General features: G+C 51.5%; 1 protein-coding gene and 2 long non-coding RNA genes across 4 annotated transcripts in view; 1 reads left to right on the top strand and 2 right to left on the bottom strand.

Moving 5' to 3' along the window:
- Nucleotides 1-14,636, bottom strand: part of Acsf3 (acyl-CoA synthetase family member 3) — a 40,437-nt gene extending 25,801 nt beyond the window's left edge. The window contains exons 1-5 of one of the 2 annotated variants that reach the window (XM_021169909.1): nucleotides 14,531-14,636; nucleotides 9,174-9,863; nucleotides 8,217-8,372; nucleotides 6,014-6,168; nucleotides 4,143-4,288 (exon numbers count right to left, since the gene is read on the bottom strand). In XM_021169909.1, coding sequence (XP_021025568.1) covers nucleotides 4,143-4,288; nucleotides 6,014-6,168; nucleotides 8,217-8,372; nucleotides 9,174-9,839 — 1,123 coding nt within the window. In that variant the 5' untranslated portion in view covers nucleotides 9,840-9,863; nucleotides 14,531-14,636. Of the gene's footprint in view, nucleotides 1-4,142; nucleotides 4,289-6,013; nucleotides 6,169-8,216; nucleotides 8,373-9,173; nucleotides 9,864-14,492 lie in introns of both variants that reach the window. The other variant, XM_021169908.2, reaches the window with a different exon arrangement.
- Nucleotides 14,637-39,746: 25,110 nt separating this feature from the next.
- LOC115031764 lies at nucleotides 39,747-62,648 on the top strand. Its single transcript, XR_003837425.1, has 3 exons — nucleotides 39,747-40,095; nucleotides 57,084-57,232; nucleotides 62,517-62,648. It is a non-coding gene; the product is annotated as an uncharacterized LOC115031764 (long non-coding RNA).
- Nucleotides 62,345-67,004, bottom strand: LOC110300715. Its single transcript, XR_002378603.2, has 5 exons — nucleotides 66,822-67,004; nucleotides 66,214-66,368; nucleotides 65,607-66,063; nucleotides 64,384-64,495; nucleotides 62,345-62,433 (listed from the first exon to the last, which is right to left on the bottom strand). It is a non-coding gene; the product is annotated as an uncharacterized LOC110300715 (long non-coding RNA).
- Nucleotides 67,005-70,887: the final 3,883 nt, after the last annotated feature.

The following is a 70,887-nucleotide window of genomic DNA, read 5'->3' as shown; positions in this document are numbered from 1 at the left end:
TTTACTCTACACTGGGCTGCTCCAAACCTCTGGCATTACACCTCCTCCTGCAAAGCTGAGACAGACCCAGTTGGTGGGCATGTGCCCAGGAAGTCCCTGTGGTTCTAGACAATGCCCTGGGTTGAAGTTTTACTCTGCTGCTGACTTGGGGCCCTGAGCCTTGGTGCCAACAAGCATAGCAGGAACAGGGTACAGGGTGGGGCGTATAAAGGTCAGCACGTCCAGGCATGAGGCCAACGTCCAAACACCTCTCTCCTGAGGATTCATTTTATGTCTTCAGGCCTTATTTTAACACTGTGGTTAAAAGGACTCTACCAGGACACGTCTCCCAAACAGCAGCTCAGGGGACCCTGCACATACTCAGTATCTCGGGTTCTGGCTCCTAGTGAGCTCTGTTTGCTTGGTCCCTGTTTTAGATGAGGCACTGACCCCCCATGGCTGTCACTGCAGTGCAGAGGGTCAGGAGGCAGGCCGATGGAGACGCTGCTTTCTGTCTCTAGGTGTGTAGGTGCCTAGGCCTCCCCTCTGGTGACGTGAGTCACCCCACTCCAGTCAGATAGCTAAGTAGCTCTGTCTTTTGGGCTGTAAGACTTTAAAAATAAGAGTGACTGGGCTAAGTGTGGTGGTGCATGACTTTAACCCCAGTACTTGGGAGGTAGAGAGACACAGGCAAATCTCTGAGTTCGAGGCCAGCCTGGTCTACAAAACAGATTCCAGGACAGTCAAGGCTGTAACACATGACGACAACAACAACAACAACAACAACAACCAAAAACCTGTCCCCAAAACAACAACAAAAACCTCAAAAACAAAAACAAAACTCAGGGTGACCATGTATGGCATAATCTATGATGTCAAAGCGCACAGCTTGATGCAGTGAGGACCCAGGAACCTGTGCTGCCTCTGCCTCACCAGCTTAAAAGCCTCCTCATCGCCCGGGACACAGCCATCCCAGTGGAAACTCCCTTCCCACTGCTAGGCAGGTTCTGCTTTGTCTCTGTGTGTCCTGCTCCAGTGCTGCAGGCAGAGGAGACCACATAAACTGTGGTTTTCAGTATCCTTAGTGGGCAGCGCTGTAGATGAGGATGTCTTCAGTGCCATGGTGAGGTCATTTCCTCTCTATCTCATCATCTCCGAGTCCCCCGTCATCTGCTAGGTGCTTATACGTTCACACAGCCTTCCTGGTGACTCTAGGGCCACGCTCCTCCTCTAATGAAGTCCCTCTTCAGTGCTGAGGTAGCTCCTGTCCTCTAGAGCACCCATGCTGTTCTTCCCAGCCATAATGTCTGCTAAGATCTAGCTGACGGGACAAGCCTTGACTCCCAGGAATCTGACTGTTAAGACAAATTTCCAACAATAGTGCCCAGCCTGGCATGTCTCAGCCAGAGGCTACGGGGGGGGGGGTCTAGCCCCTTCATGCCTACAGACCTCACCGTGTGTGTGTGTGGCCAGCCCAAGGATTACCATCAATTGACCTCTGAGATGAGCTAGATGACATCTTGAGGTCTTCACCAGAATCACACTGCACAAGCGTGCCCTCAGCAGACAGGTAGTGTTGATGTCACTGTACTAGATGTAAACAGGACTGCCACTTTCCCTCAGAGGAAGGGATGCACTCACTTCTCATGCCTGCTGACCTCCTTGTTCTAGAGGCCTTAGGAGCCCCCCGAGCTCCAAGCTGCACCTGAGCTGAGGGTCATCAGACTATGAGGAGCTTTCAGGTCTTGGGACAAAGGGAGAACCCTGTGAGTGAAGCTGAGTCTGGTCCAGAGCCACCTTTGGTAAGCAGGTGTGATGGTCCCTGCCCCTGTCACACATAGCACTGGAGCACCACAGAGGATCCAGGACCCATCTGAAATCAACACCACAGGAACAAGACCCCTCCTAGGCCAGAATGGATGGTAGCAGTCAGTGTTCTAACAGCTGGCCACTCTTGAGAATGGTGTCAGCTATTCCTAGACAACTGGCCTTTGGTCTCCATATCCGAGGGTGTGAGGGACATAGCCTGCATCTCTGCATGCCTGGGTCCTAACAAGTGAACCCAATGATAAGGTCCCAGAGCCCTGTCATGATGGGCTAGAGAATAGCTGTTCCCAGCATTCCACACCCAGTGGAAACGGGCCAAAGTGAGAGATGCAGGCTGCAATTCACAATTCCCTCAGTCAACAGGAGGCCAGCAAAGGCAGGGCCGCCAGGGACATCAGAGTCCTTTCAGCTCACCTGAGCTTCTGTCTTATATTTTAAGCCCTTTAGGGTGAAATGGGTCCTATATACCTCATATGGACAGTCCCTCATGGCCGTATATAAATCATCCTTATAGCTTAATGAGAATGGTTCCAAATAGCTCACACAAATGGCCCCCATGACCTGGTAAGAGTGACACCATGGCCTCTGATGAGTGCTAATAGTCCCCTGAGTCCCTCTGGCCTGTGTAACGCTTCCCCGTGGCTTCAGGCTCCAGCCTCAGTGCCCTATGCTCCTGACTGGCCTGGCCTCACTTTTCACTCTTGCTTTTGCTGTCATTATAGCCACTTGGTTCCCTAGCCCCCTCCAGATCTGGGCTCTGTTAGAACACTGTGTTACCCACAGCTGAAGTCGGTTAGAAGGCCCGGTCCTCAGTCTGGTCCCAAATGGAGGGACCTTGGTCAGCTCTGTCCCCTGGTCTGTGATGGTGTAAAGTGGCCTGGCACCAGGGGCCACGTGAGAAGACACACAGAAACCTCTGCTATGTGACTGTTTTCACAAACACTCTGCTCAGTCACAGAACACACTCCATGATGCTCTCGTGGAGAGAGGTGACCAAGCCTTCTGCTGCCAGGCCTTTCCACTTGGGGACCCTGCCATGCTGCAGCTCCAGTTTGTAGCTGGACTTAGCATTCTTGGGCTGAAAACCCACTGTGTTCTAGTCAGTTCCTCATTCTAGAAACTCAGGGCCCCAGCAGAAGAGCCGGGGTCATCACAGTCAACTAGAAAGATCACAGAAGGGAAGGGAGGAATCCAAGGTGGCTCCCTTAATCTGGGATCCAGTGTCCATTTTATTTCTGTCAGGCTGCTGTGGCCATGGTGGAAAGAGCTGGTGCAGAAATGGTGCTGGTATGTGATGGTGGCTCAAGGCAGGCTGGCTAACTGGCCAGGGTACTGACAGTGGTATCTGGGGTTTGACAAACCACATAATTGATTCCTAATCACATCCTGCCTTTTCAGAACAAGCACATGCCTGCACTCCATGAGCCTGCAGTTCCCACAGGAGAGCCCACTGTCTGGTACCCACCACTGTTCTCCCCATTTCTGCCTCTGACCTAGCATAGGAGTGCTTGCTTCATCTCTGGACCACTGTCATTTTCTGGCTGGCCAGAGACATCTGCCCAATCCTCGACCCCCCTCTTAAACACTGGGGCACAGCATCACCCCGATCCACCCAGGAAGGCAAAGGGAGAAGAGCCAGGATGCCTTTGGGAAGGACCATGCTGGACCGCTGGGGTTCAGGACTCAGGAGGGTGGAAATAAGAACATGGAAAATACCCTGAGCAGCAGTCACATGGGAAAGTTAATAAACAAGTGAACTAACATATAAGCCCGTGCTCAAGTGTACTCTGTGATACAGGCCCACGCTCACACAGAAAACCTGCACAGATGTTCAGAACTCCACCATAGCTCAGGACAGACAGGAGCCGGATGCTCTGGGAGGATTGCCAGGTTCCCAGAGGGACAGATCAACATTTTGGCCACTGAGCAGGGAATGAGCTACACTGGTCAACACACACTGACACATGAACTCACAGCACAGAAGAGCAAAGTCCCGGGATGGGAACTCAGGACCGCAGCTACTGCCTAAGCGTGGAGGAGGAGAAACTGGCAAGGCAAGGGGACTCTACCCTGAAGTTGGGCTCTCTCCAAGGGCACTGGCACTCACTTAAGCTTGGAATGAGCACCCTGCTATCTTCCCTCCACCACTCACTCCGTGGGAGAAAGGAAGAGGACTGAGGCAGAGGATGGCTGCACCTGAGAAGGTGCTCCTGGCCCTGAGGCCTGCTGCAGAGGGCAGTGTGCTCCATGTCCTTCTCATCTAAGTGCGGGTGGACCAGGAGCTGCATGTCGGGTACTGGCAAATGGGAGAGAAACAGCCCTGGGGCGTCTGGTACCTGGCACTCGAGCCTCCGTCAGGGGGTTGGACAAAGCCATGCCGATCTCTGTCATTCCATAGCGCTCCAGCAGCGTGTGGCCCGTGGCGCTCCTCCACTTCTCCAGTAGTGGGACAGGCAGAGCGGCCGAGCCTGAGACCATCAGCCTAGGCAGCACAACATAGGGGCTTCCTTAGCTCACACACACTCTTCCCTATGCGCACACAGAGCAGTGCACAGAACATTTCCATCTCTGTATCTAAACTTATGATAAAAGCAAGGTAAGGCTAAACTGGGCCTTTTTTCTTTTGGGGGGAGGGGCACAACTGGTTTCAAGACAAGGTTTCTCTGTGTAGCCAGCCGTGGATGTCCTGGAATTCTCTATATGGACCAGGTTAATTTTGAACTCAGATCTGCCTACCTCTGCCTCCCCAGAGCTGGCATTAAAGGTATGTGTGTGTACCACTGTCACCTGGATAAAACCGGTTTTTAAAATGGACTTTCCCCAGTGTGTTTAGGCAAATGTAAGCAGGTCTTTCAGAGGGGTGTTGGCTAAAGCAGCATCTTTGGTAACACAACAGATAATTATGATGCTGTTCACAAAGAGTCTTAAACCACGGTGATCACATCAGGGTGGAGGTGACAAGGTTGCCTATGTTTCAGAGGAAAGGCCACAACACCTGCAGGAGAAGGCAGATGCTGTACAAGCAGAGGTGCTAAGCTGAAGACATGCAAGGGGATTGGGAACCAGAGATGATGACGGCAATGACAGTGGGAACGTTCAAGAGTCCCCACGTTGCTTTCTGCTACAATCCCACAGCATGCCACTTGCAGAAAGGAGGGTCCTTTGTGTGCCTTCTAAATTGAAGTGGGAACCAATCCCACTCTTCTCCACAGTGTGTGGCCAACTAGAGCCTCTGCTAGAGTCTCGATGCCTCTGCTGAGGACTCTGTATTTCGGACAGCAGCTGTGCCTGTGGTCCCATGGGTTTGGTGGGACCTTGTGATCCTTCCCTGGCTCTGGCTGCTAAGCACTGGCTGCCCCAGGATGTTTCAGATGACAGGCCTGGGCAGGGGTCCACAGAGGCAACCAGCAGCTGTACCAGCAGAAACAGGCCTCTGGTTTCCTCAGTGTCTTTATAGATAGGGAGCATAAGAATGCCAGGCAGAGCCAAAATGTAAAGCCGTCATATTTGTCTCAGACCATCCAGAAGTCTCTGGGGACACAAGGCACTGCTGCCTGTCCTCTTATCCAGATGTGGGGCACGCACTGTGGCTGTACCCACACAGGCCATGCTTGGAGCTTTAGCTCAAAATTGTCCCAGCTTCAGTCCCCTTCCCATGGGTTACACCCCTGTCCCTCTGGCAGAAGAGAAGTGCCCTACTCACATCTGCTGAAAATGTGGACCTGGTCCATGCGTGCTGATTCAGTAATCTATAGTGTTCTCACCTCAGGTTAGCAAATCACATTTCAACATAAAGTCAGGAAAGAAATGATGTCATTGGGCTCAGGAGAGAAAGGGCAAACTTCCTGCCACTGAATGGCCCCTAGGCCTGTCCAGAAGTTTGGGGAGGAGGCGGGGCACAGTGAGCAGCAGGGGTAGAGTGTAAGGGGGCCTCAGAGAGAAGTGGTAAAAGGCTGGTTCTGGGCTCAGCCTTCCACAGGCAGAGAAGCAGAGATGTGTAAGACAGAGATAGCAGGGTAGACAGACACGTGGCTGTAGATGACACACAGAGAGAATCCAGGCAGAGGACAGAAGACAGATGGGCGCAGAGGCTGCCCGATGCACAGAGCCATCATTTAGTGGGAGAGAGCTGAGCAGACACTAAGAATGAGTTATGCCTGCTGACCGCCAAGCCTCATGGGAAGGAATGTGGGTTCTCTTCACTCACCTGATTCTTTCTTTACAAACTGCACGCACAAAATCCTGGACACGGGGCTGTGTGAAATGCTTGTCATAGTAGTCCAGCAGCTTGCTGTAGACAGTGGGCACTGCCATGAATACAGTAATCTGTGGGGCTTCAGAACTCAAGAACTTTTCCCAAACCTAAAGGAGACAGGAAGTAGCAGTCAGCAGTCAGAAGCTAGCATGGCTGCCAGCACACAGTGCCTCCTGCCTCCATTCCCTCTGTCCTCCTGACAGAGGCTGTTTCCTGCATGAGATGAATGTGTCCGTCAGTGGCTCAGCTCAGAGGGGCTGGCTCCTGTGCCTCTGAAACATTCCCATTGGACATCTGTGTCTGGCCTGGGAGGAGGAACAATCCAGAAGGAACTGCAGCCTAAAGCAACCCCAGCCTCAGCTGCAACCACACAGGGACCATGGGGCAGCCTCAGGAGTCTGGACAGGCACAGGACGAGTAGGAGGTAGGTCTGCCTCTTATCCAAAAGCCTTCTGTGAACTTTGCATTTTACCCCACAACAAACTTCTAAGAAGCTTTAGCATAAAAACATTTACATTTACATTACAGTTAGGGTTTTGTTTCTTTAAGAAAAACTGTGTTCATTTGTTGCTCTGAGGCACCTAAGGGTCAATGTCAAGTAAGCAAGCCACATTGTGTGGACCTGCTTCCTGCTCCACAGCTTACACACACACACACACACACGGCAGCTCTCACAAGCCAGGCACTGGAAAAGGTAAACCAGGATGTCGAGTCTTGCCTGTGCAGGGTCACCTGCCACTGAGCTGTATGAGGAGCCCTCACCTCAGAGGACAACTGAGGAAACACACACCTCTGGGAGCACAGAGCCATATATCAGAGAGTAAAAGGAAATGAGAGAGCACACGAGTGCAGAGCCTGGAAGGCCAGGTGCTGAGTTCTTAGACCACGGCACAAAGGCACTGAGTACTGTGTCAGGGGCTCAGATGATAAGCAATGAGAATGTGGAGGACTGCAGACTCCCGTGAAGAGCCACCAGCAAACCTGAAGATGCAAAAGGGATGAACCAGGCAGACGTGGCACCAGAGTACACATTGCAGAACAAAGCCTGAGAGAAGCCAGACTGGGGTGGGGCAGGGTAGGGGCGGGCAGATGATGCAAGCTCAAATCCAGGAAGAAAAGAAGCCAATGAACAGTGCAAGGTCTGCAGGACAGGACTGAACAGCATGGCGTTGCCATCTCAGGCAAGGACAGAGTCTGGCTCGTGGGTTGAAAATCGACGATTGTCAAAAGGACAATTCCTCACACAACCCTCGAATTCCCAGGCTTCCTCCTGCAGACACTGACAAGGGGCTCTGGTGTCTTACAGTGGCAGGCAGAGGTCTCAAGAGACAGAACAGAGGTGGAAAGAACCAAGGTGAAGGACTGCTCCTTCCAGTTCCCAGAGCAGACGTCACCAACAGCGGGAGCCCACTCTACTGCAGTGGCCTTGAGCCGCTGCTCCGGTGACACTGCCCTGCACAGGTGATGCTACACAACTCAGTGACACTGGCTATGCTGCCACACCCCCTCCCCCCAGCCAATGCCACACCCTGCTTCCTATCTGCTGGGAAGGGGAAGAGTACAGTGGCTCCACAGGGTGCAGAGGAGCCAGAGATGTGCGGATCACAGGCTGCGGATCACAGGGAGGCAGTGGTGGTCTGCACAGGGAAGTGACCCTGACTAGACATGCACATCAATCATCAGAGAATGCAAGCGAGACGTGTCTACCGGAGTTGGCTGCATTGAATGGGGAGGGGTAGTCACAGGCCCAGGAGCAGCTGCAGGCCCAGGAGCAAGAGCCACTAGAAGCCATCAAAAGCAAAGTGCAGTGACCTCAACAGAGCCTTCAGGTGTAACTCCCTCCAATACTTTGATTTTGGCTCTATCAAACTCATTTTAGACTCCGCCCACCAGACAGCTAAGAAAATAAATGTGTGCTTTGTTTGTTTGTTTGGTTTCTGAAGACAGGGTTTCTTTCTCTGTGTAGCTTTGGCTGTTCTGGAACTTACTCTGTAGACCAGGTTGGCCTCAAATACACAGATATCCACCTGCCTCTGCCTCATGAGCACTGGGATTAAAAGTGTGTGTCATCACCAACCAGCAAATATGTGCTGTTTTAACCCTCCAGCCTACAGTGACTGACTGGGCCTGCCAGGAACCCCTGATCCAACCTTACCTGCTGAGCACTGAACTCTGGCAGCATGACACAGGTGGCTCCTACCCAGAGCGGACAGAGCAGCTTGTTGACCACGCCGTGGACATGGTGCAGCGGGAGGACGTGAAGGATCACATCGTTTTTAGTCCATGCCCATGAGTGGACCAGCCCAGTCACCTGTGGGGAACAGCACTGCCTATGAACAGGGATGAGAGGCTGCAGGGGTGGCACTGGCAGACGAGTCTCTAGGGCATCCTGAGCAGGGGAGGAAGATCAGACAGGGCCTCGTTCCTTCCTTCTAGTCATGGTTGCTAGACCAGCAAGGTGATGATACCGGCTCCAACAGGCCACCACAGCCTGGGCCTCTACTGAGGTAGGAGATGGTCTTTAAGCCGAGCATCTCCTCCGGAGTGATGCTGCACACGACCCATCACACCTATGAGCCCGATTGCTGGAACCATGCACACTTCATGAGCTAGGAGCCAGGAGCCTGGGATTCACTCTTCCCTCCTCTGTGTGCTGCCTGGCGCTTCTCTTCACTGTTCCTACTGTAAGGAGACTTCCCAGGACATAGTCACACTTTGTAAAAAGTGAGCACAGTCAGTGACTGGTTCTGGGCATGGCAGAATATAAAGCTAACACACAAGGCTGGAGTTGACCGAGAAGTGACTCCTGTTTCTAGGACGTTCTTATAAATCCCAACCTTAGGTACTGATCACACACCCGGACAATGCAGGGATCCAGTGACCCCCCTGTTCTGTGTGCCTCATCACCACGTACTGTAAGCTGATGGGTCACTGCTACTCCTTGTCACCAAGAATTTCAGAATTTACAGGGTAGTGACAGCTGTGAATGACACTGTAGAAAAGTAGGCCACCCCAGGAAGCACCTCAGGGCCCCACTCAGTGGTGACCATAAATGAGGCCAGGACAGTGAGAGAGGAGTACAGAGAGGCCCCAGGAGCACCCCGGCACTCACCACAGCGGCTAGGTTACGGTGGGTGCTCAGTGCACCCTTAGGCCTCCCTGTGGTCCCGCTGGTGTAGAAGATCATGGCACCCCGGTCACGCCACCCGCTCTCTTTAACTGGCTGCTCTGTGGGCTTCTCTGTTGCTCCACGGTAGATGGCAGGCGTGAGCGGCAGAAGAGGGACTCCCAGCCTCTGAGCCAGTGGACTTAGCCGTTCCAAGTACTCCTGGCCAACCACCACCAAAGAGCTCCGGGAGTCCTGGATGAAATACTCCAGCTGGGCCTCAGGGTGCTTCCAGTACAGTGGGACAGCAACACCACCACTCATCCAGGAGGCCCACTGCGCTACAACGTAGGAGATGTCATTGGAGCACAGGAAGGAGACCCTTTCTTCCTGGAGGTCCCCAACTTTACAACCCTGAAGCCTGCAGATCTCCTGGGCCAGACAAAGGCTGCGGTCATACAGTTCCCTGTAGGTGTGATGGCCATATTTGTCAATAAGGGCAATCCTGTCCCCAAAGGCCAGGGCACGGATGAATACCGGGACACTCCCATCTGTGTGGGCCTCTGGAGCGGTAGGCAGGAGGCTATGTCCTCTGTGTCTTCTGGGAATCAGTTGACTGGAGGCCAAGGACCAGAAGAGACGCCTGAAGGGTAGTGCCAAGTGGGGTGGCATCACACCGACAAACCACTGGCTGGGCTGGGGAGGATGAGAGTGCAGAGTATGAGAATCTGGTGCCCACCCAAGCCCTGCCCATAGCAAGGTTTAAAACACACCCTCCAAACACACCCAAAAACTACAGAAACTCTTTGTTTTTGTTTTTTGTTGTTTTTGTTTTTGTTTTTCCCGACAGGGTTTCTCTGTATAGCCCTGGCTGTCCTGGAACTCACTTGTAGACCAGGCTGGCCTCAAACTCAGAAATCCACCTGCCTCTGCCTCCCGAGTGCTGGGATTAAAGGTGTGTGCCACCACGCCTGGCTGGCTACAGAAACTCTTAACATAGCATCCCCTAAACAAAGGGGCTAACACTCTCTGTGGTACAACCAGTTTAGAAAGTGTCTAGTATCAAAGCTTTTTATTTGGATTCTTTAAAGAGTTCAAAACCATGCAAAAGTTCCGAATAATTTAAAGTTAGAAAAACCAAATACAGTATACTTAAGGTAAAACCTGAATAATGGATTTTGTGATTCTGAGCCTGGAAAATCACTAGTTAGTAGACACAGGCATTGCAGGGACTCCAAAGTCACCCTCGCCCCCCTCAGATCCCACCTGAGACACAGCCTGCTCAGGAAGACACAGCTGCTTCTCCCAGCGTGTCCCAAAGCATGGTGATTCAGCAAACGCGACTCAGCAGAACCTAAGGAAGGCTAGACAACATCAGTGTGTCTTCCCGAGCACAACTACTAAGTTGTAACGAAATACGCAGAGGAAGTGTGCTCGGGAGAGGGAGGAGGTCACTGCTGAGCTCTGTGAAGCTGAGGTCCATCTCAGAGCAACACAGAGGGGCCATCACACTTCCTCACTGGCTCTGTTCTAGATCCGTTCCCCAGTGCTAGCTAGCAACGTCCCCTGCTCTGGCTTTATAACCCTCATGTCACATGTTCCAGATAATACTGGCAAGATGACAACCCCCACCCTGTCTGGTCTCCATCGGTTAGAACACATCACTCCCCACTAAGGCCCTTTGGCTTCGGCCTCACCTACCCACCAATCACTTGTGGCTTTCATTTGAGCAGCCTCCCCAACCACAGTTAAGAGCCAAGAGGCCATGCCTGCTTTGGCAGACACAGCTGAGTTGGATCAGAGATCAGTGCAGAGATTATGGTGGGCTGAAGGCACTGCTACCTGTCTCTTATCGAGGCACTACATATTCACACTAGACATCACTCATATGAAGTCAAAAAAGTCACTTGCTGACGGGAACCTTGCCATCACCCCAGGCCATGTGGCTAAAGTTCCCTGACAGATACAACAGCTGGCATGCTCTGGGGGATAGCTGAGAGCCTTACAATATCCTAGGAGGCCCGGGAGAAGGACAAAGACAAGACTGACTATACCCTTGCCCCGCCTCCCTTTAGTTCCCTCTGCATCTTGAAGCACGACTGCATGTCACATTCCCTCTGTGAGGTCTGTCTCCACTAGCATGTTCTTTCTGACACATACCAACTTTTCTTTTTCATTAGCTTGCCGGGGCAAGCCAACACGCCACTGCCTGCTATATGTACTACACACGGCTTTGTTTTTAGGCAGAGTCTCATTGTGTAGCTCTGGTTGTCCTAGACCTCTCTCTGTAGACCAGGCTGGCCTTGAACTCAGAGATCAGCCTACCTCTTCAGTGCTGGAATTAAAAGTATGTGCCACCACACCAGGACAGCGTTATTACAGACTATTTGCAATACTTACATAATTACCTGACAAAACAAATTCTGCATCAATAAATAGTCTGAATACTAAATTTTGTTCTGTGCTCAAGATCTTTGCGAATGACTGCTTGCCTGCCTTCTTGCTGGGCTTGGCTGCTCTCCCTTCTATCCAGGCGCTCAGGTCAAGATAGCAGGAAAACTCCACCTCACTTTTCTGTGCAGAAGTTAGCTTGTGGCTGCTTGCGGGCTCTAAGCACATGGGGTCTGCACGAGGCAGTGAGGGCCCCACAGCTGCTCTCAGCTCTGCTCCACGGGGGCTCAGAGGTCCCAGGCTGTTCACACTCTGGATTTCTACTTCTATAAAGACACCAAAAAAAAAAATGCAGGCGACAGCAGGGCTAGGCAAGAGAAGCCAAGAGCTCGACAGCCATGTGGGCTTCCAGAAGTCAGCAAGCACACAACTTCTCTATTTGTTTCACAGTCAGAGATGCCAAAAGCAAGAGAAAGACGCGCTGGGTGGTATTTCTGAGTTACAGACTTGGGGCCAGATTCCTATGGGTTAGAGTGTGAGATGTCTCAGGGTGCTCTGGGGAAAGAGTGGATCAACAGGAAGGATTTAACATCTGTCATTCATCTATTTTCTCTGCACAAGGGAACAGAAAAGAGAGAAACTCACACAGAAAGACCTGCTGTGTGAGAGACACCAGAAGCATCTAACACTACAGTCTCCAAATGGCACAACTCCTTCTGAAGCAGCTGGAGAGCCCAGCACTCAGGAGGTACTGCCTGCTGCCCAGTGCCCAGATGTGGGAACTCATCAGTATCAGGAAGCCGCACAAAGGAACCCCGGAGACCAGGTTCCTGATGAAGAACTGCCTGGAGAGACGACGGCACACAGGAACAAGGGCATGGGAGAGCCCTCCTGATACAGGCCTCTAGTCCTAGGGAGGGCAAGAGCTTGAATCATGAGAAAGAAGCCCTCTTAGCAGTAGCGCAAATACTTGCAAACCTCCCCCCCCCTTGTTGCATTAACACTATGACCTTAGGGACACAAAAGTTGTGCATACAGTATGCTCACACAAGTGGTCATGGCATTAACTGACACTAGCCAATGGTCCTCTGAAAAGCATAAGTAGATCACAGACACTCAAACACGCATGTGCAATAGAGCGCTGGCCGCCACCAATCTATCTGGCACCCTCCTTTTGACACCTCCATACCCCATGAGGTGGTAAGGCTGAGTCAGCCTGGCTAACCAGGCATAAGCAACACAGTAGGGTGGTCACAAGATTTGGAGCAGGCAGAGCTGATGCAGCTTCAGGACCTCTGGGGTAGAGTCCTGAGCCCTGAACGTTGGTAGCCATGGACAGACACTGGGCATCGGGAGGTATCAAGCCAGGCTCCTTGTGGAATAGACTCAGTTACAGTTACCCATGGGGCCCTCATTCTGTGAGGAGACACCCACACCAGCAAGAACAGTGGCCCCCATGAGGAGGACACACTGATCCTGGGGTGACAGGTCAGGGAGGGTGGTATAGGGAAAGAGCAAACCGATTCCTGTGTGGACAGCTGTACTCGTGCTGGGGTGGCACTGCTGTGCCATCGTCAGTTCTTATAAGTTCTACCATGTCCCCCTCTGAGGCACTGTCTTACTCTCCCATATATGGAAATGGGACCAGTGCAGGCCTCCAAAGCCGCTTTGGTCTTTTGTTTTGTTTTTGTTTTTGTTTTGTTTTTTTGTTATTTGTTTTTCGAGACAGGGTTTCTCTGTATAGCCCTGGCTGTCCTGGAACTCACTTTGTAGACCAGGCTGGCCTCGAACTCAGAAATCCTCCTGCCTCTGCCTCCCGAGTGCTGGGATTAAAGGCATGCATCACCACGCCCGGCTCGCTTTGGTCTTTGTACTGGCTGGATTTGTGTCAACTTAACACAAGCCTGAGTTATCACAGAAAAAGGAGCCTCCTTTAAGGAAGTGCCTCCATGAGATCCAGCTGTGATCTCCATGAGATCAACTAGTGATCAAGGGTTGGAGGACCCATTGTGGGTGGTGCCATTCCTGGGCTGGTAGTCTTGCGTTCTATAAGAAAGCAGGCTGAGCAAGCCAGGGGAAGCAAGCCAATAAGGAACATCCCTCCATGGCCTCTGCATCAGCTCCTGCTTTCTGACCTGTTTGAGTTCCAGTCCTGATTTCCTTTGGTGATGAACAGCAACATGGAAGTGTAAGCTGAATAAACCTTTCCTCCCCAACTTGCTTCTAGGTCATGATGTTTGTGCAGGAATAGAAACCCTGACTAAGACAGTCTTCAAGCATGAGCCTGGCCCAATCATTAAACATCTGTCAGCACTGAGCTAACTCCCAGTTCGTCCAACCAGAGCCAGGCCTTTAGGGCAAAACACAGTCTGTCTATTCAGGGCATCTGGCTGTGCATGGTTCCCTGACCCACTTCATGTCCAGGGATGCCATCAGAAAAGTATGTTTACATCCGTCTTGAGACAAGGGCAGCAGGGATACCGGTTTTACAATAATCACGTTGGCTTTGAGAACGCTTAGTGCATTTCTGATTTCAGGACTCCCTCGCCGGACAGCCTATGGCTTAGATGTGCTCCTACAGCAGTATCTGGAGGCTCTCACCGGTCTTAGTGGTCAGCCACAGACAAGTCCCTCCCTTCCAGGATGAGAATCAACACACTTCTCTTTTAGAGAAATTCCCGGACCCGCTTCTAAATCCAGAAGCCCTTCCTCGTATGCACGCTGGTCCCTGGTTCCGTCCCTGCCGCCCTAGTCGGCTCTCGGGACCCATCCGAGCCAGGACCCTGGCGACCTGCATCCCACACAGTGCTCGGCGCAAACAAATCGGGGAGGGGTTTCGTGTGACGTCAGCCCGGGTCCTACAGAAGTGTCCCTCGCGCTGTGATAGACACCTGCCCGACAGGTCCCACGGCCCCCGGCTCAGCTCCAGCTCACCTCGACACCCCCTTTCTTGTCGTCTGCTGCGCGCTCACCTGGGGTCAGGCGGGGTTGGGGTGGGGGTGTCACGGGGTGGGGCACGGGAGTGCGAGGTCGCCCAGGTAGGTGGAGCGGGCCGGAATGAGTCCTACACCTAAAAGTGTCCGCAGGCGAAAAGTGTCCGTCGATCTAATATGTCCCCGGATTCAGCGCCTGGGTAATGCGTTCCGGGATCGAGCGTTCCTGCTCATTCGCATACTACATCTGGTCGCAAGTCCTGAGAGGGACTGCTAGAGAGTCTCCTTTAGGTGCCTGGCAGCTGTTACCAGATCTCTGGATCCATTGTCCTGATGAATCAAGTACTGTGGGTTGTTTGCATTGGGTCCTATTTAACTGTTGTTATTGAGACAGGGTCTCATGTAGCCCAAGCCGGCAATGTAGCTAAGGGTGACCTACCTCTACCTCTTGAGAGATGACTAATTATAGGCTTGCTTCACCACATTCGGCTTACGTAGTGCCAAGGAGGAAACCTGGGGCTTCACACATGCTAGACAAGCACCGCAACGACTCAGAGCTGTATTCTCAGCCCTCAACGATCATTTTAATAGGCATGATGGCTCCCGTGGCCAAAGGGACCACACAGCTGTGGTCACCATCTTCTCCAAAACAGGATGTAAATGGACTCCCTTGGCCCCTGAAGAGGGGTTCCTCAGCTTGCAGCTGGGGGGTCTATATGCTAAACACACCTCTGTGACACAGACCAGGAGCTGTGGCAGGATGGAGGCAAGGCCTCATTCTGTAGCACAGGCTGGCATTAAACTCCTGGTAATCCCACTGCCTCAGCCTCCTGGGTATAGGGATTACAGGTCTGTGCCTCCACAGCCAGTTTTAGGGTAGGATATTAAACGCTTTCTGTACAGTAAAGATAAACCTCGCAACACTAAGGTCCGTTTGTCAGTGGCAGCAAAGCTACAGATAAAACTCCTCTCCCTGCAGCAGCTGGGGAAGCCTCACAGACCTCCATGTAGGTAAAACACGGATTCTTGACTTAGGCTTTCAGGAAGATTCATTATGAAGCACATTTGGAGTTAGTAAGACATAGCTTTAATATAGTTTTAAGCATTAACATTGAGACAGACTGGTAAGGGAACTGATTTAGGCGAAGGATGGTAGACGCCCTAGTACTGATGTGGACTTCTGAAGAGAGCACTCGGTGTCTTTACAATAGCCATACACAAAATTCAGGAGGCTTCTGAAGTTATACTGTTTCTTTTTTTTTTTTATTACGTATTTTCCTCAATTACATTTCCAATGCTATCCCAAAAGTCCCCCATACCCCCCCCCACTTCCCTACCCACCCATTCCCATTCTTTTGGCCCTGGCATTCCCCTGTATTGGGGCATATAAAGTTTGCAAGTCCAGTGGGCCTCTCTTTCCAGTGATGGCCGACTAGGCTATCTTTCGATACATATGCAGCTAGAGACAAGAGCTCCGGGGTACTGGTTAGTTCATCATGTTGTTCCAACTATAGGGTTGCAGATCCCTTTAGCTCCTTGGGTACTTTCTCTAGCTTCTCCATTGGGAGCCCTGTGATCCATCCAATAGCTGACTGTGAGCATCCACTTCTGTGTTTGCTAGGCCCCGGCATAGTCTCACAAGAGACAGCTATATCTGGGTCCTTTCAGCAAAATCTTGCTAGTGTATGCAATGGTGTCAGTGTTTGGAAGCTGATTATGGGATGGATCCCTGGATATGGCAGTCTCTAGATGGTCCATCCTTTCATCACAGCTCCAAACTTTGTCTCTGTAACTCCTTCCATGGGTGTTTTGTTCCCAATTCTAAGAAGGGGCACAGTGTCCACACTTTGGTCTTCATTCTTCTTGAGTTTCATGCGTTTAGCAAATTGTATCTTATATCTTGGGTATCCTAAGTTTTGGGCTAATATCCACTTATCAGTGAATACATATTGTATGAGTTCCTTTGTGATTGTGTTACCTCACTCAAGATGATGCCCTCCAGGTCCATCCATTTGGCTAGGAATTTCATAAATTCATTCTTTTTAATAGCTGAGTAGTACTCCATTGTGTAAATGTACCATATTTTCTGTATCCATTCCTCTGTTGAGGGGCATCTGGGTTCTTTCCAGCTTCTGGCTATTATAAATAAGGCTTCTATGAACATAGTGGAGCATGTGTCCTTCTTACCGGTTGGGACATCTTCTGGATATATGCCCAGGAGAGGTATTGCTGGATCCTCTGGTAGTACTATGTCCAATTTTCTGAGGAACCGCCAGACTGATTTCCAGAGTGGTTGTACAAGCTTGCAATCCCACCAACAATGGAGGAGTGTTCCTCTTTCTCTACATCCTCGCCAGCATCTGCTGTCACCTGAATTTTTGATCTTAGCCATTCTGACTGGTGTGAGGTGGAATCTCAGGGTTGTTTTGATTTGCATTTCCCTGATGATTAAGGATGTTGAACATTTTTTTCAGGTGCTTCTCTGCCATTCGGTATTCCTCAGGTGAGAATTCTTTGTTCAGTTCTGAGCCCCATTTTTTAATGGGGTTATTTGACTTTCTGGAGTCCACCTTCTTGAGTTCTTTATATATATTGGATATTAGTCCCTTATCTGATTTAGGATAGGTAAAGATTTTTTCCCAATCTGTTGGTGGTCTTTTTGTCTTATTGACGGTGTCTTTTGCCTTGCAGAAGCTTTGCAGTTTCATGAGATCCCACTTGTCAATTCTCGATCTTACAGCACAAGCCATTGCTGTTCTATTCAAGAATTTTTCCCCTGTGCCCATATCTTCAAGGCTTTTCCCCACTTTATCCTCTATAAGTTTCAGTGTCTCTGGTTTTGTGTGAAGTTCCTTGATCCACTTAGATTTGACCTTAGTACAAGGAGATAGGAATGGATCAATTCGCATTCTTCTACATGATAACAACCAGTTGTGCCAGCACCATTTGTTGAAAATGCTGTCTTTCTTCCACTGGATGGTTTTAGCTCCCTTGTCGAAGATCAAGTGACCATAGGTGTGTGGCTTTATTTCTGGGTCTTCAATTCTATTCCATTGGTCTACTTGTCTGTCACTATACCAGTACCATGTTTCTAACAAACTTTTTGTTTCCTTTTCTTTTCCCTTTTTGGGCAAGTGAGATCAAAGAGAGGAAGAGGCAGAGAATCAACATGAATCACAATGTCTAACATTGGTATTTACACCACAGGCCCTAGAACTTCTATGCTTAAATGTCTATATCCGAAGCATAGTCCTAAACATGGCCTGAATCAAGTCAGCTTCTGTGGCCCGTGGGCCTTGGAAATCATCAAGAGTCTGGGTTTGGGTTTGGAGTGCTCAGTTGTTAGCATAACCCCCAGGGTTGGATTCCCAGTGCTGCCTAAACCAGACATGTTAATCACAGTATTTGGAATGTGGAAGCAAAAGGATTAGAAATTCAGGGTTATCTGACTACATAGAGAGTTTGAGGTCAGCTTGGGATACATAAGATTGTCTCAAAAACAAACAAACAAACAAAACCACAAAACCAACAAGAGAAGAGATAGAGCGGCTGGAGAGATGGCTCAGTGGTTAGAGCATGTATTTTCCCCTCCCAGAGGGTCTGAGTTTGATTCTAAGCACTTATACCAAGCAGTTCACAACTGCCTACAACTCAAGCTCCATGGGCGATCCGGCTTCTGTGGTCTCTCTCTCTCTCCCCCTCTCTCTCTCTCACACACACACTTATACAAAAATAACAAGAGGCCCACAGGGTCCAGTCCCACCCAGCCCCTGAGCTTCTGATTAACATTTCAGTGACCACAGCACGGGTTGTCTGGAATGACCAGACATTTGAGGTTATCCAGATAGTCACTAACAGGAGAGATGTGGACTAACCAGCCAGGAAAAACAAATGCAGAAAGCAGACATATCCATGTGAGGAGAACTCCAGCACAACCCCCATTACTGTCCTCAGCTGAGTTACAGATGTCCTGCAGGACCAAGATGCTCTAGCAGAGAGTTTCCCAAAGACCTGAGGGCTAGGAAGAGTGGTGGCTAAGCAGAATCCTCCACGGAAGGGCTGGAAACAAGGGTGTGTGTGTGTGTGTGTCTGGACAAACAGCTGAGGTGAAAAGCGAGGAGGAATAGATCAGCTGGGTCTGCTGGGAAGTCTGGTGGGCAGGATTTGAGGTTTCGTGAAGGGAAAGTGGAAAAGACAGAACAAGGGAATTCATAGGAGAAATTCAAAAGAGCCAGCAGAGACGAGGCCATGAGGGCCTGGCACAGAGGATCAGGTGGACACGTGAGCTTTGCAAGTGCAAGGGTGGAGTGTAGCAGTTGCCCCTCAGAGGGAGGCTGTGTGCTCAGGCCACCAGAACACTTCCTGCTGCAGGCAAGTGTGAACTGCCATTACTCTGGCCTTCTTCATCACTGGCTCCCCATTGTGGTCCAGGACAGGTGCCTGTCAACAGATGTGAGATAAATGGGAGTAGCCAGACAGCAGCACCTGCAGCCTTGGGCAGGAAGCCAGCTCCCACCTTCCCTCGAGGAGATGGCTGAGCCATCCCACATGACAGTTTCAAGACAAGACGCAGCCTCTTTTTCCACCTTGGGTTCAGGTGGTCGAGATAACTGCACTTTCTAGGCCACATCTCACAACCAGACACCAGGCCTTTCCCTGTCCCCCCCCCCACTCCACCACCCCCCCCCCCCCCCCCCCCCCCCCGTCAGATGCCTGCATACTCCAGACACCTGCTGACCCCCCACATGAGCACACCTGCCTTTTCCAGAAAATAAAAATCTCCTCACTGCAGCATCCTGGAAGGGGACTCAGCCCCTCCCCCAAGTCCTTTGCACCTCCAGCTTAATGAGCAGAAGCTGCTGGGGGCGCCTGGGTCACACCTTCTCACTTGACTGAAGCATAGCCCAGATCTGGCTGGCAGGGACTTTGCTCACGAGGGGAACTTCCGCAAGCTGTGAATGCATTACCTTCTGCAGGCGGCCTGTTCTGTAGGCGCCTGCACTGGTGTCCTGGTGAGACCCAGCCCTGGGAGCACTGAGGCCACCTTGTACCTGGTGACTGAGAGAAGAGATCGTGACAGTCTCTGACCTGTTTTCTGTGTCCAGGCTGGTCCAGCCTACATGGAACAGGGCTGACCCAAATTTATGGCTAGACACTGAGAGGTCATGTACGTTCCCAGGGAGGATATGGAAGGCGCCCTAGCCTGTTTGTTGTTTCCTTGATTGATCCTGTGTCTAGAGAAACCAACTTCCATGGAGGGAAGACACAGGAACAGCCTGTGGAGGGTCTGCCTGAAATCCCACAGTACCCATGAAGGCTGAAGACCATGAACAACTTGTGGGAGGTGTGATTGTGCCCTTCTGTGTTTTTAAAAACTATTTGTTTGTTTGTTTATTGTTATTTTATGTACACTGGTGACTTGACTGCATGTATGTCTGTGTGAGTGTGTCAGATCCCCTGAAACAGGAGTTACAGACAGTTGTATATGTGGGTACTAGCAGTTGAACTGGGGTCCTCTAGAAGAGCAGCCAGTGCTCTTAACTGCTAAGCTTTATCTTCAGACCTCTCTTCTGGATTCTTGATGCTTGTGATTGTGTAGGATAACATTTGTTATTTTTCACTCATAAAGTTTTTTTGAGACATGGTCTAATAAATTCCAGGCTGGCCTCAAACTCATTATATATCTGAAGGTAAGGATGACCCTGAACTCCATGGCCCTTCTGCCGCTGTTGCTCAACGTCTGGGATGTCTTTCACACATAGTTCATGGGTGCTGGGGATTGAAACCAGAGCTTCCTGCAGGATGGGTAAGATCTTTACCAACTGAGCCATCTCCCTAACCCTATAGGCCGTGAAGTTCTAAGGCAATGTGAACATATCAGAGGAGTAAGGCCTGGCTTCCATCTGGGAGGGGACGTGGGAGGGGGGGGGTGAGCTTCTCAGACCTTCGGCTCCTCATCTTTAGGAGAGAAGGCCACTTCCAGTATATATTATAAAAGTCAAATAAGGAATCCCAGGTAGGACACAGTGCCAGGAAAACAGCAAGCATCAAACACATCAGACACCATTCTGTCACAAACCATCTTTATAATTTTATATCACAGAGCAGTGAGGGCTCAGATGATCTGGTTCAAGAATCAGGCTTAAAAAAAAAAAAAAAAAGAGGACCATCATGTTTGACAAAAGGGATGGCAAGCACAAGGTCTCTGGGTCAAGTGGCGTGGAGTCCAAGGTGCTTAGCTGAGGCTGCCCGGAGCGTGCACAGGAAGGGAGGCTGTGAGTTTGTGGGGGTCAGAGGAGCGTTCTAGAATTAGATGAATAATTAAGCAGAAGTCATTAGGTCTGCTGGATAGCTCAGATCATCCTGAGACTATAGCCAGTGGCTGAGCTACACAACACTGCAGTGTCATCCGTTCCTCATGGCCAGATGGCTGTGGTCCACTGCTAATTTTCAGCATCTTGAGGGGATCCATCATGCTGTGGGCGGCTGGTCTAGGGAGACGGTGTCTACCAAGTGTGAGTTTGCTCACGCCGTGTTTGCTCACGTCGCGAGGCCGAGAATTTTGGTACTGGGTTTTGGCACAGGGCTCCTAAAACACTGCCAGTGTCCCAAGAAATGGGAACTCAGAGAAGATGTCTGTTTGGGGTTTTTCTGTGGCTCCTGACTCATAGCCACCTCTTCAACAGGTCATAGAAATTTAAAGATTACAATTTCTCTTCTCCAAGCAGGTCACAGAAGCTCAAATCCCCAAGAAGTGTCTGGCCAGACAAGCCTGGCTGAGTATCCACCACCTGACCACAGACATTAGCCTGTGCCCCTCACCCCCTCTGCCCAGTCACGTCCCCACATGTGCCCATGCACCATCATGCTCAGACTGTGATGTCTGCACGAGAGCCCAAGAGGAGAGGAGACGGAGCCTGTGGGCAACTGAGCACCCTGGAGGTTGGCATAACCAAACGGTTCAGTCAGAAGTTCCTGCATGGGGGCACTGCCAGCCCTTTCCCTATTTCCCCTGTCTGTCTGGCCTCCCTTTTAAATAAACCAGTAGACATTTCCTTGAGTTCTATGAGCTACTCAGCAAACTGACTAAAGTAACTAACTGGGACCTGGATTTAAAGCCAGTCAGGAGCACAAAGCATGACCCATTGCTTGCTGTGACCTCATTTGCTTTTGGTCCACAGTTCTCCCATAGAGCTGCTCTGACTAGATCCAAGGTTAGCCCACACAGACCCTCTGTCCATGTCTCCAACTTATCCTCTGGCCCTTTGGTCCAAGCCCACACCTTATCTGCATGGCCCCTCTGTCCATGTAAAACATGTCACTCACAGTCTTCTCTGCCTGTGTCTACACTTCGTCTACACTCCCCCTCCGTCCACATCATCTATGCTTCCTCTCCACAACCCTGTTGTCTGGCCTTGGAGAAGGCTCTGGGCATGTCCTCAAAGTTCCAGAGACCCACAGAGGGCCTGACTCTACATTTGCTCCAGTAGATACAGCACAGGGCAATTGTTGCAAGCACATGGCTGGCCTTTTTTTGAAGTGTGAATAAACAAAGCTGGCCCACAGGGCCATGTAGGAGACAGGGAGCTGTGTGGGACTGTCATGAGATCAGAGATCCTGGCAGGGACATATCGAGACCCCAATCCTGCCAGAACTTCTTCCCATGAAGCCACGAATGCCAGGCCTCACAGGGCAAAGATGTCCAAGTGCCACGAATATGGTTTCTCTGCAGCTGCCACCAGCTTGGCATGGGCACTCCCGGGGACTGGCTCCCTCCACATGGCAAGGCAACACAGCTGCCAGCTTGGTGAAGCAGCTGCGAGAGGTGCCCCTGCCTGCCCCTTGAGGTGCCAGTTGGGAGGCAGCGACTCTCTTCTGCAGACTACCTGTGGCTGGGGATCTATTTCCTGGCGACTGAAAATTTGATTTGTTTCCAAATCCTCCATCCGCCTCCCACCTGTCACTGCTCTCGCTGCGCTCCTCCTCCGCCTTCAGTCAGCAGCCCCACCCCCACCCCCAATCTCATCACAGCCCACGTGCTTCTCATCACCAGTGCCAGGCGACAGGCACCACCTACGCCATCTGAGCAGTCTTACCGACACCGGTGCCAAGCTGGCGCAGATGTAGTACTGTCAGCGCCATGAGCCGAGGTTCAGGGGTCCCTACTCCAGAACTGACCTCCAGGGAGAGGAGTTCCTGTCTGAGGGAACCCCGAAACTGAGAGAGTCCAGAAATGAGGGCCAGACTTCGTGCTGCCTCTGACGCCTGGATGGTAACCTTACGATACGGCAAGGCTCTGCATGAACTGAGGGAACTGTACGCGAACCGGGAGATCCATTGAGGCTGAGGGGAGCTCTAAGCAGACCACACACATGAACTCAACCCTTCAGCCTGAGGAAGAAGCTTAGAGGTTTACAATGATCACATTTCCCAGGTGCTCTCCTGTCTGAGTTGCTCTTTCTGGCCTCCTGAGCATCCCTGATTCTGCAGAGAGCCCCAGGGAAGAGACCTATCCATGAGGAGCATCTGGCCTGACCTGAATTTCATGTACTGGGATAAGGAGATGATGGGTGCTCCTTAGTTTTCCAGGCCCCAGCTGTGTGGGAGGGAGGAAGGAGTGGGATTTAGGTGCAGTGAGAAGAGACTGAGAGGGACCCCTGTGAAGGGGTTAGACCTCGGAAACCTTATCTCCTGGGAAAAGTCACAAGTCAAGATGGTCTGGAATTCACCCCTAGAGGAGACTGGCTCCAGAGAGTGGCCTTGGACCCAGGTCCCCGAGGCTGACACCCAGCTAAGGCCACTGGGCTGCTACAATGGGAAGAAGTACGGGACTGTAGGGGTGGAGAGAGCAAAGCCTTAAGAAGAAATAGGCCAGGCAGTGGTGGCAGATTTGGGAGGCAGAGGCAGGCAGATTTCTGAGTTTGAGGCCAGCCTGGTCTACAGAGTGAGTTCCAGGACAGCCAGGACTGCACAGAGAAACCCTGTTTCAAAAAACCAAAAGAAGGAGAAGAAGGAGAAGGAGGAGGAAGAGGAGGAGGAGGAGAAGGAGGAGGAGGAGGAGGAGGAGGAGGAGAAGGAGAAGGAGAAATAGCAAATGTTTAAAAATAAAATTATTGGGGGTGTCCAGCAGCTTGGGCACCCTACTGTAGGTGGCCAGGAAGTTAGGACAGGTGCCTTCCGGAGGAACCAAGCCTTTGAACTACTTGGCACAGAGGAAAGGGAGGACTAAGGGGCCTGATGATGCTCCCTTAGTGCTGGGCCCACAGACCCTGAACTTATGGCTCCGGCATTCTGGAGTGTGCTTGGGCCAGTCTATAGTACAGAAGTCACTGGCTCGAGTGTGCCCTCTGTGCCTCAGTCTCCCTCCCTGCACTTCTCAGTGTCCTTCCCACACAGTGTGGCTTCCAAGACCCGACCGCGCTTGACCGGGAGCCAATGTCCCTGTGAAGCCCACACTCAACAGTGTGGGTAGCCTGCAGACCCAGTGCTTTGTGCCTCACAAAGAGCAAAGCTCAGGCCAGCAGACCATGCCTTGGGCAGGGGAGGGGGATAGGAAGAGAAAAAGCTTTCAGGAAATATTATGGTCAAGGAACAAATAGCTAGGTAAGTCCCACATACACTGTGGCATTAATGCTAGATGAGATTAGACGGGCAAACTGTCACCATTCACTGTCTTCCCGCTTGGTGCCAACACTAAGCTGTGCGAGCAACACCCACCCCCCGGAACTCCTCACACCCTGCCTGATATATCAACCTTCAGCATGATGATGGGTGTCCTGCTTTGCTCCCCGTTGCTATGATAAAGACTATGACCAAAACAGCATCAGAGAGGAAAGGGTTGGCTTCCCTTACACCTCTACACTGAAGTGCATGGAGGAAAGTCAGAGCTGGAGCTCAAGGCAAGGTGAACCTGGAGGCAGAAACTGAAGCAGAGACGGTGGGGGTAGTGCTAGAGACGGTGTGGGGAGTGCTGCTGACTGGCTCGCTCCGTCTGCTTTTCTCACACAGCTGGGCCCACAAGCCCAAGGATGGCACTGCAATGGACAGGGCCCTCCAACGTCAGTTATTAATCAGGAAAATGCCCTACGGGCATGCCCACAGGCTAATCTGATAGACATGAACCCCTCTCAAGAGGGCTTCATGTTCCTCCTTTGCTGAAGCCCCAGGGTGAGTAGTGTCACAGCAGGGGCTTTGCCACGTTGGATTTTGAGAGAATAAAAGCAGTTGGTCCCTTGTATCCCCTGGATAACCCCAATGTCCTTACAGGGACGCCATACTGTCATCTAGAATGAGCTTGGATGACAAGGACTTAAAGGGGCCTGTTGAAGCTTAGCCTTTACCCCCGGGGGAAGGGCAATTTCTCTAATACTGAGCACAGAGCCTGAGGCACGGCCAGAGGTTCAGTCCAGGCCTGGCCACTCCGGACAGCACTCTGTGCAAATGAATCATACCCATGGGGCAGTGCCGGCTTGCATGCCCAGTGCCCAAGCTTTCTGCTGCATGTCTGTCAGCCCTCTTGGCCAGACGGAGCCCTTCCAGGGATGGAGTACTGCCAGCAGTGTGTCTAGCCTTGTGGTCCTGGGGACAAGGGCATGTGTGTCTGTGCACAGAGGGTCACATCCACAGGGCCACCCAGCATGTACCTGCAATCCTGGGACTCAGGAAGCACAGTGCATCATTAGCATCCTGGGGCCTGACTCCTCTGCCCTCAACTGGTTTCAGCTGGGAGAGTCTAGGAGCCTTTCAAAACAAAACAACAACAAAGCAAATAAAATCTTAAAAAGCACCTAAAGAATAGGGAAAAAAAATCCCACTGAATGAGTCCCTCTGAGGCCAGTCTGTATTCTCCCACCATGTACTTCCATTTGGCAGATGGAAAAACTGAGACCCAGAGAGGCTCCCCCCCCCCCGCCCCCAACTCCCAGCTTGCTCAGAACCTCACAGCAATCCACAGCGGGGCAGGCCAGACCTCTGCAGCTGTGCGTCTGTTTAGGAACAGGTGTCTGTGCTGCTCTGCAAATATTTGCTGATGGTGTTGATAACTCAGGCAGCCCTGAGCTCCGTGTGTTCCGGAAAGAGGTCCTGATGGTGCTGGCATTGACACCATTGCATCTAAATTGCAGATCTGGAAGCCAGCCATGGGTGTTTCATTTGGTCAACATCATGAATATATTTTTAAGTCTGCCCTTACCTGGCAGGATGAAAGCTCCCTGTTCACTGTTCTACCTCCCTACCCCCATCCCGACTTACCTAGCGCCCTTCCTCAGCTGTTCCTGCTCCTGTCTATAGGAAGGGACCAGGACAGCTTCAGAATTGGCAGTCAGCCTCTCCATCTCCCCCTACTTGACCTGGTGGATCCCAAAATCGTTTCCTGGTTTTCTTTTTTTTTTTTTTTTTTTGGTTTTTCGAGACAGGGTTTCTCTGTGTAGCCCTGGCTGTCCTGGAACTCACTTTGTAGACCAGGCTGGCCTCGAACTCAGAAATCCGCCTGCCTCTGCCTCCCAAGTGCTGGGATTAAAGGCGTGCACCACCACGCCCGGCCCGTTTCCTGGTTTTCAAATCCTCAATATAATATTAGCAGGTATGTACCTGCGTCGGGAGCTCAGGTGGGTGGCCCAGGACACTGCTGTAGTCATTTTCACTGTCAGGCACAAAGCCCAAGGGGCTTTCCAGAAGGAAGTGTAAGTGGCCAGTGGAAGGTGACTTCCAGGCGTTTCGGGTGGGTTGGCCTGTGCTTGGAAACCACTTAACAGCCTATCCTGCTAGGATTTCAGTTTTGGCGAGGCCCGGATGCTGGGGCCAGCTACTCTTGGATCCGTTTTCCTTATGCTGAGATATGGGATTGAATGGTTTACATGTTTTTAGCACATGCATATGCCTTTAAGTCCTCCTCCCCCTTCTCCTCCTCCTTCTTCCCCTCCTCCTCTTCCCCCTCCTCCTCTTCCTCTTCAAATATCTTACATAGACCTCCAATACTTGAGTATTCCAAACCTGTAATCAGAACCATTCAATTTCTTGGAGATAGGGTAGAGGATTGCTGCTCCCAGTGCATGCTGGGACAGGTCACAGAACCACCACTTCCAAGCCCATTTGAGCAAAGGAACACACATTAGTTCCTCCCCGGCTCTACATGACTCTCTGCCCACTCATCCCCTGAGAGTTGAGGGGCTCAGTGGCCACTCTAAGATGCTCTGTGCAGGGTTCCACAATATGACTGAACAGCTTTGCTGTTTCAAAACCATGTGACCTTGGTCAGGTGACTCTGAACCTTAGTGCTCTTGTTCAAGGTCGTTGGCTTCAGGCTAAGGGCCAAATGCCAGCCGTCGACTATTCAATAGACAAAGCTCTATTGGCACACAGCCACACCTGACAAAATCCCAGTGGCCACCATGGGTGTGATGTAGACTGATGGCTTTGGTGCCATAGTTGTGGTAGTTTACATGTCAAATGCCTTTTATAGGTGCAGGCATTTGGACTCTTGGCCCCCAGTGGGTGGAGCTGTTTGAGGGAGGTCTAGAAGCTGTGGCCTTGATGAAGGAAATAGTCCATTTGGCAGGAGTAGGCTCTGAGGTCCAAAGCTGTACCCCACGTCTGGTTCGCTCTCTGCTTCCTGCTTGTGGCAAAAGATGTGATCTCTCAGCTTCCTGCTCTTGCCACAAAGGTCTGTTGCTTGCCATCTGCCATGTCTCCCCACCACGATGGGCCCTTATCCCTCTAGAACCAACAGTCAAGATGAATTCCTTTCTCCCTAAGTCACACTTGGTCATGGTGTTCTATCACAGTGACAGCAAAGTAACTGAGACAGGTGGCTTAACTTTCATTCCGCAGTCATGAGCAGTAAGCGGAGGCCGACCAGAGAGTGGGGCTGTGTAGAGTTGAGGCCCCCGTGGGCTCTGCAGTAGCCATCTCAGCGCTGAAAGATTTCTAACCCGGGACCACAACTCCATTTCTACATAGCTTGGATGCTGTAGCTGCACTCATCTCTGCTTCTGGCTTCTGACCTGGAGTGAGTTGATCATTGCAGCCACCTCTCCATTCAGAGCTGGGCAAGTGATGGCTGGGTCCCAAGAACAGGGATATTACCACATGTCCAGGTCAGTCACCATGGTGCAGAAGCCAGTACAGGAGGGCAGGGTCCTGCTCAATGTGCCTGTTGCCCATCTTATTGGCCACTGCACAGGAAACTGCTTCTTGTTTGGCTCAGTGGGTATGTGCCATCAAGTTTGATGACCTGAATTGGCTCCCTAGGACCCACGGGATGGAACGAGAGAGAGAGAATTTCTGCAAACTGTCCTTTGATTGTCACACGTACACTAGAGTGCACACACATAAATATTCATTTTATGTATATGGGTACACTGTATCTATCTACCAGAAGAGGGCATCCGATCCTGTTACAGATGGTTGTAAGCCACCATGTGGTTGCTGGGAATTGAACTCAGGACCTCTGGAAGAGCAGTCAGTGCTCTTAACTGCTGAGCCATCTCTCCAGCATAAATAAACATTTAAACAAAACTTTCTTCAGCTCAGGGGAAGACAGCTTTGTTTGTCACCATAGTGGGCTGGGACAGACACCTAGGTGTGCCATTATAAAGGGCACGCAGCGGGGGGGGGGGGGGGGGGGGGGGGGGGCGGGGATGTCTCAAACAAACCAGCTTCCAACGTGTTCAAGATGTAGTTTCTCCCTCTCCTCTGCTGACCCTCAGTGTCCACCTCAGAGGGAGTCTCAAAGAAGACCAACCAAGATGAGGAGGGTGTCGTGAAACTCAGGCTGGCACAGAGTCCCTCTCGGCTGAGGAGCCCATGGGCGAGTACTACGTTTGTCCTCTGCTCCAGAGGACGATTTCTAGGGTAAGGTGATGTTTATGTGTAGTTCCAGGCAGGAGGATCACTCGTCTGAGGCCAGCCTGGGCTACGTAGCAAGATATTGTCTCAAAAAATGTCAAAAGAAAAAAAATAGGCCGGCTGCCTTACTTCCCTTGATAATAATCTTCCGGATGAACTCAAATACCCAACCCCCCCACCCCAGACTGCCACACCCAACGCAGACTGAGCAATTTCACTTCCCGGTCCCCTGGGTGGGGGTGGGGGGCACCCGGCACTGTGGTGGAACATTCCAACACCCACGCACTGAACGCTTCTGTTCTGGAACAGTTGTGGTAACCCTCCGGGAACCTGAGGCCCGAGGTCTGGAAAAAGTCTGGCCTGACTGGGGCCTGCAGAGTGGCCTGGCTGGGGCCTGCAGAGTGGCCTGGCTGGGGACAGCACCTCTGTTATCATGCATCTGGCTACAGATGCAGCCTGGAGGTCTTAACCCTTCAGAGGAGGACAAACAGCCAGCTCCCAGGCTTCTTGCCTGCCTACGGAGACTATGATTTGGAGCCACGAAAATTCTATAGCAGTCCTAGCTCTGTGATACCCTTATCTGGCGCTAGAAGGAACAGGCCTTTCTACAGGAGTGAAAGGGGGGGGTCAGTATTGCAAAAGCAGAGCCGGAGTGCTCTGGCAGAGGTAGAGCCTTTAGCAGGTTGTGGCTCTAGTTTTTCTTGTTCTTGAAGCCTGAGGTGCTTCCAGAAGAGGCCACAGGAAGGCTTCTGGGAGTGAGGCTGGGTTCTGGCCAAGCTTGACAGAGCCTGAGGCAGCAATGGAGAGGTTCTCCCTGAGGAAGTGTCCCAGCATTGCGTTTTGCTCACAGTGGATTTGTGTAGTTGAGAAAGCCGTTGAAAAGACCTCATAGTGTTTTCTCCATGGGTGTCCACGTGGCCTGGCAGCTTGCTCCTCAGGAGAGGAAGCAGCAGCAGCTGGGGGATGGCTGCCTGCATGGGGAGAGGAACAGGAACCTGTAACTGTTCTCACTGGCAGGCCAGAGGACTGAGCTTGAGAGAATGCAAGCTGTCCGGGGCAGCTGGACCGGGTAGCCATCTTGAGTCTGTGTGTGCTGCGCCACTGACTGGCTCCTGCCCAGGCTGACAGAACCGGTAAATGAGGTGAGGTGCTCTTACATGGCTGAGGCAGAGTAGGCAGGCCTGAGCTGTGCAGTCTACAGGATGTGGGGCAGAGGTAGAGCCAGAAAGTGGCCAGGACTCTAAGGCTCAGCATAGGCCCAAGAGCCAGATCCTAGTCTGGGCCAAGCTCAGGGGCCGTCCTGTGTCCCCTTCCCCCACTGGACCAGTGGCACCTGGGTCAGACTCAGGGCTGATGGATGAGCCCCTTCCTGTAGACTGGCCCTGGGCAACTTGTGTCTCTCATGCCACGTGGCTTTCTGTAGTCACATGATACAGAATGGGTGGGCAGGGAATGCAGGACAGCCGTTCACCTCTTACTAAGCTCAGCTCATTGTCCCCAAGCCACGTCTCTGAGTCCCCCTGGGTGTCCCTTCTTGGCCTGGATCACACCTGGGGCCATGGTCCTGGCTACTTTGGTTTGTCTTTCAGCCATGTCTCTGTTCTTCTATGGGTTGTCCCAGGTCCCCCATACAGGTTTCAGAGGCTGACATCATCTTTTCAAAGAGCACCCTCTGGTGTGGAAGCCTGCAGAGACCTGCCTTGCTGCTCATGATGAAGGAAGAGGAGCTTGAGGCCAGAGCACAGAGGACACCTGCTCCCAGCTGTGCACATGGTCACCAAGCTGTCACCAAGCTTCTCATGCCCCTCACTCCTGCCTGTGCTCCAGCAGGCATGGCGTGACTGACACTTGGTTGGGAGTGTGGTCCTTGGGAAAGGTAGGATGCGACCTCAGAATCCAGGTCAGCATATTCTAAGGGGGTGCTGCTCTGAACAGGGGATACTTCTGGAAAAGTGGAGAGAAAAGAGAGACACCAGAGCTGGGACATACTTAGTCTCCTCGATGTCCAGAGGGCTGGTCCACAGAGACAGGAATCTGCCTGGGGCTCCGTCACATGAGGGAAACTGTCCCTTTAAGGCCAGGGTCCTGCTCTGTTCTGAGACTCTTGTTCAGGAGGGTTCAGGGAAGTCCATAGCTAGGACTGGCTTCAAATCAGGAATATCACCCTCTCTAGAGCTTGAGAGAAAAGCCAGAGATGACTTTAGATGTCTTCAGATAAGCCCAGGAAGAGCAAGGGACCCTCTATTTTGATGGGGAAAATCTAGCAGCTTTCGGGCTTTTTACCATATGAACACCTTTAGGCGTCCCTCTGCAGAACCTCCTGGGTGCCCCCTCCCTCTGTCACCCGCCAAGTTCATGCCTTCACCCTGACACAGCAGACCAGCCTGCCTTTGATTGGCTGGTTGTCTGCTGTCCCCCGGATTTCCTGCTTCTGGAGCCCTGGGACCTCACTGAAGTCACCCACTGCCATCTCTCCCAGTCTTGCATCTCCATGGCTCTGATGATGCAAAGCACCAGCAAGAAGCAGCAGCCAGCTCGAGCCCCGTGCATCACCACTGTCCATGGCTCTGTGACTCCCGCTATGAAGTGCCCTGAGAACAGCCTTCCTTACAGCCCCGGCACCGTTCTCTTTAATAACAGACCTCAGAAACACACAAGATCTCCCTGAGAGGAGGGCACCTGTGCACTCAGGGTCTCCAAAAGGAAGTGCTGGATGGTAAAGGTCAAAATCTTGATCAGGGGCCAAGAAAGTTGGGGCTTCTCTAGACGGGCTGCGTCAGAGATGTGTTTTACTTCCTGGTTTTTAAATAGTAAGAGTATGTCTTCATCTCTTAAACATTCCCCTAAGAGTCACCTGTAGCAGGGCGGTGGTGGCGCACGCCTTTAATCCCAGCACTTGGGAGGCAGAGGCAGGCAGATTTCTGAGTTGGAGGCCAGCCTGGTCTACAGAGTGAGTTCCAGGACAGCCAGGGCTACACAGAGAAACCCTGTCTTGAAAAACCAAAAAAAAAAGAGTCACCTGTACTTTCTTATAGGGTAAATCACCAACCGTGAGGCACCAGGGGGACAGTGATGACACCAGGCCTAGAATGAAGGGCATTCTTGGTGTTACCAAGTAGGCATGCCCAGACTGCCACAGCTGCCCAGTCATGCTGACCTTTGTCCAGCGTCTGTGGGTAGAGATAGAATACAGATATGAGGGATCCTGAATTGAGACGCACATCAGAGAACATTCCAGAATGCCAGAAAGGAGGGAGTGTCCTAACAGACTCTGTCCAGGGCTTCCCTGCTGGGCTGGAGTGCAGGCAGGGGGCAACATGGCCGGGTGGGGCTTGGCTTGGCTCTGCAGATCCCATGTGCACACAGTAGCTGCTCCGTGCCAGGATCACTACTGTGGGTTTTGGAAACAGAGTCTGTGCACCTGTAATGTTTAAAGGAGCATCAGACAATCCCGTTAAATCTCTGTTTAACAGCACAGGAGGAAGCAGGAGACAACAGTGATAGATGAGTGTCCTTCCCCAGCAGCTCATCACAAACCCCCGGCTCTCCACCTTCCTCTGTGTTCAAACTGTGTTCATGGGGGTTTCCTTCTTCATACCTCTAAGGAGAGCAGGGCGCAGCCTTCAGACACAGGTCTCCAGGGCAGCCCTGGGAAGGCTCCAGGTATGTCTGTGCACATGTGTGTCCATGTGTGTGTGGTGTGCATGCATGTGGTGTGGGAAGGGTGTGGTGTGCATGTGCATGGGGTGGGTGGGGCTGACTTGCCACAGCTGGCTTCATCTCTGAATTTCTGCATAGCCAAAACTGTCCCCCTGCTACAGGAGACAGGGTGGCTTGATATGAGACTTCAGTGATTTATCTCCCCAAACCCTGAAGATATTTCTCTGCTCTTTCCAAATTTATTGTTTAAATAAATCGATGTGTTTAATGCAATGTTTTAAATGTGACTTTAAATAAATTGATGTATTTAATGCAATGCTTTAAATGTGACTTTTAAACAAACTGATTGATCTAACACAAGTTCCCCTGGGTTATAGCTTGGGTTTTGCTCTGTCCCTCCAGGAATGTCAGCCACCTGGGGTGGCAGCTGGCCCTCTGCTCTTCAGCTCCTGGGGCCATTTCCACAACCATAGATTCTGTTTTGCATTCTAGCGTCACTTCAGACTCACTTGCCAAGGCACTGGCACAAAGATGTGCCTGCCTGTCTCCTGGGTGCTGGGGTTAAAGGTATGTGTCACCATACCCTGCTTGGCACCACTTTTTGTCCTGTTTTTTTTTTTTTTTTTTGGCACTGCTTTTTAATAGCTTAGTTGAGATGTGATTGACATGTAACATACTGCATGTATTTAAAGTGTGCATCCCAGGGCTAATGAGGTGGTTTAGAGTTTTTTTTTTTAAAAAAAGTGCTTGTTATGCAAGTCTGATGCTCTGGGGTGAATCCCTGGAACCCACAGTGGAAGAAAAAAAAATGACTCTCGAAAGCTGTCCTCTGATTTCTACCTGTGTACAGTGGCACACATATACCTTCCTCCCCGCACACACACCACCACCACCACCAACCACAATAATAATAATAACAGCAACAACAGAAAAATTCACGTATCAGTTTCAGAGTCTGACTAGCCACAAAGCCTTTGCTGCCATCCAGTTTCTGGGAAAGCCATCATCCGGGTTCTTTCTCTGGTCATTCTATCCACTGTCCTACCTGTGCTGGCTGCTTTTATATCAACTTTACCCAAGCTAGATTCAGAGAAGAGGAGAGAGCCTCAACTGAGAAAAATGCCTTCATAAGACAAGCCCATAGAGCATTTTTTTTTTTTTAATTAGTGATCGATGGGGGAGGCCCCAGCTCACTGTAGGTCATGCTATCTCTGGGCTGGTGGTTCTGGGTTCTATAAGAAAGCGGGCTGAGCAGGCTCCCTTAAGCCACAGGGAGCAAGCCAGTAAGCAGCACTCCACCATGGCCTCTGCCTCAGCTCCTGCCTCCAGGTTCCTTCACTGAGTTCCTGCCCTGACTTACAAATAAATAAACCCTTTCCTCCCTAAGTTGCTTTTGGTCATGATGCTACATTATAATATTGACCCCAAGTAAGACACATCCACACACCCCTGTCACTTTCTCCTAGGTGACTAAGGTGACTAAGATTTACATGCTGCTCTCAAACTTTGACTAATCAAATTAGCAAAAAAAAAAAAATTTTTTTAGAGGAACTGAGAGCTGTCGTTAATTAAGCTAAATAAGTAGATCCAAATCTAAGCTCTGCACTATCCCTTCATGAAACACCCTTCTTTTCAAATTCCCTTGTAGTAAGTCCTACAACTGTTCATGTTTAGGTGCTTTGGAAGTTTTGGAAAATCCCCCAAAGCAGGGTGGAATGACCAAGCCTGGTTTGCCCAGGACTTGCCCAGTAAGAGTGACAAAGGGCTCATGTCTTGGGAAACTAAACCTGAATGACCAGATATGCCTGAATCAATTAGTCCACCTTCTCAAACCCCAACACACTAAGACCAATGGTTAAGAGCCTGCTCCAGCCCAAATTTGGAAGGAACACACAATCTGCTTGACTATTTTAATAAAAGAAACACATACTTTTTATCTTTTTTTTTTTTTTTTTGGTTTTATGAGACAGGGTTTCTCTGTGTAGCCCCAGCTGTCCTGGAACTCACTCGGTAGGCCAGGCTGGCCTCGAACTCAGAGATCCACCTGCCTCTGCCTCTTGAGTGCTGGGGTTAAAGGTGTGCGCCACCACCGTCCAGCGGGAAACAAATACTTTAATTACACGCTATCTAGAAAGAATACACAGGCACCTAGACGTCTGTCTTGTACAAAGTGCCAAAACTGTAGCCCACAGTGTCTCTGTCATCTGTGTCATCAGTGAAGGATGGGGGGGGTATCTAATCCCAAAATAAAGGTAATAAATAAAGGTAAGGCAGGAAAAAAATCAAGTAGGGTAGAAAGTCTTGACAGAGGTGTTGAGAGATTGCTTGATGAAATGGCAGGCAGCTGTGAACTAGGCCAACACTTCTTAGAGTAACCTAGAAAAGGTGACCCAGGGACTTGAAACAGGGGAAGTAACGCCAGCTTGAAGCCTTTCCAGAGCATGAGGACAAGTGCCCAAGCCTCCTCCAATGGCTTCTAGGGATTGTTGAAGTGCACACATACTTGAAGGGAATATTAGAAACAAAAAGTTACCTAAAATAGTATAAAATGCAAGCAAGCCAATAAACAAGAAAGAAATGGAAATGTTCCTTTAGAAGATACTCCAAATTGCCTACCAGGCTCAGGAGATTTGGTATTTAAATTCTTCATAATAATCAAAGAGAACTGATCCCCAAGGGTACTTACAAAGATGGGGGTCATCAAAACCAAAGCCACCACAGTTCCAGGAAGGACACCAGAGAGCCCACCCTGCAGAAACGAAGCCACAGCAGGAAATGGATACTAGAAATGGAATTTTGTGGGAGACAAGGGGTACCTCCTTCTCTTCCACCTCCTCCATCTCTTTCTTCTCCTCTTCTCTTTGCTATATGGGAACTGGCACCAGGACTCCAGGCATGCATGCACAGGGGAGCGGGCACCAGGACTCCATGCATGCATGTATAGAGGTGCTGGCACCAGGACTCCATGCATTCACAGGGGAGCATGGGTTGATATAATTCCAAACTTATAGACAATTTGGAAGAAGATGCGGAGAATGGCCACGTTTCCCGCCCAGATTCTCTCCGTATGTGTCTCTCCTTCCTCCCCTCCCTCTCCACAGACACGGTGTTGTACACTAAGACTCTACAATTACATTCATTGATTTGCAGGTGTGTACCTGTACCTAAAATAGCTCTTGGCAGCTCTTGTCTTCACAGGATCCATGCCCATCCACCTTTATCCCTCTTAAGAGTCCATCAGCCCAATGGTGTGTGCGGACACAGAGTTGGCATGGCACAGAACCTTCCAGAAATCTATAAGAAAAGCTTGAACAAAAGTGTACCAAATTTTCAGAGGAAGAAATCCCACAGTTTTGGGCAAACCCAGACGACAGGGCACCTCAGATGTCAGTCAGGACACCCCTAAAACCAAGTCATAAATGCAATGCATTTCTGGTAAACTGTCCAAAGAGATGCTTGAAATAGCCCTTCTGAGATGTTCTCTAAGGCGGGGCAACCTGAAGGTATCCTGGTATACCAGACAAGCAGTCACAAAAATGACTCCACACACTGGGTCTCCAACAGAACAGCATGGTTCCCAGAGACAGGTGAGACTGGGGTCTCTGGTTCATGGTGTGCTTGATCTGGAATTCAAAAAGGTCATCAGGGGTGATGGTTACACAGCAATGTAAATGTCTCAATATCACCTGAACACTTATAAACCTTTAAGGCAGTATACGTTTTATGTAATGTGTGATGTACTACAATGCTATATCTTAGATCTAAAGTGTTCCCACCAAGTTCCATGTGTTAAAGGCCTGGTCCCCAGTATTACCAAGGTGGTAATGGGGAGGTAGTAAGAACTTTATGAGATGAGGACTAGAGGGGGGCGTCTTTGGGTGATGTGCCTGTGAAAGAGATAGTAGGACTCAGTCCTTCCGGTTCCTGCTTCCTTCATACTGATACTATGATTCTGCCTCACCATAGTCAGGAACTTCCAAAAAGGCGAGCCAGGAAACTTATCCTCATCAGCCAGCTCTTGCCCATTTGTTACAGTAACAAAACCTGACAAGTAAGAAAACAATAAAGAATTGACCCTACAGTGTTGCTATGAAAGTAAAGAGATACAAAATGACAAAGAGCAGGGTGATGGACAGAGGGAGACCTTCTGATAAACAGGACAGAGAAAATGCTGGAAGAGAGAAGTTTCTTTCTGGAGGAAAAATCAAATGGGTGGTTCTGGATCATTCCTTACCTGAGTCTGGCACCTTTGTGATTAGAAGTGTTTGCAATAGAGAAGAAGAATGTAGCTGCACTTGAGCCTGGGGTAACACAGATGGTCCTGCATTAGCTCAGGTGGGCAAGGCTGCGCAGCAGAGACAGGAGAAAGCATCACAGGAGAGGAGCTGGCCTCCGCCTAAGGCAGCAGTTCTCAACCTGTGGGTCTCAACCCCTTTACCAGACCTCTGTCTCCAAAACTATTTACATTACAATTCATAGCAGCAACACAATTACAGTTATGAAGTAGCCATGAAATAGTGTATGGTTGGGGATCAGCACAGCTTGAGGAACTGTATCAAAGGGTCACAGCCTTAGGAAGGTGGGGAACTTCTGCCCTAAGGCAGCAGAGGGGGAAAAACTGAAAGAGAAAGGGGGTGGTGCTAATGCCTGTGGCACATAAGGAATCCTCACAAGTCAACAGCAAATTAACAAAGGCCAGTAAGAAGATGAGTGAGAGAGAGAGAAGGTGCTGACTTAAGAAGCACGGGACTCACTTGAACTAGGTGGTAACATGGCTGACCTCACACCTACCCATTTTGCCTACTGGGTAGGTTTGTGGCAAACAGATGACAAATCAAGACAGGTAGCGGGACAGCTATTATCATAAAGGAGCATGGAGGCCACACCTGTGGGTCGTACATGGCTCCCACACACATATCACATGAATCAGTCACATGATGTCGGGGCTGGTCCTCCAGTGGCACACTTTAGAAAGCTACCTTCAGGAAGTGAGTCCACAGACCCACCTTGGAGGTAACAAATAAACACATGAATAAGTGAACGGCCATAAGCTGTGGACCCAGGGCAGACCCAGGGCAGACCTGAGGCCACTTGGACATCCCAGGTGGTTCTGCAGTCCCCCCACTATCCTGGTTAGCTTTAATTGTCAACTTGACATCCTCTAGAGTTATCTGAAAGTTGAAACCTCAGTTGAGGAATTGCTTTGATCAAGCTGACCCTTGGACACTTCTGTGAGGAACTGAGGTAGGAAGGCCCACCCCATTACAGGCAGCGCCATTCTCTGGGCAGGTGGGGACTGGGCAGGGTTTCTGTCCTGGCCTGAACAAAAAATACACTAGTCAAGTATGAGCGTAGGAACTAGCCAGGAAGTGAGCCAGAAAGTAGCTTTTCTCTGTTTCCTGTCCTGACTTCTCTCAGAGATAGACCATTATCTGGGAGTTGTTAGATAAAATAAACCCTTTCTTCTCCTTGGTTATTTTTGGTCACAGTGTCTGCAGCAGTAATAGAGTAGAATAGAATAGAATAGAATAGAATAGAATAGAATAGAATAGAATAGAATAGAAATGAAACGAAACTAGACCAGCAACCATCAGGGGTGGGCCCTCTCTCCTGCACCGTCCTTCACCAATGTCATTACCTTGATCACTTTTCTGGGAGTCATGTTGGTCCAGGCTTAGATACAACAGTCACATTTTAATGATCCAGGACACAGTTGGGTCATTTCCTTTATTCTCCTGGCCTTAAGAACTCCTTTGTCAGGCTGGAAGCACCTTCAGAAGTTGCTGGTTGCAAACTCTAGATGCCCCAGGCTTTGCAGGCTATTGAGGTACCAGAGGAGTAATGACCAGGTCAGTCCAGGAATCTTGGACAGGGAGACCTCCAAAGGTAGAGAGTTGGCCCCCTGTAGGTGATACCCTGAGGTCTGGACCCTTTTTTCTTAGACAGTAAGCCAGCCTTCCCTCTATCTCCTGAGGCCCAGGTTCAGGGCTGACACCTTTGATCCAGCCTCCAGGAGATGGTTGAAGCAGGGTGTACCCCACTCTGTGTCCTAGCCCCTCATACATAGGCTCTCTTGGGGTGACATATGCCATCACCCCAGCAAACTCAGTCTAGGTCTCCTTAAATATCTGGTGTTCCACTTCAACAGCGAGGCCCCCAACCCTGCCCAGGACAGGTACGTTCAGTTACAGTTGCTGCTTGGTTTACAGGTTCAACTCCAGTGGCTGCTTAGTTTTTGTGCTATTCAAAGAAACAGGAACTGTCAATACCATAAAGCAAGGTCGGAGGTCATGGGGACACCTTTCCCATTTAGCTCTGAATGTACACAGCATTCTTGCTGGTGGACAGACTGCATACTCTCTAGGCTGCCCAGCTATGGAGAGTAGATCCTGACTACACCACTGTCACAGGACAGGGAGAACTCCAGGAAGCTGAGGGGCTTGGGGAACTTGCAGGCACACACGGGAATATTGGACATTGGTACCTATTTGAATTAGAGCACCTTTGCTGGACTTAGACTTGGGGTGTGAGTGTGAACTAGGAGGGGATGGCTCCTGATCTTTATTTTGGGGGTGTTTCAAGGGTGTTTGAAGCTAAGGTTAGGTCAATTACTCCAGAATAAAGTACATGGCTGGAAAGGGGGAATTGACCTTAACCCTAACCCCCAAACCCTAACAACATAATGCAAAATGCCAGACAAACCAGGTACAGCCTGGTTTAAAGTGAAAGAGACAGCCTGGTCAAATGGACATGCATCCCCAAGATGGCTAAGGCTTGGAGAAGACAGTGGAGTAGACCAAGGGGAGGGGCTGCTTGTAGGCTGGTCTCACACGGCTGACATGGCCTGGTGCTGTGTGCATCCTCCCTGCCTTTGTTCTCACCTCACAGGAGAGCTGGTGAGTGTGGGTAAAGGTGAGAGTGGGGGAGTCGTGGGTGGGTACTCCGTTCAGGAGGGACAGAGTCCAGGTCTTTCCTTTCCTCTATCCCCTCTCAGAGGGAGCATCTCTTAGGACTGGTCCCAATTCCAGGCTCAAACCAGAGAAATACCACAGAGAAGGCAAATGGCCCCGGGAGAAGGCCTCACTGCCCTGAGGTAGCCAGCTGGAGTCTGACCACCTTCCTCTTTTCCTATCTTCTGCTCTCAACCTTGGGCTGGTCTTGGCTCTCATGTCCTTTGGGGACCTCTTCTGGCCTCTCCAGACTTACTTAGATCAGGACCTGAAGGTGCAACCAAAATACCCATCAACCTCTGTCCTGTAGCTAAGCTACTAGACACTTGGCCAGCAAGCAGGCCACGTCCGACTCCTCAGAGTGGGCTCCAGAATTGGTTACAAAAATCAATATCCTTCTAGGAATGGGTACCAGGGGCTGGATTCGGTTGTCAAAGCACAGGCCAGTTGGGGTGTCCGGCGCTATGAAACAATGATGAAGAAGATGACTGGCTAGGCAGGTTTCGGGACAGCTGACACCAGAGCATGCTTGGAAAGACCAAGCCAGTTACAAGGTGTACCCAATCAGGAGGCTCCAAAATGTGACACGGATTTGCGTTTTCTTTTGATTCCTTCCTGGTGGTTTTACGTAAGAGGCAGCGCGTTGGGGCCAGGAAGGGATGGAACCATGGGGCTGGGTTTACACCAGCTATGCGAAGCCCCTCCGCTCTGCCCCCGCCTGCGAGGGGCTTTCTTGGCTGGGTCTGTTCCTGACAGAAGGGAAGCGAGTTGTGGGGGTGGGGGGGCTTGGCATGTGTGTGTGTGTGAGAGTGTGTGTGTGTGGTGTGTGTTTAAAATACAGAAAAAAAAGAAGCATGGCTTTCCTCAGCTGCAGAGGCGGGCCGGGTTCTGTCGGTGCCAAGTCCCTCAGAGCGGGCACTGTAGGGACACGGGAGGCACAAGAAGGCTGCAGAGGTGAGGGATGGGTGTGGAGAAAGATGGACGCTTGCCATCTCGAGCGCCAGCGGCTGCACGAGGCCAGACCCCACGAACAAAACCCACGGCAGATCTCTGGCAACCCATGTTAGGAGGCAGAAGACAGTTGGCAGCGCTGCGGCACAGAGGACAGCCTGGGAGCGGGCGGATGTAGCCAAGGCCAGCATGGAACAGGTAAGGATGGGGTGGGGCTCGCTAAAGTATAGGCAGCTGGTATCTGTGTTTGGGGTACCTGTGGGGGCCGAGTCAGATATGGGTGCGGGTACTGTGTTAAGAATGCTTTCCGAGGGCCAGTTCTGAGGGAGTCTGTCTGCCTAGTGTCCAGAGCATCTCTAGGTAACCTCTGGGCCCCTTAATATGTCTTGGTGCCCGCTGCTTGCTTATGTGTGCTTCGCTGGTATTCTAAAGATGTGGGGTGGGTTGGCCTGGGTGGACCATCTGGAATTGTGAATACAGCAGCCGCGTCCCATGGTGGTCCCGTGGCTGCATCATCTCCGCCGATGTCCGTCCTCCCAGGGATGGCCCTCTCTGCACTGATCACACCAGGTCCCCTGACCATGAAGGGACAGATCTGCTTCCTTTTTGCAGGTGGGTTAGGGTGAGCTGGGGCTAGGCTGGAGGGTCCTGGAGCATCCAGCCCCGCAGTCTCTCAGATTTCTCAGAGCCCCCCATCCTTACCCACAGCCAGGCTTGGCACCTCGGTGCCTGTGTGCAGATCAATGGGACTGGAGCCAAATGCTGTCAAAGGGATCCGGGTGCCAGTGCCAAGGAGCCAGCTGCTGAGGGCACGGGTGGGGTGGGCTCTGGAGGGGAGGAGCGTGTGGCTGGGTATTTCCTAACAGCTCCAAGGACAAAGCTCACTCCCTTTCTAGTGGTCATAGGCTAGTCAAAGAGGGTGGGGCTGAGGGATGGGGACATTCCATCTGGTATGGCATGGGTGGTCCCAGGTGGTCAGTGTGGGGCAGGCAAAGCTATGGGTACTATCCTCGTGCCCAGGTACCCTTCCTTAAGCGAGGTCCCAGCCGAACATAGAAATCCAATTTCTTCCTTTTCCCTCCCATCATTCCTTTCCTTTCTTCTCTATCTCCGACAAAGGCTGGCAAGGGGCTCCGGGATCAATGCCTCAGGCTGGTGGGATAGCAAGAGGGTCAGTGCGGTTATATTGTCACTGGGGCCACTCGGTTCCAGTGTAATGCTCTAGGAAGTCACTTTAATCTCAGAAAGGTGTCTTTCGAGGTCTAGGCACTCAGGTAAGCAAAAACATTAGCTTTGGTGCTAGCTCCATGGTGCCCAGCTTCCTCCATGGTCAGGTTGGGCGAGGCTTTCTGACTGCGGAGAGTGTGGTCAGGAGAGCCAAACAGAGCAGGGGAGCCTCCCCAGAAGCAATGGGGAGGGGCCTGGAGGTAAAGACATAAAGGAGCATGGTCCAGAAACTGAGAGGCACAGGGACTGGAACAGGCAGTTGGGAAGGAGGGAGAGAGAGAATTTCCAGGGAGGGCTCAGAGCCCAGCAAAGGCTAAGCTGTAGATATTCCATGGGCAGCCCAGCTGGAAAGGGCTACCAGGCATGCATACTGCTTAACCAACCAGAGACCTCTTCTTACAGCCCAGGGAAGCACCGCCACAGTGGGCTACAGCCTTTAGACAGACTCTGGCTAAAGCCTTGTGAGGAGCAAGCTTCCTTTAAATATCCTGGAGTGGGCTAGTCCCCTGGGATGAATAGATGAGTACCCACAGGGCATTTGGAAAAGTTAAGGCGAGAAGGCACAGACCTGCCATGGTCACGGTACACACGCGGCCAGAGGGTTCATTGTCAGCTGGAAGCAAAGTGACAAACCTGTGTTCTCACTGGAAGGACTCAAAGGCTTCCTGACTCCAAACCGCAGGCTTACCATGACCCATGCTGAGCCTAGAATTCTCAGAAGTAAACGTTGGGGCATTGGTGCTAACCCAGTCTGATCTAGCTCTGGGCCCAGTTGATGATAGTGCTCTGGGTAGAACCTCTGGCTCTGGGGACCAGGTGGATATAGTAGAATGGGCGGGAGTCATAGGAGCTAGAACTGGCTGTGTAGACTTTATTCACTGAGTCCAGGTTCACTCAGTTGGGCAAGTTGTCATTGGTCTTATATCCCCTGGCAAGGGAACATGCTGGCCTGGTTTAGAATCCCTGGTCTGAGTACCCAGGGATCTTCAGGTGGTTCTAGCTGTCCACTGAGGCCCTGGGGCCCTTACCCTACAGCCTTAGTCCACAACACAAACATGCTTTTTAGAAGAGAGATCCTGGATACCCACTGGGCCTTCCCCTAGCTCCAGGCTGGTGTAGGTAGCATGCCTGTCTGCCTTGCCATCTCTGCCTATGGAGAGTATTAGCTTGTCTCCAGTATGAAAGTTCCTGGGGACTCTCTCACCCAGAGTTGCTGTGGCCTGACCTGGAGGATAGGTACAGGGGGTTGAGTTCCCCATGCAGAGCAAGTCTGTTGTTGATGCTATTAGAGATAAAAAGACAGCCAGTCTGGGGGGCCCTCTGGGTGCTGAAAAGCTGTGAAGCCACCTTCCCTTTTGTCCTGGGCTCCACAGTGCTGGAGAATCAGGGAGGCAGGCAGAGAGTTGGCATCCACCTGCCTCCCAGCTCCTTCCTCCCACTCTGCCTCCCAAATTTCACAGTGCCTGCTTTCTGCGCTGGCCCAGCTCCCTGGAGACTCCACCAGATGTTCCTGGGCCTCACGTTTGCTCCCTAATGAAATATTCATGCAGTTGGTCTGCCTCTTGACATGAAAACCTCCTGCAGCTTCCCCACCACCAGGAGCACCCCCTCCCCCCTGCAGCTCGCTCTCCCAATGTTGACTGTGAGCAGGCACCTACTAGGAGGGCCCCACGGGCTCTAAACTGAATCTATCTCTTGTCCTGAGCAGGGTCAGGGTCTCTTGTGAATTCATCTTTCACCCTACCCTGGGGACTACTCTGACCACACACCTCCCCCTCCCAGGGCCCAGGATCAGCACCTGAGCATATCATCATGGATATGCTGGAGAGGCCATTCTGCATGGGACAAGCTACCCAATGGGGGACGTAGGCCCCAGAAGCATCCCACTCTGTCCTGCGAGTCCAGGGAGGATGGGCTGTGTATGTCTTCCATTGTCCTATACTAATAAGTGCCTGTGGCCCACCCACCCTCTGACCAGCCTGACTCCTGACATCCATCCACTAGCTCCTCTGAGATACAGATACAGGCTCTGTAAATGGAGGCTCCCTCCACCTTGCCAACATGGAGCAGAAGACCTGCTGTGCCTTCTATGTGTCACGCTCCCCCCCTCAGCCCTCAAAGGTCCTCAGGGAAGCATAGCTACTTCATTCAAAGGAGAGTTGTTCCACCTGGTCTGGAAATATGGTGGACAGAAAGCAGAAGAGACCACTACTAGCCATGCTTTCAGGAGGCCACAGACTGGGGCTAGTTACTTCCTAGGGACCACAGGCCAACTATTGGCATAGGTGAGCAAGGCACACATACCAGCCTTATCCTGGGGCAGGTTCCTGTGGTCAGTCTGTGACTCTTCTGTCAATGATCAGAGCAGATGGAGCTGTCCCTTGTCCCTCTACCCTTATGCTAAGCTGCTCTGTCAGGCCCTAGACCTGGCGCCCTCCTAAATCCTCACCTTCAGGATTTGACCGTCACACAGGAACTCTCTGCCTGGTGGAACTCTGGGTCGTCACTCTCGTGGTAAATAGGATACCTAGTCTACTCTATGCCCTGGATGTTGTGTTTTACAAAAAAAATAAAGGAAGCTAAGGAAGCCAGGGATATGTTTGGTAAAGGCGTGGTATGGTGTGGGGGGAAAGGGGTCCCTCTGCAGGCTCATGCGGAGGCATCCCTTCCCCCTGAGGGACCAGCCACACGGTGGTATAGTATAGAATAGAGTTTATTAAGGACATGGGGAGGGAAGTTGAGGGGGTGGTAGAGACAGAGAAAGGCCACGTGGGGGAGAGAGAGAGAGAGAGAGAGAGAGAGAGAGAGAGAGAGAGAGAGAGAGAGNGAGGAGGAGGAGGAGGAGGAGGAGGAGGAGGAGGAGTAAAGACTGGCTATGAGCACGTGGTGAGAAAGGGGCAAGGGGAATGGGGGAAGAGAAGGGACAGAGGGGAAGAGAGTAAGAGAGAGAAGAGGGGACAAGCAGCCCCTTTTATAGTGAGTCGGGCACACCTGGCTGTTGCCAGGTAACTGTGGGGCGGAGCCTAGAAGAAATGCTATACTGGTTACATCCAAAGAGCTCTGAGTCTGGCCTGCCTGGACTTCACACAGCCCACTCACACCTCCCCTTGGCCTGAGTCTCCATATCCCTGGCCTTGCCCCTGGTACCTATGACATCTGAATGTCACCCACTTAACCCAACCTCACTAATGACCCAAGACAGCTCACCAGTTACAGAGTCTATGGGGACCGTCCTTTTCACTGTTCCTGCCCGAGGGTCGCTGTTGTTCTGCCTCCGGGGAAGCCCCTCAAGTGGGTTGGCAGCTCCAGGAACCCCTTACCAAACATCATGCTTAGATTCTCACACAAAGTCAAGGCTCCGCCAGCTCTTGCTCCTTGAGGAGGAGACAGTGTGCCCACACGTCATTCAGCATAGGGGGCGGGTGGCTTGCTGAGTGTCTACGCAGAGCCATGGAGGCACTTCCGTGGCCTCTGACTTCAGTATCACTGCTTCTCTCTGGTTGTGTCTTTTGATAGGATTCTCCAATCATGGTTTTGAGTGGGAAGAGATGGGTGGGACTGAGAGAGAAGCCCTGGGGAAGAATGACATGCTGTGATCATGGCCCACGATCAATTGATAGCTGTGGGTCAAGTTTTCCTGTGTGTGTAATGATAACCCCAGTCATAAACTCAGGGGAGAGTTGGCTTGGCATCTGCCCCAGTCTCACCCTTCATAATGGCGGCTGGTGGTGCTCAGGGTCATTCTGCCACTGCCACTGACTGTAGGGTTTAGACAACCCCATTCTTTCAGCTCTTTCCTGGGATCACTCTCATGGAGGGCTAGGAGATGCTCAAGGATACAGGAGTCACTGGTCTGGCTACTTTCACAAAGGATGGGCCCAAGGGGCAGCCCGTGTCTCAGTAAAGAGGACCCGAAGTCCTTGAGAGCAAGAATTCCTGGCTTTTAGAGTGTGGCTCCTGGCCTCGTGGTCCTTCTCCGGGTAAGTTGTGAGGCTATCCGGCTGTTCTGTGGGCTGGTACAATGAAATACTACTCTGAGACCCTCAGGACACTGCTGCACTTGGGGACCTGGAATATGGGCAAAGACAGGCAAAGGTTCAAGAAGGGTAAGGTTGACTGAGAAGGAGGGAGGTCTTGGGGCAGTGGCTGGGAAAGGGTTCAGACACTGTCCCCTGGAGAGGGTCTTCACACCTGGGTCAGAGGAGAAGGAAAGGGCGTGAGTAGGCCTTCTACAAAGACTCCATAGCATCTAGTGGGGTTGCCAAGGTTCCCTGGTCAACCGAAAGGCAAAACCAGGCCTAGATCTTTTACCAGAGGATAACAAATGTCATTAGTCACCACTGTGGGGCTGTGAGACTCTGGAGTTTCTGTTCTTGACTGACAGCCACAATAGACTGAATGAAAACTCATATTCTCTTCCCACCTGCCTGGGGACGACGACATCCTTTGCTTGGACCAGGCTCAGGGGGCTAATCCCATGGGAGTAACCCGGCAAGCTCACTGAGACACCAGGGACATCTGCTTCCATATGGCCTTGTCTTTGCCAGTTGTCTGACTTGGTTGACTGTCTCTGACCACAGAGCGAGGAGCCATGCTGCCGGATTCTAGTTCAACGCCTCCACAGCTAAAAAAGGAAACAGCTCAAAGAGGTCCCAATGCTTTCCTGAGGCCACAAAGCTGCCTGGAGCCAGAGCCAGGATTGAAGAGCTTAGGGCCCTTTACCTGGAGCACTGGACTCCTTTTGGGGACCAGCCATCAGGAGCTGGAATGTCAACCTACTGTCCCTTGGATCTCCCCACAGGGACTCCCAGGCCTTGGAAGTTCATGGACAAGAATCCAGGACTAACGCCCTTCCCCCACACAGGCAATGGGTTTGAAAGAATGGGTTAGAGTCAGGGAGGGTCTGGACCACATCTTCCCTCCCTTCCCTGGCCCCCGCTGACTCTCCCCATGCTGCCAGCGAGGTAATAAGCTATGCGTGTCGTGTAGAAATGAAACATGTTCTGCAGAACAAATGGTGTTAATTTGCAGCAAGCTCCACAGCCCAGCATTACAGAGCGCCTGGAGGGCGGCTGCAGCAGCTGCGCCAGAATTAACAGCCTCGCGCAGCGAATTAGCGGGGCCATGCATCACCATCAGAGGGACAAAGCGCCCCGAACCCCAAGACTCCCACAGCTCTGTGCTCCAGGGAGGAAGCTGGCTCCTTGTGGTGAGAGGAGAAGCTGTGTGTCTCTTCCCTTTTGGAGGTCCTAGCCCAGAAGTGTCAATGGCTCCACCTAGGCTCCATGTAGCTGGCCTTCCAAAATGCAGGGGTCACTGCATGGCCAGCTGTTGTCCAAATACATCTGGGGCCAGTCGGAGTGGGAGCCTGAGCTCTCCGTGCCCACTGTAGCAGCCTCACAAGACACCTCCTGTTTTCTTGCCGATGGATTGTGCTCCAGGCCTCTCTCTCACCCCTCCCCACAAGGGGCCTAATTAATCTGCCTGTCTATTTACTTCTACTTATTGCTCGCCTATCGGGCTGCTTGGAGCTGCTGGTCTGTATTGATCGTTCTGAGATGCACCATCTCCCTGGCGATTCGTCTTCCTCTGCGGCCCCCGCCATCCATCCCGCTGGCTGACGAGTGTCTGCCCTGGGTGTTAGGAGAAAGCTGCAAATTGCACGTTACATCTTAATGGGCAATTCCAGTAACTTCATCGCATCTGATGAATATTTAACATCACCCATCCATCCCCCTGTCTCTACCCAACCGGGGGAGGGGGTGTCTGGGGCTTCCACTTGCTGTCTTCTGCCTTGTACCTTCTGAATTTGGAAGTCTTGGCTGCTCTCTCTGGACAGGTGGGAAGGCAGGTGGGGGAGGGGGGCACATTCATTTGTCTGTGCTACACAGAGCTCAGGCACTGTCTTGTTTTTTCCAGCCCTGGTCTTGCTTTGGCTATAGGTCCCCACTTCTCTTCTCTGTGAGCAGGAGGGTCATGCTGGAATGCATGTCTTCTCTTGGAAACCCAAGGTATGGCTCTGTTTTTGAGACCCATGCTGGACACTGAGGGCTTCCTATGAAAACTTCTAGAGTTTACCCATAACCAATGGGTAAAGGAGCCAACAGGAGCGTGGATTCAAAATCATAGAACTTCAGGCAAGTGTCTAGAAAGTATCTTGTCTAATGTTTGAGTAGTGTAAGAGGGAAGTTGAGGGCAGCAGAGGGGAGATTATTTGCTCGGTCACAGCTCTGGGTCTGAAGCTGTGACTTGTGACTGTCCACTAACCATTCTTGCCTCCTCTGAGCCTGATCCCACCAGGAGAGTTGAGGGGATGCCTGGATTCCTGTTCAACCAAGATCAGGAATAGCTTGTAGGTTCTGGGTGGTCTCTGAGGCCACAGCCTGCTGCCTCTTGGAGAGGCTACCTGTATCAGACGACACTACAGCTGAGTCTGATTCACTGCCCCCAGCTGCCTCTGGCCCTCTGTGCACATTCTGACAGAGGTAAGGGTTTCTGTAACTGCAAAGACATCCTTAGTTATCCTGGTAAGTAAGAACACACTGTTTCAAGTCCCTCGGGCTGTGGATTTAGCACACCACTGACTCTGCTGCCAGGCAGAAAGCAGCAGCCTCCACCTTTGGGACGAACATTGCTTTGTTTCTCATCCCTAAATCGGAAGGCATGGTGCTGAGTGATGAGAAGAAACCAGATGTGGAGAGAGCTTTTAACTTGGAAGGCCGGTGCCGGGGAGACCTGGGACAAGCTCAATCTCCGCCTTTAGCAATACCAATTTCTTTATCTGTAGACAGAAGACTTACACTTACTGTTTATTTGGCGTGCGTGCGTGAGGATTCAATGAAAGTATAATTTGAACTTCTGGTAGGAAGTTGGCATTGCAAAGGTGATGATGGTGATGATGATGTTAGCCATGATGGTGACAGAGATGCTTGTGATAAGGACTGTAAGTAACTGGTGCTGATGGTGGTGGTGATGGTGATGACAGTGGTGGTGCTGATGGCGGTGGCATCGTAGTGGTTGTGGTGCTTGACAGTCACAGTGGCCATTATGACTGTGGCATTGCTTGCAGTATAAGTGGATTTGGATCACCAAATCCCTCCAGGACCTCCCACACTGCTTGGCCTAGAGTTCAGCAAGGAGCTTCCTCTTTTGTAGCTTCACAACTTTCATGTGTCCAGCTGATCAGAGGCAGTCTCACCGGTCCTTCCTGCAGATTCCTGACTGGCAGATCTTTAAGTACGTTGAGGTAAGGGCCCAGGACCGTGGTCGCTGTTCAGATTATAGGACAGGTGTTCTGCAGAAATGTACAGATAAAGGGGAAGGGACTACGTAGACTCTTGGAGCAGTAAACATCTAGGCTCCACGTTCATTGAATGGCTATTGTGAATCCTCACAAGAAAAACAATCAGGACACTTTGGGAACAGATCATGCCTGGATTCAGGCAGTCAGTATTGCCAACACCAGCAGCCAGGTCACTAAGATAGAATCAGAGGAAATGGCGGGCCAAGGCATGCTTCCATGATCCTAAAACCAAGGCAAGAAGGGGCGGTGAGCCTGTATATGGCATAGATATAGGTTGGGAGACTGTGGCTGGTAGTCAAGGAGGGCAGACTTCATCAAGGAATGAAGAGTTCCAGGTCTGGGACCCATCTTCAGCTTCCAGAGGGGTCCTGAGCCCAGCTCCCCTACCGTCCCTATGCATCGCTGGCACCAGACAACTTCTATTTTATGTTTCTTCCTGGTACTCAAACTCCCATTTTTCTGAGAAACTCCACTTCAGATGAATATTTACCTATTGTGGCAACACGACACATCTGGACGATAGATGCTGTGACTGAGATACATTGAAGTATGTGTCCCATATGCTCAGCCATCCTCTGCCTTGCATGGGGCTCCTCTGTGACCTCCGGGGCTCTACCAGAAGGGGCTTGAGAGACACCTCACACTTCTCTCTACAGTTGGGCACTGCTGACAGTTCTCTACATGGCATCCTTCCCTGCGGTACTGGCTGTGGGCATCAGCAATGCGGAAGGCCTGTGTGTGTGTGGGGGGGGGGTGGTTCTTGTTTGTCAGGGCAGGGATAAAGGTGCTTAACTGATGAATAATTGGAGAGTGGATGGCTAGGCATGGTCTCTCCCCTCCCCAAAGAGCTCAGTGCAGAGCAGTCCCTGGCCTCCTAACCCACCTCCAGACCGGGGGGTGGCTGGCGGTCGGTCACCGCTTGGCTACATCTGCTGTGCACGCGAGAGCACTTCCAGATGTCCCAGAAGGACCCGCTCGAATGTCAATTCCATCTTCTCACAATCATTTTCCGCATCCTCTTAGCGCCGCAAGAACACAGCCTGCTCGTTTGAATGCATAATTAGCCCAAGCATTCTACCTCGCTAATTTCAAGGCAGGGGACGCCAGTGGAGGGGGCTTAGGAATTTGCATATTAATTTAGCCGAGGGAGAGAAAAATTGTTTACCACTTTCTTCTCGCAGTTGCTCACAGAGGACTTAACTCTTTCTACTCTCCATCTGGAGACTCCAGCAGGGAGTGAGTGGGGGTGCAGCTAACCCTCCCTAAAGACCCTACCTACTTAAACCAGATCACCTAAGCTCTGTGGGACCACTCCAGAGTGCCCCCCCAACACTACTGAGTTCATCTAGCTACCCCTGGCTTTGCAAGGCCATGTGTCTACCTACTTCAATATTTGACTGTATGGGGACCCACAGATGGCCCCAAGTACCCCTTCCTTAGCTGGTCTTCACATGAAACCATTAGAAGTCAGGCATCTGGGTTCCTTTGGCTACTCCACTGACTTTATCTGTTTGCTGATTCAGCCCACAATTGTTTACTGTGCCCATGCCTAGGGACAGTATAGTGTTGGGTGAAGGAGAAGTGGCAGGCTACCGTGCCTTCTCCACAGGCCAACCACTGGCTGCAGGGGCCAATAATGAGAAGGGTGTTACAATAGAAATAGCAGGGCGTTACTGCTCCCTGCATCCTCTGAAGTGAGCATTCACTGGGGAGTTGGTACCTGGAGTGGGTAGCATCCTCCTTGGCTCTGGCAGAGTGAGGATGCTTCTCCACCAATGGAGCTCCTGTGAGGAAAGAGGCAATAGGCACATTGGAGACACAGGGGGATGGGCCACTTGTCCCCACCATATTTAGGGGCTGGTGATGTGTCAGACCAGGACTGAATAGTGGACTCAAGTGTGTGTCCTAAGCATATCCAGACCTCCCTTACCCTGTATGCTGCTGGGTCCAGTGATTGCTGGTCACTCTGGTTCTCACTGGGAGGACTGTGTTTCCACCGTGCACAAATGATGGTACATACTGTGCTTGGTGACTTCAGAGAGGACCAAGCTGTGGCTGTTCTGAGTACTGGACGAGGGTTTCATATGTTTCTGTTTCTTTAGAACAGGAAAGCTTTGCTGGAGGCAGGTTAAGGTCCATCAGGAAGGGTCAGGCAGAGGGCTGCCTAGGGTTCTGAGCTTCCAGGGGAGACAGAAGGCCAAGGTCTAGGAACAGAAATCAAGACTCTTGGAATCCAGAGTTCTAGGGAGCCATAGCTGAAGTCTTTTGGTCATATGGAGTAGATGAACAGCAAGATGTCCCCTTATTAAGGTCCTCTCTACAACAAGGGCCTCACAAAAGTTCCCACAGAGCCACATGGACCCCATGCAAGTCCCACAGAGCCACGTGGACCCCAGGGAAGTTTCACAAAGCCACATGGACTTCATGCAAGTTCCACAGAGACACGTATACCCCATACAAGTCCCACAGAGCCACTTATACCTCATGAAAGTCTCACAAAACCACATATACTCCATGCAAGTCCCACAGAGCCACATATATCCCCATGCAGAGTCACGTGGACCCCAGGGAAGTTCCACAGAGCCACATGGATTTCATGCAAGTTCCCCCAGAGCCCACATGGCCTTGGCATTGAAGGTCACAAGCCAGGAGTCAAGTTTTCATTGCAATATCAGCTGTCCAGTTGTCCAGCTGTCCAGCTGACCCAGAGGCAAGCTGCTCACCATCACTGGCCTTCATGGGATTCTTCTTAGTGCCTTCGGTCCATCTATGTGCACTGGGGGGCCCATGGTGAACACCAGAGGACCCTGTCCTACGCCTGACACTTGGCACATGCCCAGTGAGACCAATGCCCAGAAGAATTGATACACATGGTCAGCTTGATGGGTCTGAGGGCTGCAAGTACCCTATCATTTGGCTGCAGAGCCAGGGTCTTAGTGAGCAGAGTGGAGACCGAGCCACTCAAGGGACATGACCGAGGTCCACAAAGCAGGGTGATAGGGAAACCCCGGAGCAGGCCTGCAGTAGCTTTCCAGAAACCTATTTGGGATAGGACAGAATAAAGGTGGAATGAGACAGAGAACAGGGAAATAGCTGGCCATGACAGAGGGGCTCTGAGCAAAGGGGCTTCTGGGGCCATGCACACGAACAGGTCCGTGCAGGAGGAAGGAACGGTGTTGAAGATACTCTTGGTCCCCGTACAAGGAGTCAGAGCCCTGATTCAGCTGGCCTCACAGACTTAGAGGGCTGGAGGCAAGACTGAACCTCTTGTGGTTTGGCCAAGCCCAGCTGTGTGCCCTTGACACCAGAAGAAAAGGCACACAGGGAGCTCACGTAAAGCCACATAGCTACCAGAACACTCTCCCAGGGTGTGTGGAGGGGGTAGTCTTACAGGATGAAGATCTGATAGTGCTGAAAGACCCGAGGGACACACCTCAGAGCCCAGAGAGCACAGGGGTAAACTCCTACCTCCTGGGGAGGGAGGTGGTCCAGAGAGTAAGTGGGGGAGCAGTTTCATCTGGGGATCACAATCACTATTCTGTTAGGTAAAGGCAAGGAATACACTGCGCCCCCAGTCCTGTGGCCAGGATCTCATCTCTTCTCCCATGACTCCCTGGGGCCTCCTGTATAGGAAGAGGCGAGGCCAATGAACTAAAGTCTGAGGCCTTCTTTGTCAATGAAAGAGCAGAGGCCCAATGTGGCAGGTGTACAGTCAATGCAGGCCCAGAGTCCAGACTCCCTCCACGGGCCCCTCCGCCAAAGTTCTCAACCACCTAGGGTCTCAGAGCTCCTCACACCTAGCCAAGCCCAGCTGAGAGAAAGTTGCTTCCAGCTGTCTTCTCCGGCTTCCTTCCGTCCGTGGTCTCCTCCCCCAGAGGTTCCCGATTCTCCGGCTCTCCGTTTTTGACTCTGAACCTCATACCCTAGGGTTTCTAGGGCCCTTCCTTCTCCCACTGTAGCAGATGCTCATCAGGGACTCCTGAGACGGATGGCTAACGGATGGGAAGCTGATCGTTGGGCAGGAGACACCGCTGTGTCTAGGAGAGAACCTCGTTGTGCATTTGAACTCTGAGGGCCAGGGCCAGGCTGCCCTTATTGTATAGGGGGGCAGGCACTGCCCCGTGGCAGGGCAGGAGCCTTGGGGAAGCTGGAACTGGCTTCTCAGGCCCCCTGCTGCTTCTGCTCATCCAAGTGAGGCAGGCTGGCTTCCTTTGTGTGGCTGCGTGGGCGTTGTGGGCTGGGACTGGAGGTAATTTGTCTGCCTCCTGCAGCTGCCTGTCACCTCACATCTGTGAGGCAGCTTCATTTCACTGTCATTAAAAATCCCAGGTCTGACAGGTAGCAAAAATCCAACGTGAAAACAACAACCTGGGGACCAGCCTTGGCTCCGGTGGGAATCCTGCCCCGCCCCCATCCCCCGACCAATCTACTCCTTCAGGGAGGCCAGGTGGGAGTGGCCTTCTGCTCTGTCCTGGTGTGGGCTGGCTGAGTTGAACAGGTGCTCCCTGCTACCCAATACAGAAGAATCAGAGTAAGGGACAGGGAGGGGGGTGGCTGGGGGAAGCTGTGGGAAGGCAGAGACCCACCTCAGACACCTGCTGCCTGGGCTGTGCCACACAGAAATCTCGATGGGCCAAGTATTGCCCATCCCTAGATGAGGTGAGGAGACCCCTCACACCTAGGCACACATCCAGGCGTTATGCCCGTGGTCAGGCTGGCAGACCCTCAGGGATCCTTTCTTTACCTACTTGACAGCTCTTTTTTTTTTTTTTTTTTCTGGGTAAGGGCAAGAACCCCTTTGAGAAGGTAATGACAGGGTCAAGAGAAATCCCAGTCTCTCTCTCTCTCTCTCTCTCTCTCTCTCTCTCTCTCTCTCTCTCTCTCTCTCTCTCTCCCTCTCTCCTTACCCCCCCCACCGGGGTCTCTAAGACCTTCAGTATAGGGTCTGGACTCCAGGAGCTGGGCAGGACTCCAGCCCCACCTCTCAGAACCTCTCTAGGAAGTGCACCGTCTGCTTCTCCTGAAAGAAGCAGTTCTAATGCACAGTGAGTGGATGGGACACACGCATGCACGCAGCCTTGGTGCATGGAATGCACTGGGCCTTAAAGAGGAGAGCAGCTCTGCTGTGGGGCTGTTACCCACAGGCTCTGCTGTGGGGCTGTTACCCACAGGCTCTGCTATGGGGCCATTACCCACAGCTCTGCTGTGGGCTGTTGGGAGGCACATGGACCCTGGGAGGATGGTAGTTGCTGTAGCCCTCCTCTCACAGGAGGAAGATACCAGGCCCCACCTTGCCTATCCACCACGAGTCAGGCTCAGAGATAGCCTGCACAGTGGCACTGAACCTGTAGGCGTGTATGCACCTATCCCCACCAGAACCTATGGTCTCTTTGAGACTTCATCAATTAAGGTTGTGAACTGGATCTGGATTGGGCTGAGCCTGCAGTCTTCCTTCCCCCCACCCCCCGCCAGGCCCAGTGCATAGACAGTGTTTTCATCCAGAGATTTCAGTAGACTCTAAGTGTTGAGGATTCCTCTTGCTGGTGGATGAGGAGACCCTCCCAAGGCCTGGAGCCCCTTCCTGGAGCAGAGGAGTCCAGCACACAGAGGGTTAAACGCTGATGATGGCTTTGTCTCTGCATCAGTGTACATAATGTGCTGTGCATTTGCATACTGCAGTGTGCGCTCAATTAAAATGAACTTTTAATTTCTTCTAAGTAAATTACTTCTTGCCGGTACGTGATGTGCACAAATGTCAGAATAATGGGAGAGCCTTAATGAGCTGGGGAGTGGATCTTGTGGGGGCTGCCTGAAACAACCCCTGAAACACACTCATCTTCATGCCACACCAGCATGGGGCACACCCTATCCCTCGGGCAGGCCACACACCAACCTGTGACTGCTGGTTGTATCCATTCCACAGACACTGTGCAACCCTAGCTGGGCCGTGGGTGCCCTCTCACACTGTCTCTCACTCAGCAGTGATCTTCTCCTTGTGTGCCTCGAATACTTGCTCACTTACATAGAGAGGGTTTCCCTGAGGGACGTGTAGATTCACCCAGCCTCAGTTTCCCCGTCTGCTCCTCATCTTGGCTGTACGTGAGAATGTAAGTTTAAAGTGTTTCAAACAGCAGTCACTGAGATCAACAGGGAGGCAGTGGCAAGCATGGCTCCCTCCACCCCCATGGTCCAGCAGCCTGAACCCAGACTGTAGCACCCCACGAGAGCAGGTAACACATTGCAGCTGGACAGAGGAGGAATGGAAAATCAGCAAGTGCAGGGATGAAGGTTGTCACCCCAAAGCCTCACCTCACACATTTCAAGTCTAAGAAACTGTAGTAACACCAGTCATCAGCACGGCAGGCACGGATGGGGCAGGGGGAAGCCTAGCAGAGCTCCCAGGCCCCAGCACCTGCCACAGCTCATTAGCCTCGCCTGGCACTTGTTTCAGTACCTTGGAGAGGTCCAGAAACAGGCTGTGGCCCTCCACCTCAGTCGGGTTAACCATACCCTGCCCTGTATCCACAGAGGCAGCAGACCATTCTGGTGCCACGAGCCTAGATCAGCCTGGTTTCAGCGCCACAGGTCTCGTGACCCAGACACAATCACTTGGAACCTCTTAGCACCTTGTCTGTGCTTGGGCCTGAGGATGCTGCAGGCCACATTTAAATTCCCTGCTCTAGGGGTCTACAGGATGGCTCAGAGGGTAAAAGATACTTGCCACTAAGTGTGACGATCTGAGTTTGATCCCTGGGACCCACATCGTAGAAGACAACTGATTCAGACACAGTTATCTTCCCAGTTCCACATGTACTTGGTAGCATGTGCACGCCCATATGCACATACATGCACATGCACACAGACACATATACACAGCCACACACACACATACACATGCATACTCATGCACACACATATACATGCACACACACAGAGACACATATACACACACACATACACACACACCCTCACATGCATGCATGCACATGCACACACACACACATACACACACGCACACATACACACACATGCACGCATGCTCACATGCATACACGCACACACACGTACATGCACACCCACTCACACATGTACACTAAGAATAAATGAGACACATAACCTCCATCCCTCCATTCCAAGTTGTGTTGAAGCTACTCCTAAATGTCTCTGCGACCCTAAGACCATGTGTGGAGCACAAATAGGTCTCCCTGGGTCTGAACCACTGTCTGGTACAGCAGAGGCGACAGTGCCTGCCACCACTCCCCTTAGCTGTTTGACTGCTATGATTCAGACTTCTGACAGCCTTGACTTGGCCTCTCCTGTCTCCCCAACCCCCTTGGTGGGGCCAGACTTGTCAACAGATCTTTCTGTGCCAGCAGCAACTGTGCCAGAAGGAGGTCTACAGACTGCGGCCTCTGTGGAAGAAGGTGGCGCCAGCCGCACAAACCTTGCTGATAAGGTATCGCTGCACAGTGCGGCTGCGTGCATCCTGCTCTGCAGGGGGAGGTCAGGGAGGGTTTCCTGGAAGACAGAGGCAGCGTGTTGATTGTGGAGGCTGCCTCAGGAGGAGTGGCCCTGAGGGGACACGGGGTGAGGAGTCTGCCTGCCTGAGCAGGAGGAGCCTGTTTATTTTGAGGTCACATCTGGGGAGCTGCAAGGTGCATTTAGCATGGAGAAGGGGGTCAGGAAAGCAACAGTGAGAGACACAGACCCCATAGCCCACATGGCTGGAGAGACAAACATGCGGCTGTGCTCCTCATAGGTATGGCTGCTGAAGGATGCAGAAGAGGAAGACATAGGAAACCACTTTCATAGTGGACAGGTAGAGTGAGGGAAGGGCTTTAGGGGAAGACACACCAAGCACAACTGGCAGGGACTGTGCTGGAGCCCAGGCACTGTGCAGATGCTGAAGTCTGAAAGCTGAGTCTGGGAGTGCAGAGAGACAGCTGAGCTGACATTGTTCCAGACAAGGAAGGGGACCCTGGTGGAGGCCCGTGTAGGGCAGAAACCTTCAGAGATACTGCCTATGACCAGCCCAGGTTGACAGATGGGGAACCCAGCCACGATCCTCCCTGGGAAGGTATAATAATTAAAAACCGGCAGGTCACATGGTCACTGAAACAGAAGAAAGGAGCCAGTCCCAGCCCGGCAGGGTTGCCTGTGTGTGATCTCAATGAAGCAGTGACTAGTGTGTCTGTATCTCTGCCTGCTCAGGGACCCTGCAGGCTCACGGGAGGTCCCTGGGAGTGGGAAGAGAAGACAGTGCTCTAAACACACATCTCAGCTGGGTACCTACCCTTCAGGACCTCTGACCAGCCAAGCTATGCATTCTGGTCCTCCCTCCAAGGACCTACCAGTCCTCCCACCCCACTTTGTTACTAGGTCCTGCCTGTTCCCCGGCCGCCAGCCCCAGCCCCTGGATGTTTTCTCCTTTTCCTTTCTGATCATATACAGCTGGGGGGCTGAGCCAAGGACAGGCCAGCACACAGTGGGGAGCAAGCCCAGCACACAGTGGGGAATACATTGGTGAGGCTCCAGCCACAGCTTTATGTACATTCAAGGCATAGATAACTGTGAGACTCCAGGCCTTGTGGTGCCCAAGGACCTCCCAGCTCCACTGGTTGTGCTATCTCCATTGAGTCTCTTCTCCCTTCCGTAGGGGAGGAAGCATCTTTCTCAACCCCAGTGACTGAATCTGACAGGACAATCCTCTCTCCGGTCCCTTCCTTCCTATTTTTCATATCCATTTTTCCCCTGAAGAGGCTTGACAACTGCCACTCCCCTGGAATTTGGGATCTGCATACTCAGGTGTGTACACGTGTGTGTGTGTGTGTGCTCATGTATGCATGTGGGCATGTCAGGTATGTGGGCACGCCTGTGTGCACATAGGAGGTAGCGACAGCCCAGCTCTCCCCCCACATTGGTGAAATTTACATTGAACCACAAATTAATTTCATAATTTTTTTCTCTCTAATTATGCCAACATCTGTTGCAAGGCAAGCTGTGTGTGCGCATTTTAATGTGTGCTCCCCCCCCCCCCCGCCGCTCGCCTGCTCACAGCGTTGCTGTCTGTCTCTGACTGAACTTTTCAATAATTATCACCAAGAGAAGATCTAGACTTTCATTTCTCTTGCTGCTCTGGAGGAGGGGGGAGATGATGGGGGAGGGAAAGAGACCGAGGGGCAGATGGTAAGGGAGACCAGGAATGGGCAAAGGGAGCCACGGCCCATGGGTACACTGGAGGGACTCCTTTGTGCCTGAAGGCTGTGAGGAGAGGAGAGGGGCAAGGGTGAGGGAGAGAAAGCAGCTGGAAGCCTGAGTCACAGAGACATGGTTGCTCCCTCAAGGCCTGAGCATGGAGGTGTGCAGAGTCACGGCATAGCTTTTGACCTCCTGTGAGCACAGCCCTCTTGCAGCATGGGTGAGGAATAGTGGCTTTGTGTCGTGTGTCTTGGGAACTCTGGTGTCTCATCTTGTAGGGTCCTGCATGGGTTTCTGAGACAGACTCTGGTCCTGACAGGAGGCCAGACCTGACCAGCACCTGTATGTGGTACCCACACCTAAGAGACTGGTGCTGAGGGAATGTATTGCCATCCTTCCCTGCCTTCCCACCAGCACCCCGCTGCTGGCCCAGGGAAGAGGGTGACCCCAGAATCATCAGTGACAAGGAAATCTCGAGAGAGAATCCTCTGCCCTACCCTTGGACTGGGTGTAAGCATTCACAGGCCTGAACGTGGGAGGGTGCGTGTGAGCATGTTGTACGTGTAAGCCTGAGGACCGTGCACACATATATGAGATCCGTGTTCAGGCATACGCGTGTAAGCACAAGTCATCTGTGTGTCTATGCACATGGATGTGCCTATGCGAACCTGCTTGTACTAACTTCTGCTCAGCCTTGCCCGGCAGATGGACCCTAGGGAGATGGTATACATCGGGGCACTTGCTTGCCGTCAAGCTTGAAATCTGGCTCTCTATCCTGTGTGCATCTTGTGACGCTGGGCAGGCACTGATCCTTTCCCATGAGCTCTGATGTCCTCGGGTGTTTGACAAGAGTCAAGCATGCGACAGCCACAGAGAAGTCACTTGCACATAGCAAGCAACCGTTCCCTGCCACAAGGGAAAAAGTATGCTCTTGGCTCTGCTCCTTCCTTGAAGATGGAAGCTCGAACTCCAGAAGTCGGTCTGCATGCCCCGAGCCTTGCACTTCCTCTCTTGTCATCCCTGGAACAGTCCCCATTTGTCCCGCTTGCTGCTCGGGTCCTCTTTTCTGCAGCCCATCTACCCGACAGTGGCCACCGTGGAACTTAGCATAATGCCTAACTTAAAGCCACCTGTCACTCCCCACTGATATTCAGTTCACACCCACCGTCCTGTGATAGCACTCTGGGCACGATCCCTCATCCCTAGTGTTTGTGAGGTGCTCCTGGCTCCAGCCTCCGGAGACCCCCAGCCCTTCCACACGTCCTCCTTCCCAGCCCTCCTCCTCATGACTCACGAGCTTGCTCGATGCCTTCTAGGGGGGCTTGCGGGATTGCTCCAGGTGGGCCGAGGCTGTCCAAGCTCATGCCACACAGGCTTCCCAGAAGACATCACTAGCCTGTTTCTCTGACCTTCCCTCTCCCGCCCTCCCTTTTATTCCAGGCTCATAGCTTTTCCAGGGCAGAGTGTTTTTTTTTTTTTTTTCTCATCCCTAGATCCTAAAACACTGTTTATGTTTAAGGGCATTCTGTTAAATACTGAACAAATTCCAAAGCAGACATGCAAGTCATCTGTGTGTCTATGCACATGGATGCTCCTTTGTGGACCTGCACATACTAACTTCTGCTCAGCCTTGCCCGGCAAATGCACCCATTTCTGGGATTGTGGCATCCGAAGACCCTCATATTCATATTCTAGTTGCCCATTGTGCCCAACAGAAAGTAAGCGGGGGTTGGGAAGAGTGGCCGTCTCTAAACCCAAAACCACATCTCTAAATACTGCTGACACCACCAAGGTGCCCGTGGAGGTCTGTGAGAGCCTGGGCACCTCCCTCAAACGAGGTGCTAGCTTTAGGCACCCGTGGACTATTGACGGGCTCATTCCCCCTGCAAGAGACCCCCAATTGCACCCAACCGCCTAGCATCAGAACGGGCCTGGGGCATGGCATGGAAAAGGCTCCAGCAGGCCCAGGGTATTGGAGGAATCCTGTCCCAGACAGAAGGACAAAAAGTTATGGAAGGATATGGTGAGACTGCTTCTGGCCAAGATCAGAATAACAGACGTCAGAATCTCATGCCTGCCAAAGACACCTGCTTAGCTGCACTTCTGCACACGTTGGTTTGGATGTAGAATGGCTCCTGAAAGTTGGATCCTTGAGAGGTGCCAGGACCCTGAGGGTTCTGACTTACTCAGAACCTAGATCCATAGTACAATATGTGCTATGCTGGCGCTACTGGGAAGTGTGACCTAGTGGGAGTGGGAGCTCACTGGGTACATGCTCTTAGGGGCTAGCTTGCCCTAGGCTCTGTCTGGAGAAGGTTCTCAGGCCCCTGCTGAGTGCTGTGGAGGCCAGGACGGCACATTGGTCTTAGGGGATTCAGGAAGCAGAGGTTAGCGTTCAAGGGTACTGAGGTGTATGCAATTAGCAGAGTATAGAGAGAAGGAAGCTATACAAACAAGAGGCCAGAGCAGTACACAGGAGTGCCCTGGAACCACAATGTGACTCACAATGTGGCTCGAGTAGAGATGCACAGGCCCTGTGAGAACTGTCACCAGAAGGCATGTGTTCAGCTCTGACAGGCAGAGTGCAAATGCTGGCTGAAGAGCCTGGAAAGGCAAGTCTTGAGAACAGCATGGTGGCGGTCCTAGCACAAGGTGTGCCATGTAACAACCCCTCTTTGTGAACAGCTTTTCCAGGTAAGGCTTCATGGCTGAAACAAACATCACCCTATTCATAGCAAAGATCTCAGAGGACAGACCCAGAGGTGACCCAGGTGTGGGAATTGGAAGGGAAAGATTTGGAAGAAGAGCAGGGGAGCAGAAGTTTGGACCACAGGAAAGAAAGGAAAGGGAAGATGAAGAAGGATCCTTTTAAAGAATACAGATTTAAGCACAAATGTAAAGACTTAGTATGGCTGTAGACGTTTCAGCCTTGAAACTCTGGGTTTGGTCCCCAGCACTACATAAACCAGGCCTGATGGTAGCGCACACCTACACAATCTCAGGATGTGGCTCCACGGATATCATCAGTTTAAGGTCATCCTCAACTACAGATCGAGATTGAGGAGGCCATCCTGGGATATGGGGGACCCTGTCTTAAAGACAGAACAACAAAGGTCCTACCACTTGTGGTAGAATACGAAGCCACGTCACATGTATGTGATTGGGATGTGCAAGGAGAAGACAGAGATTCAGAGCAGATGAAAATTTTTACTCTACAACATCAATGGAGGTCGCGTGGCATTGAAAACTAAGAAGCAGGTATATCATAGGCAAACTACTGAAGCCAAGGCTAAAGAGACTACCCCAGAAGCAGGTAGAGACAGACACACAGACACACAGGGGCACCTGGTAAGGAATATTGGTGACTTCCAGTCAGAAGCAATGCAAGACAGAAGGCAGGAGGAGAGTGTCTTTGAAATGTCAAAACAAACATATAAACAAAGAAAATTGAAACACCCTTCAAGAATTAAGCTGAAACAAAGCATTTCTTGGTAAACCAAGTCTGAGACACTCCATCACAGCACACACACGTGTGTGTGTGGGTGTGGGTGGGTGGGTGGGTAGGAATGGTGGAGAAGTCCTTCAAGAGAGAAGATGGTCTGGAGAGCCTCAGGCCTACTGAGAGAGGAAGCCATGGGAAGTTGGAATGTGGTAACACAAAGCCCTCTTTCAGTTCCAACCTTCTTTAGATGCCAATGAGATAGACATAATAGTGTCCGGTGGGAAGTATGGCAGCTGCAGAAGAGGCATGTGCGCTTTCAACGGGAGACAGGAGGGTAGAGGCACTACAAGAGCATTTCCTTTTAGAGCATGAGATCCTATCTAGAGATGTGGTGTGAGTCCAGAATCGAGATATCATTATCCTTAGAGCAGCTGCCAAAAATAAAAGAAGCTAAGAGGTATGAACCAAATGTTAAAGAATGATCAAATCACTCAAGTCGGCAAGGAGGAAAATATGAAACAAAATTCAATTTTGTGTATAAAACCAACAGCGTGATAGTTTAAGCTTATCCGTGTTAACAGTTAAATTAAATATAAATGGGTTAATATCTGAGTTAAAAGGCAGAAGTCGAAGGGCCAGCGTGCCTGGTTCAATCTTCCTACCATATTAGAAGTCCTGGGTTGGTTGAATTCCCAGTACCTCGAGAAAGGAAAGGAAACAAAAGGAAGGCCAGTCAGATGCCTCAGTGAGAAACGGTGCTTGCCGCCAAACCTGACAACCTAAGTGTGATTCCCCAAACTCACATGGTGGAAGGAGAGACGTGGCCCCTGAAAGCTGTCCTCTGACCTCCACACACATGCTATGAATTTGAGCATACGTGCGTGTGAATACACACACACACACACACACACACACACACACCACTTTTCAAAAATTGTGAGGAAATGAGGGATGGTTTCACTAGGGTAGACAGAGTAGCCTGCAGACGAGAAACCCTAATAGAGTTGAAGAGGAACACACCAGCTATGAACTCGGAGGGAGAAACTCATAGTCACCGTTGGAGGTCCCAACATCCCCGTCAAATATAGAACCAGAAAAACCAGGAGGTTGGGGAGAGCAGGGAGAAGACAGGAGCTTCAACCACCATGACCTCGTTGATAGTGATAGGACCCTTCATCCAGCAGCGACAGGATACACAAGATGTCCCCCAAAGGCAAACAGAAGAAAGGTGCAGTGATATTTTGACTTTATCTCAATACATTTGATGCTGAAGGAGGTTGGGTAATTTTGTCACCGTCAGAGATTGAGATCGCTTTTGAGGTTTCCACCGCTAACAGAGCTCCATCCACCAAAGCTCCCCAGTCTCCTAACAAAACACAAAATAAAACGAAACTGTGAAAATCTGAATGTACAGCTAATAAGTCCCTCCTCTTTCCCATGTTGCTTTAGGTTCCAGGAACCCGGAACAGGACCCTGGACTCGACAGAGTACAGTAATCTATGGCGTAGACAATCTGCTGTTTCTACAACTGATATTTTGTCTTGTGACATTTCTCAAGCTTGCATTGGAAGCAGGTGTGTACACATTATAAATAAAGTTTCTAGAGGAACCAGTCTTTGTGTACAGGGGACCTTGACATCTACTGGCCTGAGTTTGGCATTCTGAAGACCACACACACTAACCTGGAACGGCCCTAGCCGTGGCTTCTTCTCTAGCCACCTCCTGAGTCTGCACCTGAGAAAGCCCCACCCTTACTGAACCTGGCTCAGGTAACCCCATCCTTTATGGCTGCAGCTATAACTATGGCCAGCCTTCCTACGCCCCAGCCCTGTAGGATGGAGGCTCAGGACCTTACTGGAGCTGCTACTGCCAAGCACAGACTTAAGAGTGATGGGATCCACTGGACACTGAGCACACTCAGTTCTGTCCACTTGCCCAGGGATCCTGAATCCAGCACCACCGTTGCTTTTAGCCCCTACAGGATGCTGGAACATAGATGGGGAGGGGTCTATCATCGGCTTCTTCCAAGGCTAATCCACGCTGTCCCCTGCGTGTGTGTGTGGGATCTTGGACTCTGCTCACGTGTCATCTGCCTGGACCCTGCAGACCATAAACATGCCCGCTAGCTGGGTGGCTACATGACCACACACAACACTCCTCAGCAGATGCATGTGGAAAGCTAAGTTGTGGCCCGAGTCTGCTCACCTTGGAGGGGTAAACTGGCTGCCTGCCCTGCAGAGAAGGATACAGACACCAGCAGGCTAAGACCCACCATCCCTAGGTTGGTGATGCCTCTCCTGGACTCAGTGATGACAGTGTGCATCTCAGGGCTGTCACAGAGGAAAAGGGGGAGGCTAGGCTTGCAGCCCCATCCCCAGCTCTGGAAGAAGCAGGAGGCCCGGACCACCCCTCCTCTGATGTTTGCTGTTTTGTTGTTGTTGTTAATCCTTCACCAGGTGGAACCAGCACTGTGGGGCTTAATTAAGCTCAGCCAGCTGTTGCTGAACACGGGAATGCAGAGCGGGCAGAGGCAGAGTCAGCCTGGAGCTGAGGAGTGGGGAGGGCTGGGGCCACTGCATCCCTGGGCTGGAGTGAATGTGGTCTGAGAATGAGGGGCAGAAAGCTGGGGCTGCCAGGGGGACTCTGGGCAGGTCCAGGGATCTTTCCCCTCTCCTCCCCTCTCCTCCCCTCTCCTCCCCTCCCCTCCCTTTCCCTCCCCTCTCCTCCCCTCTCCTATGCATTGAAAGATCTCAGCTCCCCCAAGAACTGAGACCCACCCACCCTCATAAAGGACAAAGGGAAACTTCAGGGAGCCCAGGGGAGATCTTCAGGATGCCACTGCTCAACCTTGGGGCTGGAATTCTGGAATGAGTATAGGAGACTGAGGTAGAGAGAGATGGATGGGAGGGAGAGAGGGGAGGGAGAGAAAGAAAGGAGAAAGGGGTAATGGGTATGTAAAGAGAGGGGTATGTGGTTTGGGGGGGGTGTGGGAGAGTGTATATACATGTGTGTTGGAGGGGAAGTATGTATGTGGAGGAGATGTGTGCATAGGCACACATACAGTGATATAGAACATGGGAACATGTATACACAGGGCAGTGTGTATGGGAACATAGATACACAGGTCTGTGTGTATGGGAATATGCATACACAGGGCTGTGTGTGTGGGAGCATGTATACACAGGTCTGTGTGCATGGGAACAGGGGGGTCAGGGTGGGGGAACAGAGATTCTCCGTTCACACTTGTAGTGGTTAGAGGGGTTCTGTTTCCCCTCACACTTCCCACAAGACATTAATAGAATAACAAGCTGCTTACTTGGGAGCGCAAAGTGTGGTGCCCAGTGAAGAGCTGGTGTGCTGCCACGGCTCCTCTCTGCCCTTGCAGCCGGTCCTTGCAAGGGGTTGAACACACACCAGCTAGCAAATGTCTGTTTAGGGGAGTCAGGTGTGGAGAGTGAGGGAGCTGGGAACTGGCATGCGCAAGTAAAGAAATGGGGCACATGCATACCTTAGACACTTACTCCCTCCAACTATCAGGACCCCAAAGATATAAAGAACTTCTAGACCCAACTGAAGATATTCAAGTGTCCAGAAGAGGTGCCCAACCTTCGGAGGGACACTGCCACAGATCAAGGATGACAATGTCAGAACCGTATAGCCAGGACCAGGGGGGGGGCTAAGAGTGATGGGCACACGTGTTCGCAGGCCACAGGGGCTAAACTGTGTCCCTCCATTCTAGAAAGCGGTTGGCTAGAGGAGAAACAGCCACACATGTCATTTGCGTTCTGCTTCTCTTCTCTGCCTATCCATGTCATCTGCACTCCGCTAGAATTCCCTGCCAACCATGACCTCTAGGGGTGAAGTGAGTTCACATCTGTGGCTGGGTAGGAAGTAGAGGGATAAACATATCCTTCTGGGGTTATCCTCCAGTCTCATCGGTCCTTAACAAAAGTGCACCCTATGGGGATAGGGACAGGCATTGCCCTGAGGAATGAGAGAGCCAGCAGGCAGGGGAAGGTTTCAGATGTTGTGTGTTTGGTTATATGGAACGTCCTACAGTGTCTGGCTGGGGGCCAGGCACGTGCCTGGAGCATGGCTAGTTCGTAGCGTCTCAGCTGTGCACAGCAGTCACCTGGCTCCGAGGCTGCTCACTATGTGTTTCTGTCACTACCCGGAACCTAAGGGCTTTGGGACCAGACGAAGAGCAGGTATCTTCAGAGCCCGCACAGATGCCTTTGTTCTGGCTAAGAACAGAAGTCAGCCCTGGTCCCCAGCCCCCTCCCCCACCCTGAAAACCATGTGAACCCCACTGCTCCCCACCTGCCTATGGGAAGAGAATGAAAGGCAGGTGAGGAGCCAGCCCCACTGCCCTCCTGGCTCTCACGGCCTGACTTCACCTGCTCTGAGCCTCACCTGAAACCACACCTGAAAAAGAGTTGGCTCAGGCCCTGTCCACAAATGTCCCTCCCCTACCCCACATTATTTGTTCCCTACCCTATCCCCAGGGATAAACAGGATCCTTAGATGATTGACACATACCTCACCCAATCAGCAGGTCCATTTTGACTCCTGCCAAGGAAGTAAACTTGGGACTGAAATATTTTAGGAATATGCTTCATGAAGTTGGGGTCTTCAGCTCCCTGGAGTGATCCACTAGTAGATGGTTCTGACCTGAGAACTTTATACTGATCACATGGGAATAGGGTGGTCTCCAGACACCTTTCCATATTTGCTCTCTGTTGTATCTTGGGATTTTTTTTTAAATGGGTCTGTATTGCTGGGCTTGAACCTAGGGGTCTGGTGCATATAGACAAGCTATCCAGCACTGAGATATGTACAGTCCAAATTTGCTCTGGGTGAGCTCATCTCCTTTAAAAAGATCCCCCAATCATGGTATTTTTGCAGGATGGCCCTGCAAAGGATAATATCTTCGGTGAGGTCGGAGGAGAGACAGCAAGCACAGTCACTCGGAGTTTTGATGTGAAGTTGACACAGGCTGAGAAAGAAGAACCAAGAGGCCACGTTGCCTGGAGTAAACCTAACTCCTATCTGCCAGTCCCAAGGGGGGATTTCAAATTCCCCAGCTCCTGCCCAGCTCCTGCCCAGCTCCTGCCCAGCTCCTGCCCAGCTCCTGCCCAGCTCCTACCCAGCTCCTGCCCAGCTCCTGTGGGGCTGAAGTTCACTTAGAGCTGCAGGCCACAAGTCCAGGCCATCCCAAGCAGGCCTCATGACAATGTGTATGCTTCTGAGAAATCCTCTTTTGGGGAGAGCAGGACTTAGCCTGCATAGACTGGGGATCCCCTGATAGGCAGGAAACAGCAGCCAGTCACTTGTAGGTTAGGTCCCAGGAGTGTCCAGTCCCCATGCTGGCCCTGCCCAAGTTCCAGGAAGGGACTTTCACCCAGAAATAGCCAAAGACTATGACAACCTTCCCAACACACTTGTTTATGATTTGACTTAATTATTTTTCTATTTCTCTCTATTTCTGAATCTCTCCCTTTGGGTTTCTTGCGCTGGATCCCCTCTCCTTTTTGGGCGGGTTGCCTGGCCACCATGGCTGCAGCTGCATCGTAAGGAACCCTCAGAGGTGGTGGGATTCTGCAGCTGGGGGAGTCTGGAGCCTGGAGCCTGGCGGTGCTCCACCAGCCTAGCCACACATGTAGTTGTTCCACCCACTCAGCCCCCACCTTGTTCCAACCGGAGTCTGACGCCTCCCCAACCACATCTGACCATGTCACTCCTCCAAGACCTCACCCAGATCTCTACCACCATCTGACCCTCTGACAAAAGGGGATGGGCTGGCATTGTCCATCTAGCCTAGGCTACATTTCCCAGTCTTCTTCCCCCGGGTTTGCAGCCGGGACCATGTGGGAAAGTCCCATGGAGCTGGAAGGAGATGTTCTTCTATAGGCCCTGCTTCTATAGGCCTCTATAGGCCTTCTATAGGCCCTACATTCCACTTTTGTGACTTTTTGGCTTCTCAGAGTCAGGTTGCCACCCTTATGAGGTCACAGGCACAACTATGAAGTACCTCCCACCTGTGCTTCGGGGCCAGCCCTCCCTCATAGATGCCTCTCTCATGCACTCCAGCACTGACCACACAGCAAGACCTGGATGCCCAGACCTAGTGTGCGCAGTGCCTGCCACACACCCATGACAGTGTTACAGCTCGATATGAAGTGTCCTCGAGAAGGGCCCTGTGTTGTAGGCTTGCCTTCCAAACCAGCAGCATTCAGAGATGGAGCCTCTGGGAGGTGACCTGTCACCAAGGCTGATGCAGAGTCAGGAAGCAGTGGGACGTGGATGGAGGAAGTATGGAACTGGAAGCACGGCTTTTCCCCTGCCGCCTCCTCTCATCTCCCTCTGCCTCTTGCACCCTGAGAAATAAGCACCTTTTCTCTGCCTCACGGTCCTGGCAGGACTCTCTGTCAGACTCCTCATGCCCACAGACCGCAGACCAGAGCCTCAGAAACCATGAGCCAAAATAAATCTTTTTAATTTTAAAATTCGCATTACATTTATTTATTGTGCGTGCAGTGTGTGTACCCACACATGCCGTGGCAGGAGCGTGGAAGTCAAAGGACGACTTGTAGAGCCCAGGATTGAACTCGAGTCACCAAACTTAGTATCAAGTGCCTTTAACTGCTGAGCCATAAACCCCCAAACAATTTAAAATAACTTTTCTCACGTATCTGTCCTAGTGAAGAATCGCTGACTAAACACAGTACATGTGCCACTTGTATATCCATATGTCCCCAATAATATAAATTCGCAATTATATAAGTTGGTGTGCACTAGTTATAGGCCCATATACCCCAAGCATACATCCACCCATACACCACCAGGTATATACCCTCAGATAGCCCAATTGTATGCCATCCATCTCCAATCATCCACTACCAGGTATATACCCTCAGATAGCCCAATTGTTACCTCAGATATCCCATCTCCAATCACACATCACATATCTGATGTATTTAAATGTGGTCCATTTCCCTGAGTTCCGATGGACAGTCATGCCACCCTCCTTGCCAGTGACCTGAAAGGGATCCTGGGAAACAGATAGTGGGAAATAATCAAAGGAAAAGTTCACACCCTGGAAACAAAACTGCCAGGAAACAACATCCAGACACAAGCCCCCTCCCTTTCCCTCCCTCCTTGTCTTTTCCTTCCCCTCTGTCTCTCCCTGTCTCCGTCCCTCTCAGAGCCCTGTCTGGTGACTCCCATTCTTCTCCTGCATCTCCAGGCCTTGGATGGTCACTGTGAAGGCTGCAGGACAGATGCTGTGTTCCAGCCAATGAGAGGACAGTGTCGTGGGTAGAACAGCAGCCCCAGGCCCCTCCTCCAACTTTTTAAATCTACATGGGGAGCCCTGCATACACCTCCCGGACCCTTTGACATTTCCATTTACCCCCAGCATGGATAAACCTGGGATATCAGGTTTTAGCCCTGTGTCTAGAACAGTGTCTAGATGTTCCTCTGTGTCCACATGCGTTGTCTCCTTTTCCATTCCCACGGTGGCTGGCAGGTCCCACACGCCATGAGCAATGAGACCGCTCACCTGCCACCAGACCACCCCCCATTCCCTGTGTCTTATTTGCAAAGCTGAGATGGTGGTGGTGACCAGCTCTGGAGGACGCCGTGCTCATCACCCCGTTTGCTGCTCCCAGAGATCACCTGCCATGGGAGTCATACCCTCTGAGGATTATCTGTCCTGCAGAGTCAGCGGCCCAGCTATGGTACAGGCTCTTGCTTATTTTTGTTTCTTGTTTGCCAAGCTAGAGCATCCTATGAGGAGCCATTGAGGGGAGAACGCTTTTGTGTTAGCTCATAGTCCATCACAGGGAAGACACAGAAGCAAGCGCTTGAGAGAACTGATCATGTTGCACGTGCAGTCAGGAGCAGAGCGCGGCGGGTTGATAGAGGCACACGCTAGTGCTCAGCTTGCTCTCTCCTATGCTTATTCAACCCAGAAACCCTGCTCCGCCATGGGTCACCCGCAATGTGTGAACTGTCTCAATTAGTGCAATCAATACAATCCTCACAGACCATCCCAACCTTGGCAGCACCTCACTGAGACTCCCAGGTGATCCAGATTGTGTCACGTTGACAGTTTAAACTGACTATCACACCATCAGACTTGGATGAGGACATGTGGGCGGGTCACTGAGCCCCTGTCACCTCCATAACCCACTCTCAAGAGAGAGCCTCCTGTCTCTGTTCCCAACCCTCTACTCACTGTTCTAATGAATGACAATGTGGCTGATATTTTTATTTACCTGAGCCTTCTGGCCCTTGCCTCTGTGGCATTTGATCAGTAAGGAGCCAATCCTAAAACAGACCCTTTCTTTGTGGGGGCTGGAAGTGGAGTTAAGGCTGAGAACAGGCCACTGGAATATGACTGCATTTAGAGGACCAGATTGCTCCAAAACCTAGAAGGATCCTGTCAGTCAAAAGCATGCGTCAAAGAGGAGGGTTGCAGCAGGTTCCTGCCCTGCCTTCAGAAGTCATTTCTCATTGCACTCAGTACACTTTCCCGAGGCACAAGCAAGGGCTGAACCCTGCGCTGTCTGTTGACTGGCATTAAGAGGCAGCAAAGACAGCAGAGTGTGGAGCAAGGGGACACAGCGATGCTGTGCCCCATTTGCATCCCTAGCATCCTTGTTGGGAGTTCCTGTGTCAAGCTCACAGGAGGCAGGACAGGCTCAGAGGTTGGAGACATGTCTGAAGCCATGTAAGCAGGAAGGGTAGAGACAGTGTGTGATCCAATTTTGTCTTTTCCAAGGTCCATCTAAGTTCAGGCATAGTAGTCCTCTGTGCCTCGGTTTCCCTGGCTATGGTAGAGTTGTAAGGAGCAGGCATGCAACTTTGCACACGCAAAGCAGGCGGATGAGATCTGATGCTCATTTCTCAAGACTTTCATGGCGGATGCTTGGACCTTCCTGGAAGGGAGTGAGCAGGCTGGAACCTGGAAGATGGCCAAGGTTTCTCTTCCTTCGGTGACACCCTCGATGGGCCTGCCTGCTTAGTTTGGAAGTACTTACAGGTAGCTAGAGAATGGTTGATGTAGGTGTGTGAGGCAGGACCAGCAGGAGACGACTGAGGGGGCGTGGCTTCCAAGAGAGAGATGAAGTCCCATTTGGGCTCTTGGAACTAAGCGCCACGCCAGTAACAAACAAACCTGCTGGGCACTGAGCTCAGTCTGTGGGTATGATGATGCCACAGGTCTGCCTTGCTCCATGCAGGACCCTGTCTCTGACCATCCTGGCATTTCTTTGGCTCTCAGAGCCCTCTCAGGAGTTTACAGCAAACCAGAGAGACGGGGGGGGGGGGTGGCAGTGGAGAGACTGTTCAGCCAATAGTTAAGAGCTCTGGCCGGTTCCGGTTTTCCAGAGAACCCTGGCTCAATTCCCAGCACTTGCATGGCTGCTCACAACCATCTGTAACTCCAGTCCTATGCCCTCTTCTGGCTTCTAAGCACACTGCCCACACACAGTAAACAGAAATACATGCGAGCAAGACCTCCTCCAGACATGTAAAACGAAAATAAAGCAAATCCTGGGATGGGGATTGGGATCTTCGGTGTAGGGATAGGGACATTGGAACTCCTGGCTCCACAGGTAGATCAGGGGTGCACGGCTTCTACACCTCATGACTTCCGACATCTCACCTGGAATGTGCGCAGGTTCAAGCTCCCGCTGGATCTATATCCTTGGCCTCGTATCCCTGTCACCTTCTTTTTTTTTTTTTTTTTTTTTTTTTTTTTTTTTTTTTTAGGTCCTACAATTTTGAATTTGTTGCCACAATTAGTCTGGGTGTG

This window comes from Mus caroli, chromosome 8 (genome assembly GCF_900094665.2).
Source record: "Mus caroli chromosome 8, CAROLI_EIJ_v1.1, whole genome shotgun sequence".
NCBI classification, from domain to species: domain Eukaryota; kingdom Metazoa; phylum Chordata; class Mammalia; order Rodentia; family Muridae; genus Mus; species Mus caroli.
Note: the sequence above shows the minus strand (reverse complement) of the source record. Positions and strands in the feature narration are given on the sequence as shown.